Source organism: Atractosteus spatula (genome assembly GCF_055471065.1).
Source record: "Atractosteus spatula isolate fAtrSpa1 chromosome 26 unlocalized genomic scaffold, fAtrSpa1.hap1 SUPER_26_unloc_1, whole genome shotgun sequence".
Classification (NCBI taxonomy): Eukaryota; Metazoa; Chordata; class Actinopteri; order Semionotiformes; family Lepisosteidae; genus Atractosteus; species Atractosteus spatula.
In genome coordinates this window covers 2,505,718-2,577,806 of record NW_028296644.1, presented here as the reverse complement: position 1 = coordinate 2,577,806, position 72,089 = coordinate 2,505,718, and the positions used below count along the sequence as shown (strand labels likewise).

At 41.4% G+C, this 72,089-nt stretch overlaps 1 long non-coding RNA gene and 3 other non-coding genes across 4 annotated transcripts; 1 reads left to right on the top strand and 3 right to left on the bottom strand.

The window, feature by feature from the left end:
- Positions 1–44,658: 44,658 nt before the first annotated feature.
- On the bottom strand, positions 44,659–44,800 carry LOC148810635 (U4 spliceosomal RNA). Its single transcript, XR_016086734.1, has one exon. It is a non-coding gene; the product is annotated as a U4 spliceosomal RNA (small nuclear RNA).
- Positions 44,801–46,351: 1,551 nt separating this feature from the next.
- LOC148810634 (U4 spliceosomal RNA) lies at positions 46,352–46,493 on the bottom strand. Its single transcript, XR_016086744.1, has one exon. It is a non-coding gene; the product is annotated as a U4 spliceosomal RNA (small nuclear RNA).
- Positions 46,494–47,529: 1,036 nt separating this feature from the next.
- On the bottom strand, positions 47,530–50,627 carry LOC148810633 (uncharacterized). The gene is made up of 4 exons (XR_016086614.1): positions 50,485–50,627; positions 49,104–49,205; positions 48,907–49,016; positions 47,530–48,798 (listed from the first exon to the last, which is right to left on the bottom strand). It is a non-coding gene; the product is annotated as an uncharacterized LOC148810633 (long non-coding RNA).
- Positions 50,628–65,139: 14,512 nt separating this feature from the next.
- Positions 65,140–65,215, top strand: trnag-ucc (transfer RNA glycine (anticodon UCC)). The gene has a single exon. It is a non-coding gene; the product is annotated as a tRNA-Gly (tRNA).
- Positions 65,216–72,089: the final 6,874 nt, after the last annotated feature.

Here is a 72,089-nt window from a genome sequence, read left to right as displayed (position 1 = left end):
AGCAACTACACAAAATCTAAAATATGAGCTCTACTTGCCACTTACAGTACCAACAGTACCAGCTAACTTTAGTAGTGACATTTTCATGGATCTTTTTAACAATAAAATTTACAACATCAGACTTCAGACACAATTAAACAGGCCTCAAAAAAGTCTGGTACAAACATTTTCAGCATGGAATAAACCGTTACTTTAATGGTATAAACCTTAAATGGATTCATATTCTCAATAAGATTTGGTGCTCAGTAACATGACTTAGAAAATGACAGAAGACATACGTATCATGCTTATCCTTCTATTTTTCATAATCGTAAACTCCTTAAGGCAGTTACATTTTCTCTGTTCTGACCTGGAGTTACAGAGAAATTTAAATTCTAATAAGAGATTTGTAATGAGGAAAGTCATACCAATCACTCATACAGTACCAGGATTTGCAATTACAATACAAATACTTTCTTTCTGTATGTGTTTATTTTGCAGTTTGAGTCTATGGCATTCCTTTGGGGGTCTATACTCCAAGGCATGACTTTTTTATGTATAAACATCAGTATTTACTGCTATTAATTACTGTACGATTTATAGTTGAAATCTGAGCCTAGATATAAAGTTAAAATCTCGACAAAGCAATGTAGGAAATACAGAGAAAATAAATCCTTTCTGACATCTAAAATCAGTTTCGATCAAGGTCTCTAAAACGAACAAGAAAAAGAAGATTTTCGGAGGGCAATTACGCTGTGTTTATATAGAATAAGTGATTTATGAGCAATCTAATTTCTTGTTCGTTTAAAACAGTGAAATGTCAGCTGTAAAAGATCGCACCAGAAACAGCACTCTCTCTGCCTGTCATAGACGTTCAGGAAAGGCTGAATGAAGTCATGTCAAGTACAATAATTCGGAGATCAATAATACCAGTTGTAGGACAGTACATAAGGAGGATAAGGATTTTGAAGTTGACTCGAAATCTGATAGGTAACCAGTGCAAGGACTTGAAAACAGGTGTAATGCATCCCTGATAGGATTCTTGCTGTCATATTCTGAACATATTGAAGATTGCTCAGTGTGGATTTAATTTCCCCAGTGAACAGGATGTGCATTTATTAATTCTAGAAAAAAAGCCTTTCTTGATTTCTCTAGTTCTTAGTTTCTCTAGTTCCCTTTAAAATAAACTATTATTCCACAATGCAGAGTATTACATGGCCAGTATTTACACATGATATTTGTGATTTAAAGAAATTAACACAAGCAGCTTTTGGAGATTTAAGTGTTGGCTGAGTTATTGCAAGATAAAAGACTAGAGATGTTGGCAAGAAGAAGATAGTTTGGGGAAAGCTGAGGAATACACTTATAACAAGAACACTTCCTAATGGGGTTAGGCATACTTTTGATGAAGATGATGAAGTTAACAGACTATATGTTTACATAGATACTGAAATAAGGATTGTATTTTAGATTATGTGTAGTTGCTGGCATTGAACTGTGTGTTGGATGCACATGAATTGAAGGAATGGGCAAACATAGCTGATGCGGATCCACAGAGCCAGCATATTAAGATGTTTATAATTAGAGGCAATTTGTTTAAATAACTAGGTATGGATACTGATGTGCAAGAGAGGTGGAAAGGCTGTTTCCTTAAGCCAGCAGTATAAAATATTTTATTCTCAGTGAGATGCTGCCATTTCATAGTGGGTTTCTAACACTGTGTATAGTTCCATCCACACAGTGCCTTTACTTCCATTTCTAATCTCTTTATCCAGTACAGAGGATTTGGAGCCTATCCCAGTAAGCAACGGACACAAGGCAGAATACACCCTGGACATAGCGCCAGTCCATCACAGGACAGACAGACACAAACACACACAGACCAGGGCCAGGTTTCCCATAAACTAATTAACTTACCAGTATGTTTTGGAGTGCGAGAGGGAGTCATATCACACATATGGAGAAAAACCATGTAACCCAGAGAGAACATGTAAACCCCACACACACAGGATGGCAGGAATTGAACCTAGGACCCCAGTGCTGCAAGATAGCAATGCTAACCACTTTGCCACCATTATAAATGGATGGATATCTTAGTTATCTTTCTAGTTCACAGGTTTGCATGCATAATTTAATTTTGAAAGCCACTGAGACATCAGGTACTACTGTTGTATTTATGAAAAAGAAACAAAACAAAAAACATACTAAGAACTGTGCCATCCTACTCCTTAGCTAATACATTTTATTATTCATAAACAGTTAACATTGTTAGCAAAATATTTTGAATTATATTTAACCCTATTTTTTCTTTAGTTTTGTATTTAACTTATTATATGATAGTCAGACTTAATGTATATTTGAACAATGAAAATATATTTTTACAAGATTTTACATTAAGCACTTAAAATTAATATGGTTAATAATAGTAAACTGTAACATGCTGTAACAAGATCGGTTAAACAGCGAAGAAAATGCTTTCAGAGAAAATGTTTCAGGTGTGAAGAACATAGATCTCCAATGCAATTTCAACCAAACCTGTTCCCACACACCCTGCCCCCACTACCATTAGAATATACACAAAGCACTCAAATCTTTCGAGCTAATGATCAGGTGACCCGAGAGAGAGCGAGAGAAACACCAAGGGGTGCGGAACCAGGGAACTATTTACATGGAAAACGGGCGATCTCCCCAGACTGTCCGCCCGTTTCACTGTTACCTGGATACCTCTTTATTTAGAACTCACTAACACTGATTTTTAGTTTAGAAGGATTCAAGTAGGGTTTTAGATGAAAGGCAGCGACCTTAATCAAGCCCAAATCACAATTGAACCCATTCAGAGCCTACATTACATTTTAGCGTTTCATTCTGAGCAGAAGACCCTCACACCTGAAGAAGGGGGAGGTGTTTTTCGCTGGAAATCTCGCCTGCTTCTACTTTACAACCGGAGTGCTGGCTGTGACGAATTAAACCGGTATTACAGGTTTCAATCACAGACCATGTGACATGGGAGTCAGGAAACTAACACCGCGCCACCGGATTTGATAACGCTATAAAAACGCTATAAAATAATGTGACTTGGCACAGAACAAGTTTACAGCACAGTACAAAAATGCTGACCATGACTTTAGAAGCATAAATTGCCTTACACTCAATTTAAACACAAGCTGTCTTTAGCCCTCTAAGCTGGTTCATACACAAATGTAGAGATCCAGGCTCAGAACACACAGCTTCATTAGCGAATACATATGCAGGACAACTAGAGAAGACGTTTTACAGAGGATGGATTTTTAGAAACATCCCATCAGTGACATCACTGAAGTCAACTCCTAGGTACTGTAACTGTCGTGTGGATAGTTTCACAAGAATCAGACAAAGGTTTAAGCATCGCTTGTTCTAGATAAAACTGCAAAAAAAAAACAACCACCCATAATGTACTTCTTTGCGGCTCTGTTTGCCCAAATCATATATTCACAACGTGAAATCTAGAACATAATATTACGTAACCAAAATCCGCAATATGGAAACAGAACCTGTGTAATTGTTGATAGATGATGTACTCGTAACATTTTTTCAAGACGAACTACAACATTTAAAAAATGACTTGTATGTACTTGATATCTCTAATCAATCCACGGGTCCCAGCACGAAACGAAACTAAAACGCATACCGTTTCGCGCTTCTTATTAGTTGCTCAAAAGTAATTTGACCGTATGAAATGCATAATATAAACCTAGAAACATATACGTGAGTAGTACTTAAGCACTGTAGTATCTGTGTTAAGACATCAGGATGTCTTCTATCTTCTTCAGGATGAATAAAGTGGGCCTATTTATCTATCAATCATATTTAAATAACTAGTGTTCTGTACCGTGGTACCCCTAAAAGTACCACACTTGTACCATACAACAGTAGTACCTGATGTCTCAGTGGCTTTCAAAATTAAATTATGCAATAAATAACCACATGTAAGACTCTGATGCTTAAAATGTTTAGGGAGAAAGTGGAATACTGGTGTGTATTTTTTCTTTAAACTACCAATACCAGCCATATACAGTCTGTAACGTAGGGATTTCTATACGTCTTTATTTAGTGTTTACATTAGTGACAAAGGCTAAACGTTTAGCTTCAGTAACGTGTACATATCTCCCCTTTTTATAAAACGACATGGTTGAAAACTGTTCCAGAGCCACTGTTGTTTCATCAGTGAAAAGTACATCATGAAATGCCTCTCCCTGTTCAATCCACTGGAAAAAAGAAAAGGAGCATAAAGCTTCTGATGGTCATAAACGATATTCATTTAGGAGCAGCATCAGAGGTATCTTTTTAACTGCACTGCATTGGAGAGAATACCATAGTGTGTTTTTTTTTACTCCCTGGCGGAAACTGGCTTCCAGAAGAATCAGTATGGCTCAGAGATTAAATAAAACTTCACTCGCACCAAACAAATGTATATTTCTAAATATCACAACATGATCGAATTTAAGTCATTTTAATAACAATGAATAGTCACCTATGCGTTACAATATAAACATTTATATTGATTTAAATCGCGTTTAAATCACCTTTATTTAAAACCCATAAATAAAGCTGATACTGTTTAGACTTCCAATTATTTAAAACTGTATTAAAGCAGCACGATACACAATGCAACGTAAATCGCTATCTTTGTCTTCTGTGTAATAATGTTCACCTCTCTGTCCAGCAAATTTACAGGTTAAAAACAATACTGTTAGGCTGGGAAAACGATTTTTCTCCCCCCCCCCTCAAAAACCCAGTAAGTACAGTACTTACTAGTTAAAGGCTAGGCTCCCGACTACGGCGAAAGGAACCCTTCTTTCATTAGAATACAATGAACATATTTTAGCCCTGAATGAATAAATAGCAAACATGGTTTACATAAAAGACATTTTTCCAAGAAAGTTTAGCCTTTGTCACTAATGAAACCACTAAATAAAGACATAAATATAAAAATCTTAAGATTTTTAAAATGCATGACTTTGCTAAAATTTATTTGAAAATAAAAACAATTACAACCGCCAGGGGAGAGAGAGAACAGGGGAGGGATGTTGGTTTTGCATAAGGGGCGGGGCTATGGAAATTAGGTCTGTTTGGGAATGTGTAGTTACATGTTCTGGCTGTTTGTGAATTATCGTTGTTGAGTATGGAGTGTTGAGGTATTGATTTTGTGTAATGCTTTATGTTGAAAATTGAGGTGGATTTTGTTTATGATAAACAGGATAAACTGGGATGGGAGGAAGGTTTGGTTTTGCATAAGGGGCGGGATTATGATAATTGGAGGACTTTGCGAGAGTAAAATGGTTTGATATATTTGATTTTGTATTGTGGTTGTTATCTATGTTTTTGGTTGGTATTATGTTTATATGGTTGTTTTTGTTGGTTGGTTGTTATTATGGTTATTAATAATACGATCTATAGTTGAAATCTGAGCCTAAATAAAAAGAAAAAGCAAGTGATTAGGTTTATGAGCAATCTAATTACTTATTCGTTTAAAACGCTATATAAAATAAAGTTTATTATTAATTTGCTGCACAGAGCGGTGAATATTATTATGCATAAGACAAAGATAACGATCCTGATCAGTTTAGAAATCTGTGTACGCTGTAAGGTTTTTACTTCTTAAACTTTTAAAATACACGTTTTGAATAGAAAGAAATCCTCTTCCTGTTACAGTATGTATAGCAAACTAGCACGTCTTTTTTCTCCAATCAGAGGGGTGTCAGATGGTGTCAGCCAATCACCATTCTGCGTTGGGTAGCAACGGGTGACTGTTCTCAGGCGGAAGATGTAAACAGCTTAATGTTCGTGTTAAATAATTTTTTTAAATTCAACTAAACGGGCACAGTTAAGACATTAAATATACATATACATACTGTATACAGTACAGTTTGCATACGGTAATATGTTACGCGATTAAAAAATAAATAAATAAAACTGGAAGGTTCAGCACCAGCTGGATTCGAGCACACACTCTGCCCGTTGGCAGGCACGCACCTAGACCAGTCGGCTACAGTCAGCTCGCAGTACACGGATATAATCATACCGTTATTAAATTCTTGAGATACGCGATTCCATATTATATTCCCTTTTAATCAAATTCTAAAAGTATGCTTGTTGACTCCGGTATCACGTTAGTTAAAGACTTCGAAGCTTACAATGTTTAGGGAGAAATGGAATACCGGTGTGTATTTTTCCTTGTGATATTTTAAGCTCTAGTTGAATGATAGGTGTCGCATTTTAAATCATTTTCGTAGTTAGAAATTATGAAACGCCCTGTTAAAAGCAAGGAAGTTTTTATGCCCGTTGAAGTAAAACAAAATGCCTGACAAAGTATGGCTTGGACAGATTCCAAGTGCTTGTACAAATGTGCTAAAGAAATTATACTTTGAGTATACAGCTTGTCCAAAGTCATCCATTATTAATACTATTAGTAATATCTTCGGTAAAGGCTTTGATGCATAAATATTTCTGATAAAGGTAGGTTGTGTACTTTTGTCCAACTGAGCAATCTTGCTTTCATAAAATATACCAACATTTTAATGACTGAAGATTAACATGCTGTAATACACTGTTCAAAATTAAAGGCTCAAATGCTGTACATGAGAGGTTAAGCTCCCCCTGGCGGTTTTACAAGGTGACGCCGGATAGTTTCCGGCAGAGCGTCAAATGACGCGCGATTAACCACGTCACACTGCGTGACACTACGTGATGCCGCGACACGCCCACCGGGGTATGCCGCAAAATAACGCACGCATTTTGAATGGCTGCATCTGTAAGCAGGATTTGAGCTACAGACCATAACAGACCAAAAAACAGAATCCACCTGCGATTCGGGTGTTAACAAAACGTGTTTACAAAGAAAGTGAAATACAGTAATACTACCAGCTATATAGATACATAGATTGAGATATTTAGATCCTTAAATTAATATCATTATTAATTTCTTTAGATACGTGATTCCATATTATATTTTCGATTATAAAACAGATCATTCCTGTCCTGGAATCAGACTGGCTGACACCCTTCTGAAGCGGGTGCCATAATCTCTGGTATACGCACTCCCCAGAAATTTGACTTTTTACTGTGTGATGAATTTTAAAGACTACTTCTTAGCTTAGATAAGAACACGTAAATAAAAAAGCTTGGATTCTCATGTATCTGATACACGTATCTTTTAATGCAATCTTTGTTGTGCTCTTGAGGATCCTTGTGATCTTTTGAGCTCTGGTTGAATGGTAAGTGTCACAGTTTAAATTATTTTCGTTGTTAGATATTATGAAACACTCTGTTAAAAGCAAGGGAGTTTTATGTCTGTTATAGTAAAAGAAAATGCCTGACGAACTAGGGATTGGACAGTTTCCAAGTGCTTGCACAAATGTGCTAAAGAAATGAACAAAAAAAGTAATTTATTCCTTTATCATATTGGCTAGCTAATGTTCTGTCCTTGTTAGTTAGATCAACGAAATGCTGTGGTGTTACTTTTTGTCAATGAAAAAATAAAGTATTTTCGTTTTCCTGGCAGTTTTACAAAGTGATTCCGGATACTATTAACATAATCTCATTTATATATGGTAATTTCCTGTATGATGTCAAATGCGTCATACCGCGTTTTGATGCGATACGCCCACCGCGTTGTACCGTGGCGTGCCCCACACATTTTGAATGGCTGCATCTGTACATTACGAACTTCAAGCATTTCATTTTGAGTTGAAGACCCTCACACCTGAAGAAGGATTCACAGCCAAAATGTTGCAAGCTGACGTGGCTACCCACCAAAGTAAATGCATTGCAGTAAATGTTTATACCATTATATCAATTTTTTTTATTTCTTTTTTAAAAATTAAAAAAATCGTTTACCCAGCCTAAGAGGGGGGTCTGCTCTCATTGACAGCTGACACTCCTCTATACACTCAAGTGAAAAAATTAATAACACCAATGTAAATGTCGTATTCACAATTTGTTGATAATAAAAATGATAAGTTCTCTAAAGCTTTGTGATAGTTTACCCAGGCAGCAAAAGATCAGCTACATTGGGAAGATGCAACACCAAAGATATAATTAATAACCTTTTAAATCTGAAGGGAGATCTAAAGGGATCCCCCCCCACACACAATAGAAGCAGGAAGCAGAAGCAGGGACCGTTGTCAGAAGGAAAGAAGGTGACTATTCATTGTTATTAAAAATGATTTAAATTTGAACATGTTGCGATATTTAGAAATATAAAAAGTCAATTGATTGTCCATAATATTGCTATTTTATTTTTTTAAAGAAATGTTTGTTAAAAGAAAAGTTGTAGTGTCAACTAGATTTGAACACCCAACCTGTGGTTCAGAAGTGGAAAACATAGACCATAGAAACACCTGCAAGGTCACGTAAGGAGTGGTGAAACAGCCCTACACATACAGTATCAACAGACATTGTACAGCCTGTACTATTGTGTTGCAGTATATGAATATAATTATATCGTTATTAATTTCTTTAGATACGCGATTCCATATTATATTTGCAGAAAAGTTTAAAACTACCACTTTTTATACACGTTAATTCACGTTAGTTAAAGACTTCGATGCTTAAAATGTTTAGGGAGAAATGGAATACTGGTGTGTATTTTTTCTTTAAAGTACCAAGACCAGCCATATACTGTAATACTGTATGTTTATGTTCCAAAATTAATATCGTTTATGGCCTTCACACGCATTATGCTCCTATTCTTTTTATGTTCAGCTACTAAGATTTCCCTTCAGTGGTAAAATTCCATATAAATATTCAATACTAACACGGGCACAGTAAAGACATTTAAATCTTTCTACAACCGACCAACGCACCACGAGTGCCCCTGTCGGTCATCTAATCACGTACCGCGGTATGACGCACGATGATGTAGCCAATTACCCGCGGTACGTGTCTGTGCCGCGCACTTTGAATGGCTGCATCTGTATTTTATGAAAGCAAGATTCCTCAGTTGGGCAAAAGTACACAATCTACCTTTATCATAAATACTTTAAGTATGCAGAAATATTTTAAGCATCAAGGTCTTTACCGAAGATATTACTAATAGTATTAATAATGAATGACCTTGGACAAGCTCTAAACTCAAAGTATTACCCTGGTCCACATTCTTTGTAACCGTCTTTGTAAACGAAAAGACTATTTTTTCATTGACAAAAAGTAACACCACAGTTTTTCATTGATCCGATCACGTATTTGTTTCCAATCATACAAAGTAAGTTTTGAGAATCTCCGATTCACCATGCTTTTCACATGCTCATAAACGATATTAATTTAGGAACATAAACATATTATGTAAACTGTATATTGCTGGTATTGGTAGTTTAAAGAAAAAAATGCACACCAGTATGCCATTTCTCCCTAATCATTTTAAGCATCAAAGTCTTACATGTGGTTATTTCGGGAACGTTTTTACATGCTCCTTCTGACCATATTACTGTATGTTTATATACTTTGTGAAAAGTGATCGTTTTAACCTTTTCTGTGAATACGCTCATTATCGGAGTAAACAAAGCATACTTTTAGAATTTGATTAATAGGGAATATCATATGGAATTGCGTATCTAAAGAAAATAATAACAATATAATTATATCATGCACTGTAACACATACAGTAGTATATGTGTGTGGCTGTTCCAGGGGCTGTCATGTGAATGTATCATTGGTGTGATGGTTTAAGTGACTGACTTATACGTGAGAGGTTGGGTGTTCAAGTCCAGCTTTTGCCATGAGTTGTCTTCTAACAAACATTTATTTGAAAAACTAAAATAGCAATAGCAAAATGATGGACACTCTACTGACTTTTTTATATTTCTAAATATCACAACATGTTCATACTGTATGTACACAGCAGTACCACAACGTGTAGGGCGCAAATCCACATGAACCCGAAAGCCCTACATCAATATTGTGCATTCGCCAGGTGCTGCGCAGTTTTCACATGCATCTCTCTCTCTCTCCCCCCCCCGGGAGTGCTGCCTGTGCCAAATTTCACTCCACTGTCTGACTCTCTGTGTCTACATTGTTTGTAAACAAACCAGTTTCACAGGTATTTTCAAAGTAGAACAGGGCAAGTCTTCCAATGACAGACACACCACCTCCCCCCCATGGACACGCTTTCTTACAAAAAACAGATTCACAATGCGAAGCTGTGTCAGTCTTCAGTGTAAAAAAAATCAGTTTGAACACCATGGGTGCTGTTTTTAAGACGCTGCTGAGTAAAGTATAGGAATTTTCCTGCTGTCAGTAGTATGGTGTATATAGTTGACCCTTACCTGAATGAAAACAGAACATAAAGAAAGGGTTTCAGAAATCAAACAAAGCGTTATTCCTGTGCTTACAGTCTGGGTAATTGGAGGCTGCGTTGTTATGCTTCCTATGGTGATATATGGGTTTTTCGCACGAAGCCGTATTGAGCAGTATTTCTCGTGTTGTGAACGTGTGTACACAGTGATCCCTTCGGGTTTCATTTAGTGCATAATTACGCATTGATGAAAAACCAGAGGTTTAAAAAACGAGAATTAGCTCACCAATAGTTTTATGTGCAAGCTGTGAAAATTTTCACAAGTTGTGGTCTTTAAAATGCATTTGGTTTGAAGGCATTCTGTGTTTCCCTTCAGAAGATATGAACAAAAGAATATTCGAGCGTGTTAAAAAAAATGGCTTACAAATGACATAGTGAAGGCTGTGAAAACAGTCACAATGTACTTTGTACACACAGCAAGTGTTTTCATAACTTCAGGAGGTTTCATGAAAAAGCTACAGGTGTGCCAAAATCATTTTCGAACTTCAAGCTAACTTTACCCCAGTGTGGGCACTGCATTGTTATCTCAATAACCTGCTAATTCATTTTACACCATGGGAAGACAGGAGAATGTGATTGTACTGTATCTGTATGGAATGTATGTTGCGTTTTCAAAATTAAAGTGTTTAAAATGTATAATTAAAAATAAGAAAAACTTGCAGCTTACTTAAAGATTCTAAGATGATCACGAGGAAGTGTATTGCATGTCTAATGGTCTAACAAAAACTACAGTATGCTTAAGAGTTGGTAAACCGGTTTTTATTTTTCGGCACAGCCAGCCAGCCAAACCACACAGACACCAGCAAGCCTGCTAGAGCGCCACAATTCACACTCAACCACGTATCACAGATCACAGATCAGTCCCAGTGTATGAGATATTGCTGTTTGATCTTTGATCTGAGCTTTAATAGAGAGCTTATCTCTATTAATATAACTATCGAGTGGTATTGAATGCAACTTTTTTGTATAAAAGAAACTTTTCTAAAATGTATTTAAAAAACAAAAACGATTACACTCTAATCTTTCCACATTTGATCCCATGAGGAAGTAGTATACACTTCTGCTTTGTTTAACGAAATAAATGGTATGACAAATAAATCTAGTGAGAAAGATATGCTTAAAGTGAATTAAGGGACTTAGAATGCAAAGATAACGGTTTACATTGCATTGTCAGATTGTGAATCAATAAAGGCATTTAATTAAAAACGCATTTGCGATTTTAATCAAAATGGGGAAAATGGGGTTAGACCATTAGACATGCAATACACTTCCTCGTGATCATCTTAGAATCATTAAGTAAGCTGCAAGTTTTTTTTATACATAGCATTCAGAAATACAATCGAAAATAGTTTTGTGGTGTATGCATATGCAAAATGTATAACAAAATTAAAGACAATTAAAATCTGTAATCTGTAATCTTTCCATGTGTAATGTCATTAGAAAGTACAATAAATTCCTGCTTTGTCTAACGATGGTATCAAAAAAGAAACCTGTGCTTAATGATAATTAAGGGACTTAGAAGTCAAAGAAAATGATTTACGTTGTTTAATTTTAAACACTAAGTTATGAACGCAGACACAATTGGTGCTATACAGTCATTGTGCAATACTGAGCTCCGCGCTTCCTCCTTCCCGGTGCTACCTCCCCCTCTGACGCAGCGCAGTGGGCGGCACGCTGTTTTCAGAGCATCTGATTGGGGAAAAAAGACCTGCTGATCTGTTCTACATCCTAGGAAGACAACAGAATATGATTTTTTCTATTCGAAACGTGTGTTGTTTTTATGAAATTCGTGTATTTTAAACATTTAATTAAGAAGTAAAAACCTAGACCTTAGAAATCCCTACATTACAAGCTCCAAGTGTTTCATTTATAAATGTACAAAAGCATTTTATTAAAAACGCGTTTGCGTTTGTTTGGGTGCTGTACCAGCTGTATAATAATGCCACAATATGTCTTTTATGTGTCACAAAAAACTGACTTGCTTTAACAAAATATATTTACTAATCCTTTCATCTGGCAATCTACCTGAATGCCCAACTATCTGAGAAGCCCTCCGTGAAACCAAAAGAACCACAATTGAACGAGTTTTGACAATAAGAGAGAAGAGAGAAATAATACGTGAGTCCCCATTAGCCCCATTTTAAATTAAAACATAAACACGTGTTTAATTAAATGCCTTTATTGATTCACAATCTGACAATGCAACGTAAATCATTATCTTTGTCTTCTAAGTATCTTAATCAACTTTCAGCATAGCTTTCTTTCCATTTAGATTTATTTTTCATACCATTGCTAAACAAAGGGGCGTATTGTACTTCCTCTTGGGATCAGATTAGATTGTAATCGTTTTTATTTTTAAAATGCATTTTAGAAAAGTGCAATCTATAATAAAAAGCTGTATTTATGTAATACCACTTGATAGTTATATTAATAAATATAAGAATTCAAGTTGATACTGTTTAGACTTTTAATTATTTTAAACTGTATTACAGCATCGTATACATTAAATAAGTCGGTATAGTTTATAAAAACAAGATTGCTCAGTTGGACAGTATAAAGCAAGTATGATTTTAATGTTTGTAATCGCTGTTCTTGCAAGTACAAACCCAACATAAACTGGAATGCTACAGAACCCTTAACAGATAATACACACTTTTAGTTTAGCAGGATTTGCGCGATAAGCACATTGTTTAATGGGGATGACATTACCAACGTCTGTTATCGCTGTACAACAATACTTCAGCCTGCGTAGTCTGTAAAGGAACAAGTAATAGGTTTATTCCATGCTGAAAAGAGAAGAGAGAAAACACAATGTTTTGACTGTGAAGTCTTCTTCAGGTGTGAGGGTCTTCAGCTCAAAATGAAACCCTAAAATGTAATGTAGGCTCTGAACGGGTTAAACTTTGATTTGGACTTGCTTGACGTCACTGCCTTTCATCTGAAATCCTGCTTGAATCCTGCTAAACTAAAAATTAGACACAAGAAGAGTATTATTGGACAATGCTGTGAGGCTCTGGTGAAATTTCTCTGTGAACTGAAGAGTTAAAGTGTAAAATGTCTCCTCCTTTTAAACTTGTTAATGCAACACGGAAGATATTACTGTATTAATAATGTAGCGTTTTCGGCTCACGTGGATTTGCGCTCTACACCCTGCGGTATCGCTGTGAAAAGTAACATACAATACGAACATGTAGTATTATGTAGAAAAATAAAAAAAATGTCAATATAATGCCAATAATATTTGCTATTTTAGTTTTTCAAAGAAATGTTTATTTGTTAAAAGAAAGCTCATAGCAATTGCATGTTTTGAACACCCAACCTCACACTTATAAGTTGAGCACTTAAACTGTCATACCACTGACCCAGTCATATAACATGCACTGAAACAGCCGTACACATACAATGGAAAGTTTTATACCACTGTTTGTGCTTCAGAACCTGAATATAATTATATCGTTATTAATTTCTTTAGATATGCGATTCCATATTATATTCCTTATTAATCAAATTCTGAAAGCTTTTTAAAATTAATCAAGCAAAATGAAGCATCTCTTTTTACTTTTAAGTCCCTTAATTATCATTAAGCACAGCTTTCTCACCACTTAGACTACTTTTTGATACCATCCTTAGACAAAGCAGAAACTTGTTGTACTTTCTAATGACATTACAAGTGGAAAGATTACAGATTTTAATCGTCTTTAATTTTGTTACGTTATACATTTTAGAAACGTTTCATCTATACAAGCACCACAAAACTATTCTCGATTGTATTTCTGAATGTTATGTCACACTTAGTTCACTGTTTTAAATACATCTAATTAAGAAAGTTAGGTGTTAGCATAAACTATTAGTAATCAATAATATTAAATTTAGCACTGTAATAAGTTGTTGCACTTTCCCCCGCATCTTGTAAAAATATATTTTTCATTGTTCAAATATACATTAAATCTGACTAAATGATTAAATTATATAATAAGTTAAATACAAAACTAAAGAAAAAATAGAGTAAAATATAATTCAAAATATTTTGCTAACAATGTTAACTGTTTATAAATAATAAAATATATTAACTAAGGAGTAGGATGGCACAGTTGTTAGTATGCTTTTTGTTTTGTTTCTTTTTCATAAATACAACAGTAGTACCTGATGTCTCAGTGGCTTTCAAAATTAAATTATGCATGCAAACCTGTGAACTAGAAAGATAACTAAAATATCCATCATTTCTAATGGTGGCGAAGTGGTTAGCATTGCTTACTTACACCAGTGGGGTCCTAGGTTCAATTCTTGCTGTCCTGTGTGTGTGGGGTTTGCATGTGCTCTCTGGGTTACATGGTTTTTCTCCATATGTGTGATATGACTCCCTCTCGCACTCCAAAACATACTGGTAAGTTAATTGGTTTATGGGGAAACTGGCCCTGGTGTGTGTTTGTGTCTGTCTGTCCTGTGATGGACTGGCGCTATGTCCAGGGTGTATTCTGCCTTGTGTCCGTTGCTTACTGGGATAGGCTCCAAATCCTCTGTACTGGATAAAGAGATTAGAAAATGGATGGAAGTAAAGGCACTGTGTGGATGGAACTATACACAGTGTTAGAAACCCACTATGAAATGGCAGCATCTCACTGAGAATAAAATATTTTATAGTGCTGGCTTAAGAAAACAGCCTTTCCACCTCTCTTGCACATCAGTATCCATACCTAGTTATTTAAACAAATTGCCTCTAATTATAAACATCTTAATATGCTGGGTCTGTGGATCAGCATCAGCTATGTTTGCCCATTCCTTCAATTCATGTGCATCCAACACACAGTTCAATGCTAGCAACTACACAAAATCTAAAATGCAATCCTCATTTCAGTATCTATGTAAACGTACTGTCTGTTAACTTCATCATCTTCATCAAAAGTATGCCTAACCCCATTAGGAAGTGTTCTTGTTATCAGTGTATTCCTCAACTTTCCCAAAATTATCTTTTTCTTACCAACATCTCTAGTCTTTTATCCTGCAATAACTCAGCCAACACTTAAATCCCCAAAAGCTGCTTGTGTTAATTTCTTTAAATCACAAATATCATATGTAAATACTGACCATGTAATACTCTGCATTGTGGAATAATAGTTTATTTTAAAGGGAACTAGAGAAACTAGGAACTAGAGAAATCAAGAAAGGCTTTTTTTTCTAGAATTAATAAATGCACATCCTGTTCACTGGGGAAATTAAATCCACACTGAGCAATCTTCAATATGTTCAGAATATGACAGCGAGAATCCTAACAGGGATGCATTACACATGTCTTCAAGTCCTTGCACTGGCTTTCTATCAGGTTTCGAGTCAACTTCAAAATCCTCATCCTCATTCGGTACCTACTGTAGATCACTGGCTTCACACAGGCTGGGGGTGCAATGCAGGGGAGCCTGGAGATGGCCAACGAGTCGAACCAGTTTTTTAACAGGTTTGATTCAGGGTCATCTGTGGCTCGACACCCATCCCCCCACAGCTACATGCTCCCTAACCCTTCACAGCTGCAACTGCCCAACACCTCCTCCATCCCCCCACAATCATGGCCGCCTACAGCTACAACCCCCGACAGCTACTCACCCCCCCATCCCCCACAGCTGCCACTCTCCAACACCTCCGCCATTAACACCTGCAGCACTGACAGCGCTATGAGCACCATCCCCCAGGCCAGGCTGACCATCACGGCTGACCAGGTGAAGAGGGAGCTGAAGAGGCTCCACCAGGGTAAGGCTACAGGACCAGATGACATCTGTCCCAGAGTTCTGAGGGCTTGTGCTGATCAGCTGAGTGGAGTGCTCCAGAGACTGTTCAACCTGAGCCTGCACTTGGAGAAAGTCCCTGTGCTCTGGAAGACATCATGCCTGGTCCCGGTACCAAAGAAAGGGCGCCCCTCTGTCCTCAATGACTACAGACCAGTTGCACTGACTTCTCACGTCATGAAGACACTGGAGAGGCTGGTCTTATCCCACCTGAGACCCCTGGTTAGCTCATCACTGGACACCCTACAGTTCGCCTACCAGCCCAGTGTTGGTGTGGAGGATGCAATCATCTACATGCTACAAAGGGCCTACTCACACCTGGACAAGGCTGGCAACACCATAAGGATTATGTTTTTTGACTTCTCCAGTGCCTTCAATACCATCCAGCCCTTACTTCTAAGAAGGAAGCTGGAGGACATGCAAGTCGATGCCTCCATGATCTCGTGGATCACTGACTACCTGACAGGCAGACCACAGTGTCTGTGAGACTTCAAAACTGTGTGTCTGAACAGGTAGTAAGTAACACAGGGGCTCCTCAGGGGACGGTTCTTTCTCCATTCCTCTTCACCCTCTATAGCTCAGACTTTAAATACAACTCAAAGTCATGCCACCTGCAGAAGTTCTCAGATGACTCTGCAATTGTGGGATGTATCAAGGGTGGGCAGGAGGAAGAGTACAGAGGACTGGTCAGCAGCTTTGTGGAGTGGTGTGGGGAGAACCACCTGCAATTGAATGTAGCAAAGACTAAGGAGTTGGTGAAAGACTTCAGGAGGAAGAGGGTCCAACCTACTCCTGTCTACATCAATGGGAGTGGCGTGGAGATGGTGGACTCGTACAAGTACCTGGGAGTGCACATCGACGATAGACTGGAATGGTCTAAGAACATCGAGGCCATTTTCAAGAAGGGTCAGAGCCGACTTTACTTCTTGAGGAGGCTCAGGTCCTTCAATGTGTGTAGTAAAATGCTACATATGTTCTATCAGTCGGTGGTGGCGAGCGCCATTTTCTACGCGGTGATATGCTGGGGCTCTGGGATTAGAGCAGTGGATTCCAACAGGCTGAACAAGCTCATCAGGAGAGCAAGCTCTGTCATTGGGTCTGGCCTGGACCCCCTGGAGGTAGTGGGTGAGAGGAGAATGGTGTCCAAACTAGAGGCCATCATGGACATCGTCTCCCATCCCCTCTATGACGTGCTTGTAGAAATGAAGAGCACTTTCAGCAATAGACTGATTCATCCATGGTGCGACAGGGAGCGCTACAGGAGGTCATTCTTGCCTTTTGCCATAAGAGTGTACAACGCATCCACCTTGTGTTTGGGCAGAGGCAACATTGACAGTGACCTGTATCTGGACTGAACAGTAAACTGCATCTGTTCTTTTTCTTTTCCCGTTTTAAACTGTTTTTGTGCAATATATGCCAGGGATCTGTGCAATACATTTATATATATTTATAGTCATATTGTGCAATACGACTTTTTTGTGTACTGTTCTGTTCTGGTTTTGTTCTGTTCTTTGTGTGTTCTGGACTGCAAGGAACTCTTCTACTGATTGTATTGTATGTATTGTATTATTATTATTGTATCATTCGTTACACTGTGTCTGTGTTGTCTGTGTTAAGCTGCTGTTGCACTGCAATTTCCCTCACGGGATCAATAAAGTATCTATCTATCTATGGCTTATTATCTGTCTACTCCCCACCTTTGTCCGTCTGACTCTGGTGTTCTAGCTGTCCTCAAGAACATCTACATTTTGTGGGTGACAGGACCTTCTCTAGCTGCACCCCAGAGCTCTCGATTTGTATCCCCAGTGATATCAGTCACATACCCTGAGTGCATTTAAATCTAATCTCAAAACCTTTCTTTTCAGAAGACTTAGTCTCTGTATCTGCTTCATTTTCTAATTTTGGTAGCACCTCTAACTGCTTGTCTTTCTTATATGTATTTACTTTGTAATCTGTGGTCCTTTTAACTGTTTTTACATCTACTGTATTGCTTTGAGATGCCACTTTTAAAAGTGATATATAAAATAAAGTTTTTTATTATTGTTATAGAGAAACATGATGAGATTTTACCTGGTTCAGAAAAAAAGATAAAAAATATACTAGTTTGTCACTCTTCTCATTCCCTCTTTGCTAAATGGCTTTTTATTCTAATCTGATCAATCTAACTTCCTATTTTCTGTGCTTTCTCTATCCTGCTAGATTTGCAATTATTCTGAAAATTTTCTTCTTGAAATAACTGATTTCTAAATACCTTTTTTCACTGTTAACATCTTGCAGCAACTCTGCGACAAAATATACACTTAGCTCAACCTGACAGTTCATCCTGCTACCAACATTGAATAAAAAAAAATCTTAAGATTTCTATATTTATGTCTTTATTTAGTGGTTTCATTAGTGACAAAGGCTAAACTTTCTTGGAAAAATGTCTTTTATGTGTTGCGGAAAAACTGACTTGCTTTAACAAAATATATTTACAAATCCTTTCACCTGGCAATCTACCTGAATGCCCAACTATCTGAGAAGCCCTCCATGAAACCATGTTTGCTATTAATTCATTTAGGGCTCACAGACAGAATTGCTGTTTTTTATGCATGCCAAAAAATTTCGGTGCCGTCATCTCCACTTTAAAGGTACCCTCGTGCTGGAAGAATTTGACCTCGGAACGTTTGGCCAGTGTACTAATATAGGCACATCCCGGAAGTTTGACTTCACTGTGTAATGAAGAAATTTTAAAGACTACTTCTTAGCGTAGATAAAAAAGCTTGGATTCCCATGGACAGTATCTTATACACATATCTTTTTCTGTTGTCTTTGTTGATCTCTTGAGGATCCTTGTGATATTTTGAGCTCTCATTTTCATTGTTAGAAATTATGAAACGCTCTGTTAAAAGGAAGGGAGTTTTTATATCTGTTATAGTAAAAAAAAATTGCCCGATGAACTAGGGATTGAACAGTTTTTCAGTGCTTGTACAATCGATGGAAATGTTCAAATAAATGTGCTAAAGAAATAAACAAAAAAGTAAGTTATTCCTTTATCATATTGGCTAGCTAATGTCCCATCCTTGTTAGTTATACCAACGAAATGCTGTGGTGGGTGTTACTTTTTGTTGATGAAAAAATAAAATCTTTTCATTTAAAATGACGGTTTTAAATAGTGTGGACCAGCGTAATACTTTGAGTTTTACTGGTGGAGCTCATACAGCTGTGTCTTGATATCTTGGTCAAATATTCGGCTAGTGTGTATTGTCTGTTTAGGATTCTGTAGCATTCCACACAGCTGGGCAGCTTGTTCCCCCCTCCCGCTGAAGACTCAACCCCTTCTACTTTGAAAATACCTGTGAAACCGGTTTAATTAGTCACAGCCAGCACTCCCGCAGAGAGTGATGAAAACCACATGTAAGACTTTGGTGCTTAAAATGTTTAGGGAGAAATGGAGTATTGGTGTGTATTGGTGTGTGACTTGCGGAGTTAAAAGCTGCCTTTATTTTCTTCTCCATCACCACCTGCCAGCAAGGTGCCTCTGCCTCTGGTTTACAAGTCGGGAACATAGACCACAGTACCACCCGCAAGGCAACATGAGGAGAGGTGAAACAGCCCTACACATACAGAATCAACAGACATTGTACAGCGTGTACTACTGTGTTGCAGTACATGAATATAATTATATCGTTATTAATTTCTTTAGATAAGCGATTCCATATTATATTCCCTATTAATCAAATTCTAAAAGTATGCTTGTTGACTCCGGTATCGAGCGTATTCGCAGAAAAGCTTAAAACTACCACTTTTTATACACATTATTTCACATGTTAGTTAAAGACTTCGATGCTTAAAATGTTTAGGGAGAAATGGAATACTGGTGTGTATTTTTTCTTTAAAGTACCGAGACCAGCCATATACAGTTTACATGCTGTAATACTGTATGTTTATGTTCCAAAATTAATATCGTTTATGGCCTTCACAAGCATTACAGTATGCTTCTATTCTTTTTATGCACAGCTACTAAGATTTCCCTTCAGTGGTAAAATTCCATATAAATATTCAATACTAAAACGGGCATAGTAAAGACATTAAATATACATACACTGTACATACTGTATACAGTACAGTTTGCATAAAGTAATATGTTTATGTTCCTATATTAATATCGTTTATGACCTTTATGACCTTAGTTATGCTCCTCTTCTTTTTATGCTCAGCTACTAAAATTTCCCTTTAGTGGTAAAATTCCATAAAAATATTCAATAGTAAGCGGATTAAAATGTGCACAGTAAAGAGATTAAATGATTAAATATTTTCACTACCGACCAATGCACCACGAGTGCCCCTGTTGGTCATTTTGGCCAGCCAATCACGTATCACGGTACGGCGCGGTGGCGCACGCTTAGTTGCCAGCGGTACGGGTTTGTACTGTGCATTTTGAATGGCTGCTTCTGTATGTGTGACAACAACTATGCAAACCCGTCCCTTTGGTAGCTCTATTGGTAGAATGGAGGACTGTAGTAGAAACAGCTAGGAGTGTTTAGGTTGCTGGTTTGATTCCAGCTTGAAGGAAGGCCTTTTTTGTGTCCTTTAATCAAAACGTGCAAATAGGGAATTGCTTTCACTTAGACGTTGATCGAAAGCTCAATGAACAATGAAGCAGAGACTCCTGTTCCGAATTCTCCACTCCTCTGAGTGTCCTATTTTCACCAAGATCAATCTAAATCAGTACGAGGGATTCTAACATACTTTAATGATTCAAAGACTCTGTAACTGCGTATTTATATCATACATTCAAGCCTGTGATCTAAATGAAGAAATATAACAAATATAAGAAATATAACCTCTGTGATGTCACTGGTAAACACATCAACACTTTGGGTTGAAGATCCAGGTTTGCTTCTGTTTTTTCATGGCATCATCGTTTCAGCATCTCCAGTGTGTTACTCGGACAGAAATTGCGTTCATATGGTTTTTTCCAAATTCATTACCTACAGCTTTCTTCGAACAAAAGTAGGAAGTTGAAATAGAAAACTAAAGAAAGTGCTATTTTAAGGACTTTCTGAATTGAATGGAATAAGTGACAGAACGTTTTGTTTTACTGTTATTTAGTAGCAGGTGTTTTTTTTGTATTTGGATTTCTCTACAGAAGAACGCAACGTAAAGAATGACGTTCAGTTCCATACTGTTGGGTGTAATACTCTTCCGTATCAGAACACTATCGGAGTGTCCCACCCATTTACACTGAACTGATCCCTGATACCTCACCCTATCACCTTTTGCCTTTCTTTTCCTTTTCACATCCCATGTGAAGAAAGATATTAGATGTGAAGAAGGGGTTAACTGATTCCTTTCTGCACAAGGATTGGACTTCTTGTGACACCAGACATTCCAGGCTTAGAGTTATGGCAGGAAAGGGGGATAACTGATAAGGGTTCCAGATGCCCACCTTCTCAAGGAAGGAAACCTAACCCTGACCATTTGGCCAAAGTCTGTGAACTATCCGAACACCGTGACCTCCCTCCATTACCATAATAATGAGCTACATCAGAAGCGGCAGAAAAGGGCTATATAAACTGAAAGTTTTGTACCGGCACCTTGAACAATACTTCGGTTTTATTGTTCCTTGCATGAACAATACTTTGGTTTTATTGTTCCTTGCATGCAATAAAACTCATCTGTTTAACTTCATCTTGGGATCCATAACTTATTTTTCTGTTACAACAATTTTTGGCGTAGTTGGCAGGAGTCTCCAGAAGGCGCAGAGCTTCCCATCGGCAGGAGAGATGGTCAGCGAGCATAATACAAAGAGGTAAGGACTCCTCTTTTATTAAAAGTCCCACCTCTCTTGTCTGACCGATTGGGAAGTCTCTGTTTCCTGCGAGGATCGTCCAAGATGATGCAGTAAACGTGAGTTTCGGGATACCTCTGGCCCGGGAAAGACACCGGTGTATGTAATGGGTGGTTGGCTGTAAGCCCAGAATTTGGTCTGGCAGGCGGTGATCCACGGTATTGTGTGCAGGCATTCGAAACTGGTGTATGCCTTAATTCCGCTCGGAGATCTGTGGTCAGAACCGGTGTGGGCCTTAATTGCGCCCAGGGTTCTGAAGCTTGAGTGGTGCTTTAATTGCACCTATAATCTAAGACTGGTGTGGGCCTTAATTGTGCCCGGGGTCCTGAGATTAGCTATGCCTTGATCGTGCACGGATTGGTGTGGCGTGTTTTTTTTTGTTTTAAAGGGAACAGGAGAGACATAGATGAAATATGTATGTTTTTATGTGTTTTCCTTGTTTGTGTACATACACACACGCACAACACTAACATAAACACACCTCATAATAAAAGAGCAAAGCACTAAGTAGCAGGATTTAAAAGACGTTGAGATCCGAGAATAGCTCTGACTGAAGCCCAGTGCGTAAGTCCACCCCGGGGCAAAAGCAGCAATGCTGGCGTTCTGGGGATGGTGAATTACTGATCCAGGAAGGGAGTCCTCGAGGTCTTGTTTCTTACGTGTGAACAGTGCGGTGTAAGTCCTCTCTAAAGACTCTGAGAGGTATTTAGATGATGCCGGTAAGAAAGCGTATGAGTATTGGTATAAGCACAAGGATGTAGCTGCAGCCCTGGTGTGTGGCCGACACCAGTGGTGGCAGATAAACGCGAAAGAGAAATCGGAATGTGATAAAAAAGAAAGTTTGAACAAACACGAAAAGAAGCTGTGCAGGAGTATCAAAAGCTGAAAAAGGGGTACAGACTGTCAGACGGTGTTTGGTCGGAGCAGTGGTGAAAAAATAAACAGACGGATAGTGGAATAAGTGATGTCGTGTTTATGAGAAGTTACGCTGTTAAAAAAAAAGATACATGTAGAAGTGAAACCAAATACAGCACATTGTAGTACGAAGAGAAAAAATATATTCTTGATGTGTATGTGTGTTTTATGAATTTGTGTGCCGGAATGTACGTGCGTGTGTGTGTGTAAAAGAGGGCAGTGCGTAACTGTGAGTTTTGGTATAGTAAATGACGGTGCGAGTGTGTTTAGCCAGCCAGACTGGCTAGACTTAACTAAAGAGACCTGACGAAAGCAAATGATGAAAAGCAACTTAAAGAGACTGGAAAATATAAGAGCGTCTGAAATGTATAAGTACAGTACAGGTGGACCTAAATGAGTAAGATAAACAGTTTTTGTATTTATATACAATTTGTTGAAACAAAAGTTGGATTTATTTGAATGGCTTGAAACCAGGTATCGCTGAAACGCTGTAGGTTTAGAATCATGGCTGGTGGATAACACCACTGTGAAATTTGCAGAACTGAATAATCTCCGCTGACAGATCGGGAGAAATATGAACACAAAGGCGCATGCAGTTTACATGGGTTGTATTCCACAGAAATTGGATAAATCCTAGAAACAAAATAGACAGACTGACCGGGGGAAATCTCGGGTTTACAATTAGTGTAAACAAGAATATACACATCATTTTAAGAGAAACTGCAGAAAGCACATGCAGGATCAAGTAAGCAGGGACCTGCCCTGTGGTTCAACTGACAGGGAAGAACAGTGAAAAATTGATCACCCAGCTAAGAACTTTGTCTTAGGAGGCCACAAGAGTACTGGGGCAGTGAGTTTTACTTGTTGAGTACCAGATTTTAACATTGGTTTTAACATTTACGTGCACTTATCACCTGAATGTGGGTGGTTCTATCCCAGATCTATTGGGCTGGGATGTTATTCAGCATTTACAAGGAATGACTATACAGAACAGGGTATCACGTGGCTTAAACTGACCTCTGTGATCATTCAGTATGTTGTTGATATTCTGAGTGCTTCCCCTGATGAAGAAACCCACAAGTCTGAGCTGCTTCAGGTTTTAGAGTTTCTAATATTAAGCAGTTACGATAAAGCCCTTGTGTTTCTAGGATTGTGTAATTTTAACAGGGTCCAGGTGGAATGTTTTTACGGGATGAGCACAACTTTTAAGAGATCTGCTTAAGGGGGGAGTGCAGTCCAAGGACAAGATTGCCTTGGTTCCAGAAGCAAAAACCATCTGTAATAATTTGAAACAAGCTCTCTTACAGGTGCTGAGGCTGGGGTTTCCTCAGATGAATCAACTATTCCTTTGTATGTAAGTGTGGAAAATGGGTTCTGGGCAGATGTGCTGACAGAGGAGCATGGAGGTAGGCACCGTCCGGTGGGATACTATTCAGGACCATTAGATGCTGTAGCCAACGGGTGGGGGACCGTGAAAATTTAAGAAGATGTAATACTGTTTACTGATGGGTCCTCTCTGGTGCATGAGGAAGAACAGAGAACAGGCTGAGCTGTTATGACAGAATGTGACATGCTCATGACCGGAAAAATGCCCCTCCACTGCCTCAGCGCAGCAAGCCAGTTTAGAGCACTGACTGAAGATTGTAAAAGGAAAGATGTTAAAAGGTTATATATATATACTGTATGTATTTGGTGTATGTATGCCACAATTCTGGATGGCTGTGGAGGAGAAATAGGATTCCCTCACCACGGCAGGGACTCCAGTAAAGAATATTGTGTTTGTCTCTGAACTGATTAGAAGCTTTGCAGCTGCCAACTGAAGTAGCTGTCATAAAGTGTAAATAACAATAAAGAAATAATTCCAGTAACTCAAGGGAACAACCGTGCAGATGCAGATGCCAGACGAGCGGCCCTGGGAGACAATGAGTCTGAGACCCCTGTGAAACCTCTGTTGGTGAAAAAGGGTCAGCTACAGGACATTCAGGCTGAGGCCTCTAAAGCAGAGAAATAGACATAGTTAGAAAAGAATGTGGGGCTGCATGATGATGGGGTGTGGTGCTGCCAGCACACCAGATGCCCTGCAGGCAATCACAGCCTAATGCCCTTTGTAGCCCGACAAATTCATGCCGTCAGACACCCAGGTGAGAGTCAAATGGTGTGCCAGTTATCCAGAAACTGGGTTTAAAGCAGCAGCCACAGATGTTGTATTTCGATGTGATGCTTGGCAAAGGAACTCAACTACAGCTCAGGTGCGGGTGCGATGCCTCAGAAGCCCAGCCCCAAAGGGACCTGTCATGCACTGGCGAATTAACTATTGTAGCTTGCCGAGATGTGAAGGAAACACTGGACTCTTAATGATGGTGAATCTGTTCTCCTGGTGGGCTGAGGCCACTACCTCTGTAACTCACAAACATTTGATGACGAAGATAATCCCGTGGTGCGGACTGCCCTGCCACTTGGATACTGATCTAGGGGCATACTACACTGGGAAGGTGTGTCAGGCTGTAATCACCTCACTGGGGGTTTGCATTGTTACATTACAGTCCTGTGCAGTCTGTGGGCTGGAGCAAACGTAACTGTGAGACTGAGCCCATTTGAGATCATCACGGACAACCAATGAAACTCCCTGGAGGGACAAGTTTGGCTAACAGACTGTTGAATTTGCTAACTAATTCTCTGTTACAGTATTATACAGATGAAGCCATTCAAAGTGCGCGGCACAGACACATACCGTGGGTAATTGGCTACGTCATCGTGCGTCATACCGCGGTACGTAATTGGTTGACCGACAGGGGCACTCGTGGTGCGTTGGTCAGTCGTAGAAAGTTTTAAATGTCTTTACTGTGCCCGTTTTAGTATTGAATATTTATATGGAATTTTACCACTGAAGGGAAATCTTAGTAGCTGAACATAAAAAGAATAGGAGCATAATGCGTGTGAAGGCCATAAACGATATTAATTTTGGAACATAAACATACAGTATTACAGTATATGGCTGGTCTTGGTACTTTAAAGAAAAAATACACACCAGTATTCCATTTCTCCCTAAACATTTTAAGCATCGAAGTCTTTAACTAACATGTGAAATAACGTGTGTATAAAAAGTGGTAGTTTTAAGCTTTTCTGCAAATACACTCGATACTGGACAAACAAGCATACTTTTAGAATTTGATTAATAGGGAATATAATATGGAATCGCGTATCTAAAGAAATGAATAATGATATAATTATATTCATGTACTGCAACACAAGAATAGTATACGCTGTACAATGTCTGTTGATACTGTTTGTGTAGGGCTGTTTCACTACTCTTTGTGTTACCTTGTGGGTGGTCCTGTGGTCTAAGTGCCTGACCTGTAAACCACAGGTTGGGTGTTCAAAGCCAGCAGGTGTTGTGACTTTTATTTTAACAAACATTTCTTTGAAAAATAGAATAGCAATATTATGGACAATTAATTGACAATAAAAATAGAAAAGCACATTTGGGAAATTTGGTTTCTGTCAAAGCGATCTGTCAAAGCGCAATGAAACCTATTACTTGATTCTTATGGACGCCCGGTCCCGCCAGGGATTAAAAAAAACATAACATATCGAGTATCTAAAGAAATAACAGTTTAACTATGTTCATGCACAAACAGTAACATGTTACATTATTAGTTTGGGTGTCTTCTCTTGCCAGAAAGCTTTAAATTGCATTTTGAGTGCGGTTTTTTACTTTTTTTAAATTACAACCCATAAATAAAGCTGATACTGTTTAGACTTTTAATTATTTTAAACTGTATTACAGCAGCACAATGCACAATGCAACGTAAATCTCTACCTTTGTCTTCTGCACAATAATGTTCACCGCTCTGTCCAGCAAATTAACAATAGTAATAATAATGAACTTTATTGTATATAGCGCCTTTAAAGGTAGCTCCTCAAAGCGCTTTACAGAATAAAACAATAACAACAATACTGTTAGGCTGGGCAAACGATTTTTAATTTTTTAAAAAAAGAAATAAAAAATGAGATATAATGATGTGTTCCAGCTTAGATATTGCATGACTTTAAAATCTAAATAACCACTTTTTATGCGCAAAAAACGGTTGATCTTTTGCAGCTGTTTCACTGTTTTAAGCGAATAAGAAATTAGATTGCTCATAAATCTAATCACTTATTCTACATAAACACAGCGTAATTCCTCTCTGAAAATGCTCTTTTTCTTGTACGTTTTGGAGACCTTGATCGAAACTGATTTGAGATGTCAGAACGGATTTATTTTCTGTGTATTTCTGTGTGCGCATTTCCTACATTGCTTCGTTAGTCAGGATTTTAACTTTATATTTAGGCTCAGGATTTAAACTATAAATCGTACAGTAATTAATTGCAGTAAATACTGATGTTTTGCTCCCTCTTACCACAAAAATATATATGTATTGTAGCTGGAATGAACTTTTTTTCGTACGTGTCTCTACCTACTGCGACTTGAACACAGAATGGTTAAAGATGGCGACAAGTCACGCACCCAGAGGTGGGGGGTGCGTCTTTCCACCTCCATAACTAAAATGCCAAATAGGAGTGGCGCAGCGTGGTTTTCATCACTCTCTATGGGAGTGCTGGCTGTGATGAATTAACCGGTTTCACAGGTATTTTCAAAGTAGAAGAGGGCGAGTCTTCCAGCAAAAGACACCTCCCCCCCCCACCTCCTTTTTTTTGCTTACAGTAGTACTTAAGTACAGTACAGTAAGTACAGTACATACTTACGGTAGTACTTCTCGCGTTAAGAAAGTTTTTAACTTCCTGAAAAACATGTAATGATTTAACAATATATGTAAATGTTTTACGATATGTCGCTGTTGTGAATGTCTGTAGAGTGTGTCTTATTTTTAGTTTTGTAGCCAAAGGGTCTTGCAGATCAGATCAGATTTACTTCCCCCCACAGAAAGACAGACAAATGTTTTCATTGCTTATTAGTCGCTATTCACCACGCGGTGAGCAGCTCCAATATCAGGCGTAAGTGATAAATACTGTATATTTAGCTGAAAAGCTGTACAACGCAAGAATTTCGTTACTCTAGGAGGTTTCGTGAAAAAGCTACAGGCGTGCCAATTGCAATAGTTTTTATTTTTAAATACATTTTAGGGAAGTCATGTACCATAAAAGTATGGTAATTAAAAACCATTAATACTTTCGCTTGGGTTTAAATAAAGTCGATGTTTTCTCTTTTGGCTAGACTTGACTATTTAGCTATGAGATATACAATAGATTGTCATTAAACAACCTTATGTTTATTAATCTTCCTTGTTATGCACAATGGGAATGATAATGTAATGAGAATTAATTTAATCACAGAGTGCTCATAAGCTGATACTCTGGATTCTCTCCAGACACAGCTGTATGAGCTCCACCAGCCAGGACAGGAGGCTCTACTGTACACAGAGAGGGGCGGGAGGGGGGAACAAGCTTGCCCAGCCATGTGGTTGAAGCTGATACCCTGGATTCTCTCCAGACACAGCTGTATGAGCTCCACCAGCCAGGACAGGAGGCTCTACTGTACACAGAGAGGGGCGGGAGGGGGGAACAAGCTGCCCAGCCATGTGGTTGAAGCTGATACCCTGGATTCTCTCCAGACACAGCTGTATGAGCTCCACCAGCCAGGACAGGAGGCTCTACTGTACACAGAGAAGGGCGGGAGGGGAATACCCAGCCGTGTGGAATTCTACAGAACCCTAAACAGACAATACACACTAGCCGAATATTTGACCAAGATAAGAAACAACAAAAAGAAACAGACCCTGACAAAATACAGGCTCAGTGACCACAGCCTGGCCATAGAAACCGGACGACACAGGCAGACCTGGCTGCCCAGAGAGGACAGGCTGTGCTCCCACTGCCAGCAGGGAGAAATAGAGACAGAGGTGCACTTCCTACTGCACTGTGACAGATACTTTGGGATTAGAGAAACATTCTTCCCTAAATTCAGAAATCTAATCCCAGAGTTCCCACTGTTTGTGCATGAACATAGTTATACTGTAATTTCTTTAGATACGCAATTGCATGTTTTTTTAATCCCTTGCGGGACCGGGCGTCCATAAGAATCAAGTAATAGGTTTCATTGCTCTTTGACAGATCGTCTTTAAACCAATTGTTGATTTAAAGTTTGACAGTAAATGTTTATATTGTAACGCATACTGTACAGCCTCCATTTCTCTATAAAAATTTAAAAGATCGGTTGCGCAGCCTAAGAGGGGGGGTCTGCTCTCAGTGACAGCTGACAATCCTCCATACACTCAAGTGAAAAATTAATAACGCCAATGTAAACGTTGTATTTACAATTTGTTGTAATAGAAATGATAAGTTCTCTAAAGCTTTGTGATAGTTTACCCAGGCAGCAAAAGATCAGCTACACTGGGAAGATGCGACACCGAAGATATATTATTAATAACCTTTTAAATCTGAAGGGAGATCTAAAGGAGCAGGTAGCAGAAGCAGGGACCGTTGTCAGAAGGAAAGAAGGTGACTATTCATTGTTATTAAAAAATGACTTAGATTCGAACATGTTGTGATATTTAGAAATATAAAAAGTCAATTAATTATTCAAAATATTGCTATTTTATTTTTTCAAAGGTATGTTTGTTAACAGAAAAGTCATGGCATTGGCTAGATTTGAACAACCTGCCTGTCATTTACAAGTGCAGCACCTCGACCACCAGACTACCCACACAATTGTATGAAGAGTGGTGAAACAGCCCTACACATACAGTATCAAAAGACATTGTACAGTGTGTACTATTGTGTTGTAGTACATGGATATAATTATATCATTATTAATTTCTTTAGATACGCAATTCCATATTATATTCCCTATTAATCAAATTCTAAAAGTATGCTTGTTTGCTCCAGTATCGAGCGTATTCGCTTAAAACTACCACTTTTTATACACACGTTATTTCACATGTTAGTTAAAGACTTTGATGCTTAAAATGTTTAGGGAGAAATGGAATACTGGTGTGTATTTTTTCTTTAAAGTACCGAGACCAGCCATATACAGTTTACATGCTGTAATACTGTATGTTTATGTTCCAAAATTAATATCGTTTATGGTCTTCACATGCATTATGCTCCTATTGTTTTTATGCTCAGCTACTAAGATTTCCCTTCAGTGGTAAAATTCCATATAAATATTCAATACTTAAACGGGCACAGTAAAGACATGTGGACATGTGGACCAGGGCAATACTTTGAGTTTACAGCTTGTCCAAGGTCATTCATTATAAATACTATTAGTAATATCTTCGGTAAAGACTTTGATGGCGACAGCTCAAACATGAGAGGTTGAGCTTTATTAGCTCCACCTTGCGGAAATTCCGAAAACTATTATTTTATTTGCAGTACCACGTGGTATCATGCGAGAATTTACGGTATTAATACGGTAACTTGCGGTACACCGCGTCAAGTGCTCTGCAAAATAATGCAGTATCGCCTGCTTGTTTTGAATGGCTGCATCTGTAGGTTGTTAGCTGAAATGGTGCACAGGGCTTGTGAACAGGTGCTGGATGCTTTGGGACCTCCAGTAGAGGGAAGACATGACCTGATACCTGGAGAGTAGGTGTGGGTGAAGAAGAGATACCCTGCCAGACGTTGCAACCCTGCTGGGGAGGGACCATATCAAGTGCTACTGATTACCAACTCTGCCATCTGAGTGAGAGGATGAGATCGCTGGATCCACGCATCGCACTGTCACCGAGCCACCGCACCGGAGACTGAGTAAACAGAAAGAAAGATGTTGTTACTGTTTCTGTGTCTGATGCTTCCTAAGGTGGGCCAACAGTGTGCTTGTTAGGCCTGAGGAGCATTACTGGGGAATGTGGTATCAATACATTCCTGGTGTTGTCATGTCTATCAGCAAAAAATGATAATCAGAGTTGGGTCTATATTGCATTTCCAAGATCCTGATGATAGATCTCCACGTGGCTGAGGTCTGCGTTTGGGTCCTGGGGTGGAACTTTATTACAATATTTATTTGAAGGGTTAGTATTGCTTATATGTATACAGTAATTGTAATCACTTGTACAAAGACATTAATCACATCTTGCTGTAACTGTGGAGCTCACAATGTCATGGTAATGCATGCCTGTACACCTAGAAAGGAAAGATCTGCCCTGCCATTGTTTGTGTATAAAAATAGGCAGCACTGACGTATGCCGTATTCTATAAGGGGGGAATGAAGAAAGATATAAGATGTGAAGAAAGGGTTAACTGATTCCTTTCTGCACAAGGACTGGACTTCTTGTGACACCAGACATTCCAGGCTTAGAGTTATGGCAGGAAAGAGGGATAACTAAAAAGGATTCCAGATGCCCTCCTTCTCAAGGAAGGAAACCTAACACTGACCATTTGGCCAAAGTCTGTGAACTGTCCGAACACCGTGACCTCCCCCCATTACCATAATAATGAGCTACGTCAGAACAGGCAGAAAAGGGCAATTACCATAATAATGAGTTACGTCAGAAGCAGCAGAAGAGGGCTATATAAACTGGAAGTTTTGTATCGGCACTTTGAACAATACTTCGGTTATATTGTTCCTTGCATGCAATAAAACTCATTTGTTTAACTTCATCTCGGGATCCAGAAGTTCTTTGTCTGTTACTACATTTCCTACAGCTTTCTTTGAACAAATGAAGGAAGTTGTAAAAGAAAACTAAAGAAAGTGCTATTTTAAGGACTTTCTGAATTTAGTGGAATAAATGACAGAACGTTTTGTTTCACTGTTATTTAGTAGCAGGTGTTTTTTTTTTGTATTTTGATGTCTCTACAGAAGAACGCAACGTAAATAATTGCATTCAGTTCCATACTGTTGGGTGTAACACTGTTTGTATTCAGAACACTACCGAAGTGTCCCACCCATTTCCGCTGAACTGATCCCTGCTACCTCACCCTATCACCTTTTGCCTTTCTTTGCCTTTTCACATCCTGTGTAAAAACAATTCTAGTAGTTGGACACATGGCGGTATTGGAATTAACGCACAGAGTATGTTTTCAGTAGAAATGTAGAAATTTGATGTTGAACTACACTACATCGGGCTTTACAGACGCAGCCATTCAAAACAAGCGGGGTATGCTGCGGTACAACGCTGTGGGCGTGTCGCATCATAACGCATCATTTTGCGTCATACCGAGCTGTACCGTATGCAAATGAGATTATGTTAATAGTATCCAGAAACACCTTGCAAAACTGCCAGGTGGAGCTAATAAAGTTTAACCTCTCATATACAGCATTTGATCTGTCACCAGAAAACACTCCATTTCAAATCCCAATCACTGCTGAGGGACGATCTTTATTCAATTAAGAATTTAAAGTGTATACTCTTTAGACTTTTAAATTTAAACTGTGTATTAGAGTATTTTAATCATTATACATTAAAAAGTTGGTATATTTTATGAAAGCAAGATTGCTCAGTTGGACAAAAGTACACAACCTACTACCTTTATCATAAATATTTTAATTATGCAGAAATATTTTATGCATCAAAGTCTTTACCGAAGATATTACTAATAGTATTAATAATGAATGACCTTGGACAAGCTGTAAACTCAAAGTATTACCCCGGTCCACATTCTTTGTAACCGTCTTTGTAAACGAAAAGACTTTATTTTTTCATTGGCAAAAAGTAACACCACAGCATTTCGTTGACCCAATTACACATTCATTTCCAATCATACAAAGTAACTCTTGAGAATCTCCTATTCACCATGCCTTTCACTGCTCATAAAAGATATTAATTTAGGAACATAAACATATTACTGTATGTAAACTGTACTGTATATGGCTGGTCTTGGTAGTTTAAAGAAAAAATGCAGACTAGTGTTTCATTTCTCCCTAAACATTTTAAGCATCAAAGTCTTACATGTGGTTATTTCGAAACGTTTTTACGTGCTCCTTCTGACCATATTTCTGTACGTTTATATACTTTGTGAAAAGTGATCGTTTGAACCTTTTCTGTGAATACGCTCGTTATCGAATTAAACAAAAGCATACTTTTAGAATTTGATTAATAGAAAATATAATATGGATTCGCGTATCCAAATAAATTAATAATGGTATAACTATATCCATATCGTGTTGCACAAACAGTAGTATAAGACTTTCCATTGATATGTGTATGGCTGTTTCAGAAGATATCCCATGACTTGCCTTGGTGGCATGATAGTTTAAGTGGCTGATTTGTAACCTTGAGGTTGGGTGTTCAAACCCCCCTATCACCATGAGTTTTCTTTTAACAAATAAACATTTCTTTGAAAAACTAAAATGGCAAATATTGTTTTAAAATTTCTAAATATCACAACGTGTTTGTACTGTATGTACACAGCAGTACCGCAGAGTGTAGGGCGCAAATCCACGTGAGCCTGAAAGCCCTACATTAATGTTGTGCATTCTCCTGGTGCTGCACGGTTTTTGCATCTCTCTCTCTCGCTCTTAGAGTGCTGGCTGTGCCAAATTTCACTCCACTGCCTGACTCTCTGTGTCTACATTGTTTAAAAACAAACCAGTTTCATAGGTATTTTCAAAGTAGAACAGGGCAAGTCTTCCAATGACAGACACTCCACCTCCCCCCAACGGACACGTTTTCTTAGAAAAACAGATTCACAATGCGAAGCTGTGTCAGTCCTCTGTGTAAAAAAAATAGTTTCGAACACAATGGGTGCTGTTTTTAAGACGCTGCTGAGTAAAGTACAGATGCAGCCATTCAAAATGCACGGTACAAACCCATAACGGACGCAACTACCCACAAGCCACCGCAGTCTACCGCAGTAAGTGATTGGCTGGCCAAAATGACCAGCAGGGGCACTCGTGGTGCATTGGTCGGTAGTGAAAAGATTTAATCATTTAATCTCTTTACTGTGCACGTTTTAATCCGCTTAGTATTGAATATTTATATGGAATTTTACCACTAAAGGGAAATTTTAGTAGCTGAGCATAAAAAGAAGAGGAGCATAACGCATCTGAAGGTCTTAAACGATATTAATTAAGGAACATAAACATATTACTGTATGTAAACTGTATTGTATAGGGTTGGTCTTGGTAATTTAAAGAAAAAATACACACCAGTTTTCCATTTCTCCCTAAACATTTTAAGCATCAAAGTTTTATGAAACTGTCCCCAAATATACGATTGCTGTATAGATTGAATTTTAATTTTAAAAAAATTATTTAACACGAAAATTAAGCTGTTTACGTTCCTCCGCCTGAGAATATAGTCACTCGTTGCTACGCAACGCAGAAACACAGCCACAGGTAACTAGCAAAGAGAGGACATTAGCTAGCCAATATGATAAAGGAATAAATGATTTTTTTATTTCTTTTGCATATTTATTCGAACATTTCCATCGATTGTACAAGCACTTGGAAACTGTCCAATCCCTAGTTCGTCTGCATTTTCTTTCTGTGTCTTCTAGGATATAATGCCGGCGATTTGTGTTAAAATTGGGTTTCCAATAACGCCGCAACAAACTCTTGTTTTTATGTCCACTATAACGGACAATCTCCTCTGTTTTTAACCGAGCGTTTCATAATTTCCTAAAATGAAAATGCGACAGCATTCTGGACTACCCTTTATACCAGAGATTACGGTAGGCTTCAGAATGGTGATTGGCTGACACCATCTGACACCCCTCTGATTGGAGAAAAAAAACTTGCTGATTTGTTCTACATAGCAGGAAGACTTGAGCATATGCTGCTTCTATTGGAAACGCGTATTTTAAAAGTTAAATTAGGAAGTAAAAACCTTACAGCATACACAGATTTCTAAACTGATCAGGAGGAAGAAAAATCACCCGTGTTTCGCACATAAAAAGTGGTTATTAACTATCGAAACCTGTTTTATTTATTTTATTTTTATTTAGATTAAGAGTTCCCGTCACCCCCATTTCCATTTAAATCGCAAACCCGTGTTTAATTTAATATTTTTATTGATTCACAATCTGGCAATGCAACATAAATCGTTATCTTTGTCTTCTGCATAATGATGTTCACCTCTCTGTCCAGTAAATTAATAATAAACTTTATTTTTAAAGGTACCCCCGTAATATTGTATTTCATTGCACTTTGACAGATTGTCTTTAAATCAATTGTTGTCAGAATATCCCCACCTCCAAACAAGAACAAAATTGCAACGATTTTATTAATTGTCCGTTTCAGTAACTTAAAGTATATATTTAAAGTAATAATTTAACAATATATGTCAATGTTTTAAGATATGTTTATGTTATGAATGTCTGTAGATTGTATCTTATTTGTAGTTTTTGTTTTGTTTCACATTAATTTTATAAGGGAATCTTGATTAAAATACTTTTATTTTTTCAGACAGAATTCACATTCGCTGCAGCCAAATGGCCTTGCAGATCAGATATCAAGGAACAAAACAATTATCGCGCCCGGCTCCTCAATGGAATCACTTTAACATGCTAATGCGTTGGTGTAACACTCTGTGTCTGCAGTACATTGTAAACAAACCAGTTTCACAGGTATTTTCAACCCCCAGCCACTGTTGTTTCATCGGCTGTTATCCTGTAAAGCGCTTTGAGGAGTCACCTTTAAAGGCGCTATATAAAATAAAGTTTATTATTATTATTAACATTGATCATATTTTTCCTCCCATAACTTGTAAATTGTTGTTGTTATTGTTGTTGTTATCCTGTAAAGTGCTTTGAGAAGCATACTGTCCAGCTTGTCAGGTGCATTCTCTTGTAAAATAATAAGTAGAGCTTTGGGCTTATTAGTGCTCCACTTACAGCAACCCAATGTAAATACATTTTGTCTCCAAATCCACCACCACTTGTATGAATCATAGCCCTGCCAAATGATGCAAATTCAGCTGCAATGGTTGTGTGCAGAAATTATTCAGTATGGCATCTCCATGTTCAAGTAAACACTGCTCTGTATGCAAATGCATTTAAAAAAAGTTTTTTTTTTTTTAAAAGCCACCTTTAAAGGCGCTATATAAAATAAAGTTTATTATTATTAATATTGATGATATTCTTCCTCCCAGGACTTGTAAAATTGTTGTTGTTATTGTTGTTATCCCGTAAAGCACTTTAAGAAGCATACTGTTGTAGTGTGCTCTCACGAGGCACCAGTTCTGTAGGGGTTTGGGCATTTACTGGGACAATTATTAATTGTGGCAGTAAATCACAAAATTGATTCTTTTAATGGCCTTAGAATTCAACCATGCGATATAACTCAAACAACGCACACACACAGGTACTAATACTCGAGGATACATTTATTAATACATAGAATATGCATGTAAACCCAACAGATCTTATTGTGAGGGTTATCAGAATACAAAAGATATATATTCATTCAGTTACAAAGAGTTACACATATCAAGAGGACATACGTTCGGTATATCATTCATTTAGACCGTTTCGTGATTGAACTTGGTTACAACTTCTACATTAGATACTCAAAACAAGTACATAACCCTTAGGAATTAAATTGATATCAACTGGTTGGGATAACAATTGAATTCTCGAGCTGTAATGCAGTGAAGTTGAATACTCATCCAATCTCTGGGGATTCAGATCTCCTGTGGGCACAAAGAAACAGTTGCAGGCTTGTTGCTGTCCAATCCGCGCTCTCTGGCTCGGTGCCAGGCTGTGCTGTGCGGCTTGCGAGAAGTTCCTGCGATGTGCTCTGAACACCAGCTGGTTAGTGTTGGCTTTAACTAGCGAAGTTTGTGCACAGGAGAAAAGATGACTGTGGATCCCAGCAAGTCAGGAAGAGGACCGGTTCGTTCCTGATGAAGCGCTAGTTCTGAATACTGATTCAGCTGTCCACAGTTCTGACCTGTTCACAAGGCTTGCTGCTGATGCTAACCTCGGGTGGATCCTCTGGTTACTTGTGGCAACCTCCGCTCTCGACTCTTAGAACAAAGGAAAGTTCTGGCACTCGGACACACTGGCCATTCCGTGGTTGTCCGGGCTGAGTTTTAGGATGGTCAGGAGGCGCGCTGCGAGAATGTCCTCCCCTTGGGAGCCTTTCTGCTCCTGGGCCGTCCTGCCCTGGAATTCTTTCGCACCTCTGGAATTCTCCTTAGAATTCTCTTTAGAATAGTCTCTTGAATTTCTCTGTGTTGCCTGTTTTTACCTGGAGGAACTTCAGCTCGTTCATTGGCTGAAAGTTTCATGGGCATCAGAGACCCACGTGGGTTACTCAGCCCTACCAGTTCCTGATTGGTTGATCAAGGTGAGATATGAGTCACTTACTCCTGACAGGGATGCAGTCCAGATGTCCATCTGGCACTCCCTAGACAGATAGACGCCAATGGATGACCATTAATCATGATAGCCAGGCTTAGCTAAGTGCACCCCCATTTGGGAGCTGTCCCTTATCAAAAGAAAACATCTTTAAATCAGCCTGCATGAATAGTTTCTCTGTGGCTGCACCACAAAGATGAAGAGACAGATGGGGCCTCATTTGGGAAAGGGAGCAGAAAACTTAATTCCTGTATTTTAATAAGCCTTGCCGCTACACTGTCCAGCATATTGTATTTCATCGCACTTTGACAGATCGTCTTATAATCACTTGTTGTTAGAATATGCCCCCCAATCCCAAAGAGGATATTCCCCCCAAGAGGATATAGAGGATATCCCCCAAGAGGTATCCAGATAACAGTGAAACGGGTGTACAGTCTGGGGATATTGCCCCTTTTCCATGTAAATAGTTCCCTGGTTCCGCACCCCTTGGTGTCTCTCTCTCTGTCTCTCTCTCGGGCCCGTGCTCTTGGCGGGCTTGTCTTGTGTCTCTCTCTCGTCTGGGCGCGGGAGTGCTGCTGGCGGGTGGTGACGGAGAAGAAATAAAGCGCAAACTCCACAAGTTTGAGTCTCTGTGTTTGTCCTCAACGAACCCAAATTCATTACATTGGTGTCAGAAGCGGGAGGATGGACAGTGAACGGCCGATGATGTCGGACTCAGAGAAGCGCCGGTTCACCCAGCAGCCGAGTGACCCCCAATGCGCCTATTGGGGGCAAGCAGCAGCCGCCAGGGGCCAGGACGACCCCTCAGCACCGCCAGTGGCCACAGCCCTTATCAGGGCTACCACACGGTGACCTACTCAGCGGAAAGGGGGCCCTTTCCCAGGTCGCCTCAGGCCGTGTGGCAGGAAGGAGACGCCAGACCAGCGGGGTCCAGCCCGCCACCCCTGCTCCAGCCTCCGCTGGTGAGACCGAGCCGTTATAATGGGTAGAACCCATAGCAGATGTTTGAGGCCCAGATCCAGATGGCGGACTGGGCAAACGGCTGGTCTCAGGTGGAGATGGTGGGCCACCTCGCCGCCGTCCTGGAGGGGAAGGCCTGCCAGGCGTTGCTGGATGTACCCAGGGACCAGCGGTACAACTACGCAGCGTTGGCAACGGCCATCCGGAGGCGTTTTGGCAGGAGAGGGGAGGCGCTGGGACTGCTGTGGGCAAGGTTGACCCAACGCTGCTGCCTAGCGGGAGAGCCACTGGGTCCAGTCGCTGCAGACATGGCCTACTTAGCCTGCCAGGGTTACCCTACTCTCCCGGAGGAGGCCCACCGGGAGATAACGCTCAAGGTGTTTCTCTGGGCCCTGACGCCGACTGAGGTGCAGCGCCACGTGATGCTGGCTGCGCCGGTCCTCTTGGAGCAGGCCCTGGCTCTGGCTGAGCAGGTTGATGCTGTATTCGAGGAGAGGAGAGGAGGGGCTCACGGGGAATCAGATGGGGCGGAGGAGACGGCCAGCGCGGCGACACCGGGGGAGCGACAACGGCGGGTCATCTGCCACCGCTGTGGGGAGAGGGGGCACATCGCCCAAGAGTGCCAGGCGCAGGAGCCCTGGGGACTCTGGAGGCCGTCGGGAAATGGGAGCGGGGCGGCCTAAAGGGGGGAAGGCCGCCCTTGAGTGACGCTACCCCCGCTCCGGAAAGCCAGAAGGAGTGCTTCACCCTGCCTGTTGTGGGAAGGGTTGGCCACAGCCAGGGCTTATTTCTTCCCTGCCTCATCGAGGGCAGACCCTGCCAGGCCCTCGTCGACACCGGTTCGACCATCACCCTGCTCCGGCCTGGTGTCCTGCAAGGCACCGAGGCAGCCGGACCCCCAGGGCGCTCACCATGCACTTTGGGGCTGCGAGGGTGAAACACCCCTTCTACCTTGCCCCAGTCCACGAGGACTGTATCCTGGGGTTGGACTGGTTGCAGCAGGTGGGTGGTTGCCTTGACTTGGGCCGGTGAGAGTTGGTGAGGCAGGGGAAATGAATCAGTCTCGCGGTGGGTGGAGCGGGAGGTGTCTGGGGTGTGTGGGTTGACCGGAGCGGGAAGCGGAGGTGGCAGTGGCGGGTGTCACCTGGGCCTGTAAGGCACTCTGTGCACTGTGGGAGGCCTTGGAGGTGAGGGACGGGGTGCTGTGCCGAGGGTGGCAGGTGCCCTCCAGCGGCTAGGTCACTGCTTGGCGGCCTCCAGCTGGCCATGCACTGCTTGGAGAACTGCCCCACGGAGCGACCGCGACACCACAAACTGCCACCTGACCTCGCCGCTGTACTGTACTGTACTTAAGAACTACTAGTGTAAGCAAAAAAGGGGTTTTGAAGGAGGGGGAGGTGTCTTTCGCTGGAAGACTCGCTGCCTTCTACTTTGAAAATACCTGTGAAACCGGTTTAGTCACAGCCAGCACTCCCGCAAAGAGTGATGCCAGGCGAATGCACATTAATATGTTGGGCTTTTGGGTTCGGGTGGATTTGTGCCCTACAGTTCAACCTGCGGTACCGCTGTGTACTGTACATACAGTACAGTACGAACGTGTTATTTTGAAATATAAAGAATGTCAATATACTGTAGGAGAAATTGAGTATTGGTGTGTATTTTTTCTTTAAAATACCAATAACAGCAACATACAGTTTACATAATATGTTAATATTCCTAAATTAATATCGTTTATGAACTTTATGACCTTCATTATGCTCCTCTGCGTTTTATGCTTAACAACTAAAATTTCCCTTTAGTGGTAAAATTCCATATAAATATTCAATACTAAGTGGATTAAAATGTGCCCAGTAAAGAGATTAAATGATAAAATCTCTTCACTAACGACCAATACACCACATTATCTTCCGTGTCGCATTAACACAACACAAAATGTTTTTTTTACAAGTATCAAAAGAAGCGATACACAACCTGTCTCCTCTATAACTCTTCAGTTTACAGAGAAATTCCGCCAGAGCCTCACAACATTGTCCAATAATACTCTTCTTGTGTCTAATTTTTAGTTAAGCAGGATTTGAGCTACAGACCATAACAGGCCAAAAAACAGAATCCACCTGTGATTCGGGTGTTAACAAAACGTGTTTACAAAGAAAGTGAAATACAGTAATACTACCAGCTATATAGATACATTTAGATATATTCTTTACATATTCTCGATTATAAAACAGATAATTCCAGTCCTGGAATCTGACTAGCTGACATCTCTGAAGCGGTACCCTAATCTCTGGTATACGGACGCCCCAGAAATTTGACTTTTTACTGTGTGATAAATTTTAAAGACTAATTCTTAGCATAGATAAGAAAGCGTAAATAAAAAAGCTTGGATTCTAATGTATCTGATACAAGTATCTTTTAATACAGGAACAAGTAATAGGTTTATTCCATGCTGAAAAAAAGAAGAAAGAGAACACAACGTTTCGGCCGTGGAGCCTTCTTCAGGCGACACCTGAAGAAGGCTCCACGGCCGAAACGTTGTGTTCTCTTTCTTCTTTTTTTCAGCATGGAATAAACCTATTACTTGTTCCTTTGCAGCCTACGCATGCTGACGCAGCTACCCACCTGAATCTTTTAATACAGTCTTTGTTGTGCTCTTGAGGATCCTTGTGATGTTTTGAGCTCTGGTTGAATGATAGGTGTCGCAGTTTAAATAATTTTCGTTGTTAGAAATTATGAAACGCTCTGTTAAAAGCAAGGGAGTTTTTATGTCTGTTATACTAAAAGAAAATGCCAGACGAACTAGGGATTGGACAGTTTTTCAATGCTTGTACAATCGATGGAAATGTTCAAATAAATGTGCTAAAGAAATAAACAAAAAAAGTAATTTGTTCCTTTATCCTTTTGGCTAGCTAATGTCCCGTCCTTGTTAGTTAGATCAACAAAATGCTGTGGTGTTACTTTTTGTCGATGAAAAAATAAAGTCTTTTCATTTAAAATGATGGTTACAATTAATGTGGAAAAGCATAATGCTTGTCCAAGGTCATTCATTATTAATACTATTAGTAATATCTTCGGTAAAGGCTTTGATGCATAAAATATTTCTGCATAATTAAAATATTTATGATAAAGGTAGGTTGTGCACTTTTGCCCAACTGAGCAATAATGCTTTCATAAAATATACCAACTTCTTAATGACTGATGATTAACATGCTGTAATACACAGTTTAAATTTAAAAGCTCAAATGCTGTACATGAGAGGTTGAGCTTTATTGGCTCCTCCTGGCGGTTTTACAACGTGATTCCGGATACTTTCCGATATGACGTCATATGACGCGTGATACTGCGTCATGCCGCGTTAGGATGCGACACGCCCACTGCATGGTACCGTGGTGTACCTCACGCGTTTTAAATGGCTGCATCTGTATAGGAATTTTCCTGCTGTCAGCAGTATCGTGTATATAGTTGACCCTTACCTGAATGAAAACAGGGTAAAGTTAGCTTGAAGTTCAAAAATAATTTTGGTACACCTGTAGCATTTTCAAGAAACCTCCTAGAGGTAAGAGAACACTTCCTTTGTGTATAAAGTACATTGTGAATGTTTTCACAGCCTTCACTTTGTCGTTTTTATGCCATTTTTTGGACCACGCACAAATATTCTTATGTCCATATCTTCGCAAGGGGATCAGTGCAAATTTTAATACTAATTAAATGACCGCGGACACTTTCCATCCCATCTTCTCTTCTCAGAAAAGAATAGGCTAACTTTCGGTGGATGTTTTGGGTTCTGCTTGTTCACATATCTCCCCTTTTTATAAAACAACATGGTTGAAAACTGTTCCAGAGCCACTGTTGTTTCATCAGTGAAAAGTACATTATGAAATGCCTCTCCCTGTTCAATCCATCGGAAAAAAGAAAAGAAGCATAAAGCTTCTGATGGTCATAAACAATATTAATTTAGGAACAGCATCAGAAATATTTTTTTAACTGCACTGCATCGGAGAGAATACCAGAGCAAATTTTTTTTTACTCCCTGGCGGAAACAGGCTTCCATAAGAATAAGTATAGATTCTGGGAAATACATTTTCCCTGCATTAAAGTTTAACTTGTTCAGCACGCCCTACGTTACAAACTCCAAGCATTTCATTTTGAGCTGAAGACCCTCACATCTGAAGAAGGATTCACAGCCAAAATGTTGCAAGCTGACAAGGCTACCCACCAAAGTAAATGTATTGCAGTAAATGTTTATATCATTATATCTAATTTTTATTTCTTTTTTAAAAATTAAAAAAAATCGTTTGCCCAGCCTAAGAGGGGGGGGTCTGCTCTCATTGACAGCTGACACTCCTCCATACACTCAAGTGAAAAATTAATAACGCCAATGTAAACGTCGTATTTACATATTGTTGATAATAAAAATGTTAAGTTCTCTAAAGCTTTCTCAGTCAAGTATGATCATTTACCTAGGGAGCTGTGTAAGCATGTGTAGGCAGCAAAAGATCAGCTAAACTGGGAAGAAAATGCTTTCAGAGAAAATGTTTCAGGTGTGAAGAACACAGATCCCCAATGCAATTTCAACCAAACCTGTCCCCACACACCCTGCCCCCACTGCGATTAGAATATACACAATGCACTGAAGTCTTTAGAGTAGATGATCAGGTGTTTCGCAGACATAGGCATAGTACGTAATTCAGGCTTTATGAACTCACACCTGGGATTCAATTAATTAGGGTTATTAATTATTAGAGTTCATAAAGCCTGAATTACGTACTATGCCTACGTCTGCGAAACACCTTTGCTAGTTAATGCTACAGTACTTCACTTTCTCGGGAGTGATTTTTTGAGGCAAAAACCAGGCTAACAGGCTTGTTTTGTGATCTTCCTAAGATTGTTAAGCGCAGTCTCAAAATGTTTCCATATGAAAGGATTCATATGAAAGACAGTGATGTCACTGTCCCGAGGCGTGTGTGGCAGATCTGTGATGTGGTTGAGTGTGAATTGTGGTGATCATCTGATTGGGGAACAAAAGACCTGCTGATTTGTTCTACATACCAGGAAGCCAAAAGAATATGATTTTTTCTATTCGAAACGTGTATTTTAAACGTTTAATTAAGTAGTAAAAGCCTTACAGGGTACACAGATTTCTAAGCTGATCAGGAAGAAGAAAAATCACCCGTGTTTCGCGCATAAAAAGTGGTTTTTAACTGTCGAAACCTGTTTTAATAGCTTTTAAAGTTGTGCAATGTCTAAGCAGGAACACATCATTATATCTTATATATGAAAAATACATAATATAGCACCCAAACAAATGCATCCAAACAAACGCAAACACGTTTTTAATGTAGCCTGGGAAAGAACACACCGTGCTACAATAAACTTAAATGGGGATTCTTTTTATTCTGGATCTGCATGAAATCATAAAAATGAGTGGTTGTATTATTTTCTGTAACAGAACTTAGATTGGATGCAGTATAACCTTTAACCCGAAAGATTCACATAGATATACATGGAGATATACACACACCAGGTTGCACAAAGTGCTACTAATATAACAAAGACAAAGAAAAAAATACGGTAGTGGCAATTTCCTTTAATCTCGTCTAATCCGAGACGCAAAGAATATCACATCACCCATAGCCACACACCACACTCAACTTTACGATGTCCACTTCCACAATTACTGGCACACTGACGTCACTCATACATGTGTGTCTTAAAGCGACAGCTACCAATTTCAGTGTCAGATTTCAAATATCCACTCCGTAACCACCCGGTTACATGTATAATAGTCCTCTGAATTTATCCGTATAATAGAACTCCAACCATTTATGTATAATGAACATCTAATCATAGACGTATAATTGACATATAACAAAAGACGTATATTAGAATTTCATTCTAGACGAATTGAGGACCACATTTAGACGTATAAGGTATGCTTTTAATAGACTTATATTATACGTCTTTTGTCCACTGGGGCCTTTCCCCGGAGTAAATCTGTTACATTGAAAGACTGCTTCTCGCAGGTTCAAAAAGGGCCCCCTGTTAAATGGAGAAATCAATGATTTCGAATGAATTCTGTATGCGTTAAAAGACAGCTATACACACAGAAAACATGCAGGATGTTTCCCGAGCCGAAACACAGTGCGTTTTTCCAAGCCATTTGACAAAGCCCCCCACTAAAAACTGCAGCAGATCGTGTAAAGACGTTCAACTTTGTTTGTTACTACTGCAAGCACAGGAAGCAGAATAAATTCCTCTTTTCAAACTGTCAAAGGTTTGCTTTGCGAACGCTGCAGGACATCGCACAATCTCTTTTGAACGGGGACAAATGATTTCTTATGGGGCGCAGTAAGTACAGACGTTTAAAAAGCTCCACTCATGCCGACGATGCAGCATGAAGAAGCCCATCCTAACGTTTGACAGACAAAAGCCGGGCGTTGCTACGAGCAATATGAAATCAAACTGACGACACACTGCGTTTCGCGCTGTCTCAAAAGTAATCTCGATAGACGCTGCTCCCTGCATAACGCTGAAACAGCTAAAGAGCGTTTCTGTTGAGAAGAAACAAGCTCGTTTCTTTCTACCATGATGTCACCATGACAAAATCTGTCTTTAAACACCTTGCTCAGTCTCTGACGAGACTGTCAAAAATTGCTTTCGCCGATTGTATTGCAAACCGGCGGAAGCGGGGTATTGGGAAAAGTTTTCAACTAGCAATAATCGCGCCTCGGCTAAACCTCACATGCTACGGTACTGCCACTGCGCAAAGCTGACAGTTGCCAGGCAACCGCAGGGATCCTATGGAAATCGTTATCAATCATCTCATGGCATGTCGTTGCTGTAACGCTTCATATTTGTCGTCTTCTTCTTATAGCTTGAGATTTTTGAAGAATTTCATGACAGACAAGGTCTCCATCGGGAACAAAGGGCATTGTGAGAAAACCGTTGCTTATTTTCAGCAGCAGAAATACAACCCTTTAAATACAAGATGACAGAACAATGACGAAGGGCATGCCGGGAGGAACTCATGCACTACAGAGGAAAGGGGGCGGGCACGTACAGTTCACATTCAAGCCACAAGTACTCTCCTCAGATGTTGCACAAACAAATCCTAACGTCCTGAAAGCATTGCAGCATGTTTGTGTCCCACTTTCCGTAGCTGCAATACGACTGACACGAACGGACAAACACAATCTGTGGCGTTTAGCGTGACATAGTCTTGCAGGCATCGTGCTGTCTCACTGCAATACTATACCGCTGGAGGAAACCGTCCATCTGGCCATGAAACTCATTTGAACGTCTAGCTACAATAACTAACAATATCATGATTTATTCACGATGTGTGGAATCAGCACGTCCCGGAGACAGCGTCCAATATCGTGAGCATGCTCTGGTGGTGTCCTGCAAGGATCCAGCAGGTGTGCGTTGGTGGTATAGTGGTGAGCATAGGTGCCTTCCAAGCAGTTGATTTGGGTTCAATTCCTAGCCAACTCAGTGGCGAATGTTTTCAAATGCTGTCATGAGCCTAGGAATGTGACTAGCAAAGCGAAGCCTTTTGAAAGAGGCTGCAAAACGGAATTTAGGGAGAAACTCACAGGGGAATCTGAGAGATGTCTGCATACACGCAGTCCGATATGGGTGCTGAAAGCTTGAGCAACTCTTAATGTCATGATGCCTTTCCCCGGAGTAAATCTGTTACATTGAAAGACTGCTTCTCGCAGGTTCAAAAAGGGCCCCCTGTTAATTGGAGAAATCAATGATTTTGAATGAATTCTGTATACGTTAAAAGAAGCTATACACACAGAAAACATGCAGGATATTTCCCAAGCCGAAACACAGTGCGTTTTTCCAAGCCATTTGACAAAGCCAGCCCACTGAAAACTGCAGCTGATCGTGTAAAGACGTTCAACTTTTAACTACTGCAAGCACAGGAAGCAGAATAAATTCCTCTTTTCAAACTGTCAAAGGTTTGCTTTGCGAACGCTGCAGGACATCGCACAATCTCTTTTGAACGGGGACAAATGATTTCTTATGGGGCGCAGTAAGTACAGACGTTTAAAAAGCTCCACTCGTGCCGACGATGCAGCATGAAAAAGCGCAATCTATCGTTTGACAGACCAAAGCCAGGCGCCGCTACGAGCAATATGAAATCAAACTGACAACACACGGCGTTTCGCGCTGTCTCAAAAGTGATCTCGACAGATGCTGTTCCCTGCATAATGCTGAAACAGCTAAAGAACGTTTCTGTTGAGAAGAAACAAGCTCGTTTCTTTCTACCATGATGTCACCATGACAAAATCTGTCTTTAAACACCTTGCTCAGTCTCTGACGAGACTGTCAAAAATTGCTTTCGCCGATTGTATTGCAAACCGGCGGAAGCGGGGTATTGGGAAAAGTTTTCAACTAGCAATAATCGCGCCTCGGCTAAACCTCACATGCTACGGTACTGCCGCTGTGCAAAGCTGCCGGTTTCCAGGCAACAGCGGGGATCCTATGGAAATCGTTATCAATCATCTCATGGCATGTCGTTGCTGTAACGCTTCATATTTGTCTTCTTCTTCTTATAGCTCGAGGTTTTGAAGAATTTCATGACAGACAAGGTCTCCGTCGGGAACAAAGGGCGTTGTGAGAAAACCGTTGCTTATTTTCAGCAGCAGAAATACAACCCTTTAAATACAAGATGACAGAACAATGACGAAGGGCATGCCGGGAGGAACTCATGCACTACAGAGGAAAGGGGGCGGCCACGTACAGTTCACATTCAAGCCACAAGTACTCTTCTCGGATGTTGCACAAACAAATCCTAACGTCCTGAAAGCATTGCAGCATGTTGGTGTCCCACTCCTCGTAGCTGCAGGACGACTGACACGAACGGACAAACACAATCTGTGGCGTTTAGCGTGACATAGTCTTGCAGGCATCGTGCTGTCTCACTGCAATACTATACCGCTGGAGGAAACAGTAGTAATAGTATAAAGCGACATTTTTTGTCAAACTTTTGACAGGTACCACGCACCCTTTTTCCAGCCAATGGGAGTCCGCTGTGGGTGGATGTCCCGCCCCCTTGCCAGCCAATGGCGTGTTGTTATGTGTGCATGTCACGCCCCCTAAGGAGCCAATGGTGTGTCGTTAAGGGTCGGAACTCCCGCCTTCCCCTCCCTGGCCGGTCGGTCCGGAGCCTCAGGGTCCAAAAGCCCCAAGGCGGCGCATCCCTCGCTTTAGGTGTGTGAAAGTGTGTATTGGTTTGGAAGGGGACCATGTCTGCAGCGGGGTTGAGTGCGCTCTATTATAACCCTAGGGAATCGGGTAGTTACGGCGGCGCGGGGAGTCTGGTGATGGCCGCGAGATCCCGGGGTGTGAGAGGCACCAGCCGCGGTCGGGTGGCCGGGGTGCTTATACGCTGCACAAGCCGTGTCTCAGAGGCATCAGGGTTGTAAGCAAACACACACACACTGACTGCGTAAAGTCTCACGGAAAGAACTCGCAGGACAAACACCATGTGAAATGTGAACCGCTTTATTTCAACAGTGGGTTTTCAAACACAGAAACAGCGCAGTACACTTTTTACACAAGTTACAGACTCCTGTTTGCAAGTATGTGAAATGTGAACCGCTTTATTTCAACAGTAGGTTTCAAACACAGAAACATCGCAGTACAAATGCGTTACCGGCTCCTGTTTGCATTCAACAATTAAATGTTGGTGCGGAAAATTAGTTCAGTACGCGTAACCACCACCCCAACATTGCTGAGAAACTTTGAGGCATCTGAAAAAGCATTCATAACCCCCTTCCGCTCCCCATGTCTAAAGCCATGCGAACCACACTGGGCGATCCGATCTAACAGAGCAAAAAAATTTGCCTGCGTAATCAGCGGGATGGTGTTACCACAGGTTCTGTGCAAAACACACTGTATTTTGGAATACACACTGTAGAACCCCCCAGGCTTCTGTTTCTGATCTGAAAACATCAGATCCGCAATAATTTCATTCAAGTTCTTGACATACACATCTATCTCTTTAACAAATTTAAGGACATTAGCATTCGACTCTTTGTTTTGCATATCAGGCTTTGTAGAGAGAAGTGTGTAAAGCACTCTTAGTAAGAATTCAGACGTATACATTCGAAATTCTTCATTCTTCGGACGATGGCACACCCGGGTCTGTAAAACAGAGTGAAAGCTGTATTCACATTTTACATAGATCTTTTTTTTTGCGTCTGTAAAAATAAGAATAGTGTTTCTTTTGCAACGCATCAAAAGTCACGGCTACTAATTTTTCATCCAGCTGTTCAAGTATGGTGTGTACATGCACGTATGGGGAGCGGTCGTCAATTATGTTTTTCAGCAACTGTTTTATGTCCCGCTCAGTGTCATTTGTAATGGTGTACAAACCCAGACACCTGGTGGTGTACAGAACAGCCGATAAAATTCGGGCTAAATTGAGAGACTTATAAATTTCTAAAGCGGCAACCGTCACATCTTCAAACCCATCTGTGTACCCGACAGACAGGTGTGTGACCCCGCTGACCGGGATGGTCAATCAAACAGGCCGGGCAGTCATCAACCAGAACCCCCTTTAAACAGTGTTTGAAGATGCAATAAACTACTGCTTTCACAATCTGGGCCATAACATCGGGCTCATTAGGGACATCGTTAGCTAAACCTGGTTGGGCATCAGCTTTATTAACATTTGGTCGAACACACAAGCATAGACACGAAACATTCAGTTGTGCTGGTAGTCTGAAGATTGACCCGTCGACTTCCTCTTTATTCTATTAAAGGAAAAAGAAAAGGAAGGCTTAACAAAATAGAAATGCTTTGTACCTAAAATATCGAGCATTTAACGCACTTTTGAGCTAAAGTTTTTCGTTAATATTTACCATTTGTAGCGAGGTATCATCGCTAACACCCGGCAGTTCTTCAATATCTGGTACCCCATATGAACTCACACGCCCGCCGCTGTCACCCCGTCACAGGGGTCGGGTTTTTGCTAAAAAGAAGACCAAGTATTAAAATGACATACACTAAGCGCCGATACAACAATTCCACGATCAGAAAAAATATTTTAGCCACCTACCTCTTCACTTTGTAGAGCAGCGGACCCCGGTGTTTCTCCACACAAAGAAGCCATCTTCGCAGCTCCCAACAACGGGTGGTGTCTGACAGCTCCAGGGGCGCGCTGCGAAAAGTATTCACTTATCAGTTTATAAGTTTTAAACTTTAAAAGTATTAACACACAACACAAACACAAATGATGTGTTTGCCCAGAAAAGAAATTTTAAACACGCGGGGTTGGTCTTAAAGTTTTTAAAATAATGTAATAAGACACAACTTATTTTTAATAACACATTCGCGACAGCTTTTTTTGAAAGTTTGAAATAAACTTCCACACACCACAAGCGTAAAAGTCTTTAAGGTATTAACAGGCAACAAATGATGGGGTGTTGTTCTTTATACTTTAACGGATTGATCTTAAAGTTTTAAAATCACGTATTAGAGATATTTTTGGTGGGGGGTCGGCGTCACGGTAGTTAAAGGCTCTGGAATGCAGAGTTGGGGTGGGGGGTTAAAATTGACCTCAGCGTGAAAGTTTATAAAATTTTTAAATTTTAAGCGGGTACAATTAACAGTGACAATAAACGGACGGATATAGGAGTTATAGTTTTTCATTTGTTTTAAATGCTGTTTTGTATATACATTTTATATTCATGTAAAGTTTTCTAATTTACAATCACCACATGTATTTCACGCAGAAATGTTCTTAACATCGCATCCCAAAAAAATAAAACCTCAAAACGTCAAGCTTGGTTTGTGAACACGTCGCTATAAAGAATAGATACATTTTCTTATAGCGTTACCGTTAATAAAAAACATTTTGCTTAATAATATTCTTAGTGGTCTGTTGGTGAATCAAACACAGACACCGAGGCACATTTTCACCACGTATTAACCGCTATGAAATTTAGACACTGTTGTATGTCTTAAAATAATATAGATTTTAACATTATAACGGTGTAAAACGTTTTCTAAAATGTTTCTTAAAATAATTTCTACAGACCAGTACGTGCACGCCCAATGATACCTAAGATTAATGGTTTTATGGGGGGGCCATGTGTGTTTCTTAGAAGAGAATGTTTATCGGTTTGGGGTATAAGTACCAGCGGTGTAACAGGCGAAGTTTTGGATGGATTCCAATTCTTACACTCTCGCGTTATCGACTAACTCGTCAGAATGGATCACACCGATCAATTACAACAGTCTGAAGATAGTCTATTTACAGACTTAACACTGTTCGATTTGATAGACGAAGACGAGGACTCTCGTATATCTGTTATGTATATCTGGCTTATTGTGAGAAAATTACAACGTCACGGTGCATGTCTCATGTTAGCTATAGTTGCAAAACGTTGTATAATATTTGTATACTAGGCAATATTGAATTATTATAATGGAATTACCAGGGAGTTGTTCCGTAATGTGTTCGTGACTGTGTGTATCCATTCATTTCCATTAGCCCCGAAAACAACAGCTCTAAAAAGACCAGTTACGGCACAACCCAACACTGGTGAGTAATTACGACAATGTTTTGAATAACGCTTTACGACCATGTGAGTCTTAAAGACACAGGGGTACTTTCTCCACACCAATACACGTATGTGTCTATTCCACAGACGCGGGCGAAGGGACAAGTCGCTACACGTTTAAAAAACTTTGTTTCGGTTTACAATACCACCGCAAAACCTTGTGGAGACACATGCAGATGTTCACGTTATACTAGAGGGTGCGGAGCATATTATCAGATCGCCTGGGAGAAGAGGTCGGTATTATATAAAACATTCTTTTAGCATGCCCATTTAAACGTGTCTATAATAAAAATTCCCACCGTTTTTCTATTTTTTGGTAATTTGCGGTGTTGAGTTCTTTCACTAATGGTATTTTCCCTCTCCGTGCAGAACCCGAACCTTCAAAAAATAAACTGCGATGCCGCGCTAACACGTTAACGGGGTCAACGAGCTCAAAACATCTCAAATCAACAACCAAAGGTTAATATAATTTAAGCATGGTCAAGATGTGTTATGATCCACTTACGGCAACCGTTACTTCTTTTGTTAGAATGTTAATTCGTTGAAAGATCCTAGTTCGCGTAGTTTTTTGTTTGGGGGTGTTAAAAAGCCTTATTTTAAAACTGCTTAGCCTTTAAAGTGCCATGGGTCTATATGCCGTTAACCATGCCGCTTGACCCAGTAGCGCCACCACAGTCTTAAAGGAAACCGGTGTAACAACATGTCTGGGTAACTTGTTCCATTCACCCGCAGCCCTTTGTGTAAGGATGCGCCACATGTGTGGCGTTTTTATCATAGTTATCGTAGTTTTCTGAATTTGACCGTTTAGAACGCATTGATTGTTGTGTTGAAAAGTCTTTTATTTTTATCACAGTGTAGTTTTCTGATTTTGAGATATGGAGCATTGGCGTGGTATTAAAAAGTCTTTTATTTATTCACTCAGCAGCTGTATCGACGAGCGGCGAAACAAATGTGGCGGAAACGTCGGACCCTAAGGTGGTGACCGCATCGAAGGCGGCTGTTAATACTCTGCCCAAAACCAAACGTGTCAAGCCTTTGGAGCGAAATAATAATGCAATTAGAGACTTGGTGTTTGGTGATGTGCGAGATTCAGTGCGGTATATTACACAGTTAGTATCAACGGTGGGCACTAATGAGGTGGATAAAAAGCGTGATTTAGAGAATCTAAGAGCCGCTTTAGCACGTGTACATTCCGTGTTTCCAAAGCCGATCCAGGTTTACGCTGCTAGCCTCTTAGACGTATTTTCTAAAGAGGATGCCACTCTAAACTCTGGATTTCATTACCTGATAATGCTATTTCATGGTTCATTGGCGAAGACCCATAGGGATAAATGGCTAAACATGCGGTCTAAAAAGTGTTTAAAAGACCGACCGCTTGCCAACATCAAGCGTTTGTACATTAATAAAAGAATTAAACTGTCAAAAGCATGTTTGTTGCATCGCAAAAGATTCAGAGAGAGGCATCAGATTTCCTAAGGGCCGCCAGAACCACGCAATGAGAATGCAGTGGTAGAAAATAACTTAATGCCCGGGGGTGCTGTAGCAGAACAGGATGTCGGTAACTTTGAAAACCGAGAACCGGTTGTGCTGAACGATCTGAATCAGGTTGGTGGCGGTGCAGGGGCGAAAAGAGACCCCTTAGTTTTCCTGGAGCGTATACGTAGTTATAACAGGTCTTATAATAATTTTAGAGCAACAGAGCACCATGAAGAATTTCGTTTTGTTAATCTTGACAGAATAGCCTCGTATGTACAGGCTATAGACGCTGTGCATGGTGCAGTCCAGAGAATATTGGATGAACTTTCTCCAAACATCGGGGCGAATGATTTTGTACAGCTGCGTTTGACTGCGGGTGGTTTTAACAAACCTTTGTTCTCACGCAGGAGACACCCCGGAGAATTAAATGCTGCCGATTTTTTAAGCCACATCTCAGACCTCTTAAAGAGCCACACAGAAGTTCTCACTGATGACAGCCTCCGATTAGTGGTGACGATAGTTAGGAATATGCAGGGGGGTGCCCGCCGAAGATTTAAATCTGTTCTGTACAGCCGGGTACTTGCTCGGAAAAAAGCGCACCTTATCGACTTACATTACACGGGGGGTAATCTGTGTTTCGCCAGGAGTGTGTACGGTTTGTTGAATGAAGGTTGTACCGATGGGGAAATGTTACAGGGCGCTAAACGAATGCACAAAGAGTTGGGTTTTCCAGAGAATCGGAAAATTAGTTTGTCATACATTACCGCTTTTGAAAAACATTTAAAGGTGGTCATTAAAATTTTGTACCACGACCAGGGTGATTGGAAATATTTTACAACGGGGCCCACACCACCAAATTCTAAAATACTTTTTGTTCTACTGCATGAAGAGCATTTTTACGGGGTTTTAAATATTAAAGCTTTTGTGGGGGCGGCGTATTTTTGCACTAACTGCCATGCGGCGTATAGCCACAAGAACGCACACGCCTGTGTTAAAGCTTGTAAAACCTGTTTAGATCCCCAGTGTTGCGAAACTGATGCAGAAATTCAGAATTGCCCGGCCTGTAAGGTCTTTTGTCGTAGCTCTCAGTGTTTGGCGAGACACTTTCAGAATGCGGCGACGGGTGTTGGTAAGTGTGAGCGCAGGGTCTTTTGTGAGAAATGTGGGGTTTATAACCTCGCAAGTCACAAATGTAAAGAGAAACTGTGCTCGCGTTGTAACAACGTGATCGACACCCCTGACTTTCAAACAAGTACATTTTTTTCGACTTTGAATGCATGCAAGAAACGGGGACACACATACCAAATTACGTCCACGCCCTTCATATTGACAATAAACGAAGCTGTGAATTCTATGGTGAAACTTGTCTAAAGGATTTTGTGTGTAAATTTATCGATAGACGTTTCAAAAACAATACGTTCATATCGCACAATGGCAAGGGATATGACAATTACCTAGTAATCAGACAGTTGTTAGATGAAAAGATGGACGTTGAACTAATTAATCAGGGTGGTAAGATAATGTGTATGACCGTAAAAGCTCTGAACATCAGATTTATTGATTCTCTAAGCTTTCTACCTATGAAATTAAGCAAACTGCCGGCAGCCATGGGGTTCCCCGGGGGTAAGGGTCATTTTCCACACTTGATGATCACTTCCGAAAACCAAAATTATGTTGGCCCGATGCCGCCGCCAGAACGTTACGGTGTTAACTACATGCTGCCGAGCGAGAAAGCAGAGTTTTTGGTTTGGTATGAAGATTGCAAGGGAAGTGTCTTTAACTTACAGAGAGAGTTGAAACGCTACTACAAGTTGGATGTGGCAATTCTAAGAGAAGGCTGTGTCAGGTATTGGGACAAGGTCATGAATATGACCAGACAGACACGCGTGACTGAGTCAGGGGCCTGCGTTGTGTGCATCGACCCCTTTCAGTTTGTGACCATCGCTAGTATCTGCATGGCCATGTTCAGACTTATGTTCTTACAGGAAGAGACGATAGCGTTGCTACCCCATGACAATTACCACCGCCAGCAAAAATGATTTTCTACACCCAGCATTCAGTGGCTTATGTACATCGTACACACAGAGCCCGTTAAAATCCAACATGCGTTAACCACGGCCAGTGAGTTCAAGGTTGGACCATATTTTCTGGATGGTTATGCTGTAATTGACGGAGTACAGACAGCCTTTGAGTTCAACGGTTGCTTTTTTCACGGTTGTAGCGTTTGTTATTGTGAAAACGATTTTAATCCGCTGACAAACACTACTTTTGGTTGGTTGTACAGAAAGACGATGGTGAAAATTAATTTTCTCAAAATGAGAGGTTTTAACGTGCGTGTTTTGTGGGAGCACGAGTTCAGAGACATGCTTGTTGAAAATGGAGACTTGGGTAAATTTCTAACACCTGCTCAGTTACCAGAGCCTCTGCAACTGCGCGATTCGCTTTTTGGGGGGAGAACAAATGCTATTTGTTTGCATTACACAGCGCAGCCCGGTGAAAAAATTCATTACTATGATTTCACCAGTCTGTATCCGTTTGTGAACAAAAATAAAAAATACCCACTGGGGCACCCCCGAATAATATATAACAACTTTGGAGATTTAAAACAATATTTCGGTTTAGCGAAGGTGAAAGTTTACCCACCCAGACGTTTGTACTTTCCAGTTCTTCCAACCAGAATTGACAAAAAACAGTTTTTCACACTGTGTCGTACGTGTGCTGAAACAAAACAGACCACTCCCTGAGAGCACAGTGATGAAGATCGCACCTTGAGTGGTGTCTGGTGCACCCCTGAATTACAGATGGCCTTAGATCTGGGGTATAGAGTGTGTAAAATTTACGAAATTTGGCATTTCGAAAAGGCCTCACATGATCTTTTTTCCGATTACATCAAACTGCATCTGAAAGGGAAACAGGAAGCTTCGGGGTTTCCAGAGTGGTGTACAGATGTCACGAAACAACAAAGATATATCAGCAAATATTATGAAAAAGAGGGTGTCCGGCTGGACCCCGGCAACATTAAAAGGAATCCAGCCAAAAGACAGCTTTGAAAACTTGCCTCGAACCGTTTGTGGGGCAAGTATGGGCAAAGAGACAATTTACCACAGACCACCATCGTGAGAAACCCCGATGAATTGTTCAGGTACTTATTTACGCCATATCATGAGGTGTCAGCCTGCGAGTTTATCAATGAAAACACAGCCTGTGTTACGTGGAAACACACTGAACACCACTATACAGGCCATTCAAACACTAACATTTTCATCGCTAGCTTTACAACCGCCTATGCCCACTTGGAGTTATACAACCTGCTAAATGCTTTGCAAGGCCGCTGTCTGTACCACGACACAGATTCCGTTATCTTTGTGAGCCGGGAGGGTGAGTGGAATCCGGGGCTGGGTGACTATTTGGGTGAGCTGACCAGTGAAATCGATGCTGGACAACACATCACCGAGTTTGTGTCAACAGGACCCAAGTCGTACGGGTACAAGCTGTCTGGCGGGAAAGCCTGTTTAAAGGTGAAAGGCATTACGCTCAATGTGAACAATTGTGAAAAAGTTAACTTTGAGAGTCTGGACTTGGTTTTTGACTATGGCGTCAACCCTTATGCAGAGTGCCGGGAATTTAAACACATTTCTATTCAACAGCCGATGATCGTGCGTGTTAAAAAGGATTGGCGCATTGAGACCCAGAAAACCCAGAAGGTGGTGTACGACAAGCAGGTGCTGCAAGAAAATTTGACACTGTTGCCCTACGGATATTAACACGATGGATGTCAGGTTAAAACACCCTTTTTCATGCATTTTGTCCGGACCCTCGAATTGCGGTAAAAGTTATTTGATAAAACAACTCTTGGAGAATGGTGATACCGTTATGACTCGTAAACCCGAAAACATAGTCTGGTGTTACAGCTGCTGGCAACCTCTATACGCTGAGTTGCTTGTGAAATTTCCATACATTCAATTTATAGAAGGACTACCGACGTTGTTTTCCGACCACCAGCTACTGCTGCCGGGTAGAGTAAATTTGATTATAGTTGATGATTTGATGGAGTCTGCGTGTGAAAATAATGAGATAGAAAAAGCTTTTACCAAATACGTACACCACCAAAACCTCAGCATCATGTATATCGTCCAAAATGTGTTTTGTCAAGGCCGGAAAAGTAGAACCATAGCGTTAAATACAAAGTACATGGTGCTGTTTAAAAACCCTAGAGATAAACTACAGATTACAACCCTGTCCCGGCAGATGTACCCTGGTAAAGCCAAATTTTTTTTGGAAGCGTTCGATGACGCTACTAAAAAACCTTTCAGTTACTGGTTGGTGGATTTAAATGCTGACACCCCAGATGACTATCGCTTGCGAACAGGTCTTTTCCCCCCAGATGTACCCACGGCTTATGTTTTTAAATAATCTAAAAGTCGGTGATCTCGCAACCACAGACTCAGTCGAAAAAACACGTTCGGGGCGTCATCATGTCTTCACGCGTTCGGAGAAACCTGACTCTCTTACATTTTCTGGTAAAAGCCGCACCCAATCAAATGATCTTGTACAGGCCATAGCTGAAATCGCCTTGAATACCTTGAAAGGGAACATACCGTTATCTGCTAAGCAGTTTGGGACCCTGAAGAGAAAGCGTAAGCTTATAAAGACTTTGAGTCGAAAGGGTCTTTCTCTTAAAAGAAAGAGACTCTTGGTGAACCAGTCCGGCGGTTTTATCTGGACCCTATTGAGTATTGCAGTACAATTGATTACGGGGCTTCTACAACGTCAATAATGGAGCACGCTGAAAAAATGTACCTGGTACCTCAGAAACAGCTCGATCGACTCCGAGAGCAGTCTGGGCTCGAAAGCGATGTGAGAAAAATAACAACCTGCCGGTTGGATGATGAAATGAGAGACATTCTTCAGAACTCACATCTGGCCGAATATGAAAAAGTGAAATTGTACAGTCAGGTGTTACAATGGTATTTGACATTAGTACGCCAGGAGACTTCCGAAAAGGGGACTTTAACTGTTGTACTACCGGAAAATGCACCCGCCGAGCTATCACGCACGTTAGCACAACCGCCGTCATCGAGCGACGCTGACTTTGGGTATATTTTGGACAGCGTGTCTCAGCGGTTCCGGAGAAATGCAGAGATATTGTTGAAGACCATGGTCCGCAATGAACCATTAATAGCCTGGAATGAAAAAGGGAAATTTGTGTACAAGGGGGCACCTGTTGAGGGCTCTCACATGATTGATCTTGTCAGGGCTCTCACACAGCAGCAACCAGTTGCGGTCGGTAAGAAGCCAAAAGGTTGGGATGTGTTCATGGAGGCTATGGCAGAAATCAACGTGCCGGGCACCCTGCTAGCCAACGCTGGTAACCGAGAGCTACTTGAAAAGCTCAAGGCTACCCCGCTGGGGTGTGCAGCGTCGGTCAAAACTTTAAAACAACCGGTAGAGTTGTCGACAGTCGACCCGGTCTCTAAGATAACCGCTGAAAGGAGACAATCATTAATACCTCGACCCACATGGTTGTCTTTGTAACATTTTTTCTCTGGGTATGTGTGTTTGTGATAAATGACTTGAAATGTATATTAAAAAGCGTGAGCAATATAGTTAAAAATGTTTGTAATAAAATGGCTTGGATGTAACATGTATTAAAAAAAGCTTGAGTGCTATAACCGCGAATGTATAATAAAAATATTGTATTGATTTTAATTCATGTTTTGTGTTCTTTTTTAAATAATAACCACACAGACAATGAAATGGTTCGATTTCATTTTTATTTTAGACGGTCGATTAACATTTATGACATGTTTTAAATTGTCGTAAACACCCGCATAATTGAACATTCGTATTTTCAAATGGCTTAAAAGGGTACAGGGGTCTCCTTCTCACACGGCGTCTGTTTTTCAGAAACATTTCCACCATGCGGTCATTCTGGATTGCATTCGTAGAATAAAGTTCTAAAATGTTTCTAAAAGATAAGCCTTTACATCTATGGTATAGAAAAAAGACGCAATGTAGACCGCAGGTCACCGCAAAAGAATCTTGCAATTGTCTGTTGTTGTAAAATATGGAATTAGCATTTCTGTTTAAGAAATCAATAATGTTCTTGGGAAAGAAAAAAGGCTTCGGGTGAAAATCCGTAGGAGTCGAAAATTCTGCTCCCCCGTCATCGGGTAAGTAAATAGCAAGCCAGTGTTCACCGGGGCGGTCGTGTGGGTGAGTATTAACTATTAAACTCAGAGGGCGCCGCGCCAGTCTCTCGCGCGGTAGGGCATCACTGGGGAACACGCCTAGAAAACTGTCTCAGGTGTAGTGGTCTCGGGTTAGAATGTCTTCCAGCTGTTTGGTGTTCATCTTTATGTGCAGGTTGTGTGGCCTCCCGTGCTTTTTAGCTGAAGTCGTAAATGACTTGACGTCTCATATCAAGCTCTATCACGTTGTCGAACAGTGCATACACAACCATGTTAACTGTAGTGGGTAGCGGTTGCGTGAAGCGTATTTCAGCTCTCAGATTACCTGTTTTGATAAGTGAATAATGACCTGTGCACTGGTCGTCGGGGCTGAGATTGAAAGCGAACAATGTGTAACCGTGCGCGTACTCCTCGCGGTCCACCAGAAGTGGTTTGTCTTTCAGACGCTTCCCGGATGTTTCCACCAGATTAAAATATTCACGGACGCAATGTCTGGAAGTCTGGTTGAAGCGGTTTAGTGGGGATTTGTTCACCATCAGCGTAGAGAGCCAGAAAGTTAACGTTGTAGTGTTTAAAATTGAAGGGGTTTTGTGTAAAACTGCCGCTGAATGCCGCGTTGTCCACAAACCCCAAAATTACCACTTTGGGTAACTGCCCGAGAAAGAGGTTTTCTTGGTCACACACACAGCTCCCTACAGGCAGACTGAAGACTTTCATCTGCACGCGGTCTATGGGATATTTAGCGTTGGCCGTCAGGAGTGCTTCGGTGTGTCCCAGTCTGACCCCGGGTGACACTCTGACTCTTTTCACAAACAAAGATACAGAGAGTATGCTCAGTTTGTGTTCTCCGACATTGTTCATTAAGCAGGAAGCATCTCTGTTTTATTTTCAGGTCTACGCCATTCAGTAGTAGTTTGTCCTGAAAAAACAGGTCTGCGTGAATGTGACCCAGGAGCTCCAGTTTTCGGCTTTGCGTCGTGTATGATGCTCTTTTTCGGAACCCCTGATTGGGGCCGTCCAAAATTGTGGACTCGTGTTGCCCGGCTGTGTCTTTGTAAAAGAGCCCTGTTGAATACTGCGTCTTCAGCGTCTCTTCACTGTAGTTCAGGACAGACTCTATAAAGGCTCTGTAAGGATAGCAGTTGTTGCTGTGGCTGATCAATCGGTCTCCTACGGTGATGTCAACCTGGCTGAAGATGGCAGCGATGGGGTAATTCACCAGACTCACACAGGCTGCCGCATCAATGTCCCGACCGTCTGCTTCCGTTATTTTACAGGTCAAATAGAGCAGCGTGTTGTTTAAATCTAAATAATCTTCTCCGTTGCCTGCGACATAGAACTCCAGAGGTGCGTTTTCCGTTAGGGCCGTGAGGGGTGGAACTATATAAAATGTAATGTAAAAGCTTTTCTCGATGCTTGTTTGGGTAGGAGCTAATTGAAATATGTCCAGCTCTGACTTGGCGCATTCTGCAGACCCGTGTGAACAAAAGCCATATTTAAAATATGTCTCGTTTCGTATCTCGTTGATTGCGGTGTGTCACGCCCTTCTTGGTCGACTTGAAGCTTTTATGAGTTGACTGTCTGCGCTTAGCCGTTCTTTTATCAGGTTTCGGAGGCCCCCGACGGTGAGATGATGACGTCTGTCTTTTTCTCTTGACACCCCTGCGGATGTATGCTAGACCCGAACCTTCCTGCTGATGTGCAGCCACCTTAGACATGACCGTGCTTGTAACATTGCTGACCATGTTTTTGGCGATGTTTTTAGCCGCCGATGCCACGTGCGGCTTAGCTATTTCAAACCCTCGTTTCAGAAAAGGCACGGCTTTTCTAAATAGCGCTCTGAAAATACCCCCGATACCCGCGCCGTACTGAACCAGTAGCCCTGAAAATCCTGGTAATCCATAACCAGCCTGTTGTTTGTAGTAGTGCGTATACAAAGAAGGATCCCCGTAGCTCTTGATGACCGTCATCCTTTTAGATGTTTGTCGCTTTCACAGGTCTGAAATGCAGCTTGACAATGACCTTTCCAAATGCAAATGACATGTGCTCGTTTTGATCCGTCTTTATTTCAATAGTGATGTTGTGAAAATGATCGATGCTCACCGGCACGTAATTGGGTTTGTTGTACAATACTGTGACGAATTCACCATCCACACCTCTGAAGGGCACACAACGCAAAAGCGGTGCGTAGACGTCGCCTATTAACTGGTGTTCTATGATATCGGTGTATATATACATGGTGTTAAATCCGCCAGTCATATTGACGGGGTGCGGTGATTTTACACTTCCGACACCCAATTTGAAACCCAACATCCTCTCCAGGCGGTTATGCACCTGTATAACAAACCGTTTATCACTAACAATCCTTACCGACCGGCTAATGGGGTTGTATTTAAGACTTACGGCCGTTAACTTGGATTTTTCCACAGCCCGTTTCATTTCATGCAAGAGCTGCTCGATGTTGCTGTAGTACCCTCTCGGTAAGGTACATGTCCATATAGTTTTGAGCTCATCGCTGACGAACAGAAAAACTTCATCTTCATCAAAAGTGTTTAGTGTATGCGAATAGTGCAGCTCGACCAGGCCCACTTCCCAGCTCCCGTCCAGGTCAATCGCCTTTGCCAGATGCTCTGTGAAGTACGCTTTGGTGTTCTTTGGAAACATCTTTGAGGATGAATTACTGGCCAGCGTCACATAGAAACCATTGGGGTTCATTTTTCACCACCTCTATATGTCTCGGACCTCGGAAGCCTTTACCCAACCTTTGAATTTATCGCTCCAGCCGCGCCATTTTACCAAAAGCTGTTTGTTTTTGCCACGACCCCTGGCTGCTAAAATCTTTTGGATGCAGTAGACGTTCTCAACAGCGGGGTTTATCCTCTGTAGCTCTTCTGCATAGAAGGAGCCCTTAATGTCTTCGCCTGCGTAGTCCTGCAGTTTGTAATAGGGTCTCAGAGCCGAGGTCTGCTCTTTGACAATGAAAATTTCATCAGTGAAGGTCTGTTCATATCCCTTCTCAAACACTCCCTTTATTTTGGACACCCACACGCGATCACCCACATTAAATGAAAACTTTGACGTGGTGTTCGTCATAGACCGTTCTCCACACCTCAAGGGAGTTGTCGGACATAACAGAAGCCAGGGTTCGTTTAATAGTCGTGTGGTAACTATAGTTATAAGCGTAAATAAGATCTGATAGGACGTCGACATATCGTTTTTGTGTGTCAGGTACCTCCACATTTTTGTTTTAATAGTTCTGTTAAACCTCTCGACCACGCTAGCCATCATGAATCATGATCCAGAATCATGCTGGAGCGTAGGAGGGGTCCACTCTTCCGGAGTGGGAATCCTCCTCGGAAACACAGAGATGGCGCTGGTTTCCTCCTTCTCGGTGGTGCAGGGCCGGATCCTGGTTGCAAACATCGACTGGAGGGGGCAGAAGTTGAGAGCGATTAACGTCTATGCTCCGACGGAACCCTCTATCCGGAAGGAAGTGTTTGCTGACCTGGCCAGCTGCTGCACCACCAACAGACAGGTGGTGCTCGGCGGGGACTTCAACGTCGACCGGGAGAAGGGGAGCGACGCTAGCTCGGCAGAGCTGGAGTCGCTACTCAAGCAGTTCTCCCTGGTAGACGGCTTCAGACGGTGCCGCCCTAACGACGCCGGAACGACTTGGAAAAACTCCCGGGGAGTGTGCAGCCGCCTGGACTACATCTTCCTGCACACGACCTGCTCCCTGGAGTCGGCGACGGTGTCCCCGGCGTGGTATTCCAACCACGAGCGCTTGACGGTGGTGGCTAACACCAGCCTGCCGGCATTCGGTCGTAGGTACTGGAAGCTGAACCGGGAGATACTGGAGGAAGACGACTTCAGGGCACTGTTCCGGAAAGACTACGCGAGCTGGGTCGATCTGAGGGACGGCTACAGCTCCGTGGTGGAATGGTGGGAGTCGGTGACGGACAGGACACGAACCCTGGCGCAGACGTACTGCAGACGGAAGGCGGCCAGGGAGAGGAAGGAAGCTGCACGACTCCAGAGACAACTCGAGGAGGAGTACAGCTCGGCTAACGGGGGAGGAGCCTTCAATTCAGCCCGGGCATGGGACCTGAAGGAGAGGCTCCGCAAACTGCACACCGAGAAAGCCAAGGCTTTCCTGGTCAAGGCACAAAGGGAGAATTATGAAAATAATGAAACCTGTTCCTCCTATTTCTTCAACCAGGTCCGAGGAGCCCAGAAAAAGAGGGTGATCCACAGCCTGAGACGGGGAGATGGAGAGGAAGTGCTGGATGAGAGCGACAAAGTAGAAGCGGCCACCACTTTCTACAAGGAGCTCTTTTCAGAAAAGCAGACGGAGGTGGAGGCAGGCGATGCTTTTCTTGAGGGGCTGAAGGCACGAGTACCAGAGGAGGTGAGGGAGGACTTGGAGGGTCCGATCACGGCCGAGGAGCTGAAGGCGGCGCTCTTGCCCATGGAGAATGGCAAGGTGCCGGGGCCGGACGGACTCCCCAAGGAATTCTACACCTGCTTCTGGGACACCCTGGCGGCAGATCTGGTGGAAGTGGTGCAGGAGATCTTCCGCCGGGGGAAACTCGGAGACACCATGAGGGAGGGCGTCATCTCCCTGCTCTTCAAGGGAGGAGATGCCGCCGACCTCAAAAACTGGAGGCCGATCACGATGCTCTGCGTGGACGTAAAGATCCTGTCCAAGCTCCTGACCGGCAGACTGAGAACCGCCCTCCCCCACATCATCCACAGCGACCAGACGTGCGGGGTGGAGGGGCGATCCGTCAGCTGGAACCTCCAGCTGACCAGAGACGCCATCGCCTGGGCCGAGGACCGGAACGTGCCCATGATGGTGGTCAGCCTGGACCAGGAGAAAGCCTTCGACAGAGTGAACCACAGCTATCTGTTTAGGGTGCTGGAACTCTTCGGTTTCGGAGAGAGTTTCAGCCGCTGGATTCAGATTCTGTACTCTGACGTGGGCAGCAGAGTGAACGTGAACGGAAACCTGGGGGATTTCATTCCCCAGGAATCCAGAGTATGACAGGGCTGCCCCCTTTCACCCCTTCTCTATGTTCTCTTCACAGAGCCCTTAGCAGAGGCGGTGAGACGGGACCCTGTCATCGACGGCCTGGAGATACCGGGAGGCGCGGGGGAAACCCTGAAGATCTCCCAGTACGCCGACGACACGACGCTGTTCCTGAGGTCGGACAGGGGGTTGAGGAGGGCCCTGCAGGTCATGGAGCAATACTCCAGAGCCTCGGGGTCGAAGCTCAACCGCCGAAAGAGCAAACTGAAGTTCATCGGGCCCTGGAAGCACAGGACGACGGCGCCGGAGCGTCTCGAGCTCTGCACGGAGCCCCTCAGAATACTGGGGGTTTCCTTCCAGAGCCAGGACAACGAGACAAACAACTGGACCGAGAGGATCGCCAGGGTGAACGCGAAGCTGGGTCTGTGGAAAACGCGGTCTCTGTCCTACACAGGGAAAGCGATGGTGTTGAAAGCAGACGTCCTGCCGGCTTTGGTTTACCTGGCGGTGGTGTACCCGCTGCCGGCCAGACTCAGACGAGCGCTGCAAGGGATGATCTTCGGCTTCGTCTGGGGCGGCAAGTACGAGTACATCACGAGAAACCGGATGTGTCAACCGGTCGAGGAAGGGGGTCGAGATGTCCCACATTTCCCCCTGAAACTCGACTGCATCTTTTTCTGCAACCTCTGTCGGGCGCTGCGGGAGCCCATCGGCCACAACTACCAGTACTTTGTCAGGCTGTGGCTCTCTGTCCCGATGAGGCACTTGGTCCAGTGGTCAAACACTTGGCCCAAGGCAGAGAGGCGACCGAAGTTCTACACCCACGCTGTCAAGTGGAGCAGGAGGTACGAGGCCACGAGACAGCCAGAGCTCTGCACCAACCACAGAGCTCTGTACAAAGAGGTGAGGGGGCATCTGGTCGCCGACGAAAGGCTGCAAGTTCCCAGACAAGTCTGGGAAAGGACGCAGCCTAAAGAACTGGACAATCAACTGAAGGACCTCAACTGGATGGCCGTACACAAGAGACTGGCCACCAGAGAGGTCCTCTACAGACACTCGCTCACCAGGAACCCGCATTGCCCCCGGGACACGTGTTTCATCGAGGAGACTCAGGAGCACGTGTTCTGGAGCTGCCCCTTCGCCAAGGCGGTGTGGGGCAGAATGGACAACACCATGCAACTCCTGGAGACGGGTGCGGTGCTCAGTTACCAGTACATTCTGCTGGGGCTGGCACCTACCGGATTCGACAAGGGGACGCAGTTCCTGATGTGGCTGCTGCTGTCCCTCACAAAGAAAGGCCTGTGGGACACGAGGAACAATCTCATCCGGCACAACATCGAGTGGGGAGCGAGGGAGCTGGAGGAGAGGATCCTGGCGGACCTCAGGAGGAGGATGAAGCGCGACGTTGCCAAATGGGGTTTCCCCACGGCAAAGGAGCGCTGGAAAGGACTATGGACCCTGTACAGGGATTAATAGTTAACAGCAAGTGGCAGGGTTTGGAGGGACTCTCATAATAGCGCAAATCCGCCCACCCTTGCAACGATTGATAATGGACAATCACCGCCGTTCTGCCGTTGTTTTTACTACATGGAGTGTTAATGTGTGAGATGTTTACATTTGAGATGTTTTTTTTTCTGATTAAAGTATATTTTATAAGAAAAAAAAAATACCGCTGGAGGAAACAGTCCATCTGGCCATGAAACTCATTTGAACGTCTAGCTACAGTAACTAACAATATCATGATTTATTCACAATGTGTGGAATCAGCACGTCCCGGAGACAGCGTCCGATATCGTGAGCATGCTCTGGTGGTGTCCTGCAGGGCTCTAGCGGGCGTTCGTTGGTGGTATAGTGGTGAGCAGAGCTGCCTTCCAAGCAGTTGACCCGGGTTCGATTCCCGGCCAACGCAGTGGCGAATGTTTTTAAATGCTGTCATGAGCCTAGGAATGTGACTAGCAAAGCCTTTTGAAAGAGGCTGCAAAACAGAATTGGGGGAGAATCTTACAGGGGATTCTGAGCGTTGTCTGCATACACGCAGTCCGATACGGGTGCTGAAAGCTTGAGCAACTCTGAATGTCATGCTGCCTTTCCCCGGAGTAAATCTGTTACATTGAAAGACTGCTTCTCTCAGGTTCAAAAAGGGCCCCCTGTTAATTGGAGAAATCAATGATTTCGCATGAATTCTATATGCGTTAAAAGACAGCTATACACACAGAAAAAATGCAGGATGTTTCCCGAGCCGAAACACAGTGCGTTTTTCCAAGCCATTTGACAAAGCCCGCCCACTGAAAACTTCAGCAGATCGTGTAAAGACATTGAACTTTGTACAGTGGTGTGAAAAAGTGTTTGCCCCCTTCCTGATTTCTTATTTTTATGCATGTTTGTCACACTGAAATGTTTCAGATCATCAAACAAATTGAAATATTAGACAAAGATAACACAAGTAAACACAAAATGCAGTTTTTAAATGAAGGTTTTTATCATTAAGGGAAAAGAAATCCAAACCTACATGGCCCTGTGTGAAAAAGTGATTGCCTCCCCTGTTAAAACATTAATCAACTGTGGTTTATCACATCTTTGGAAAGCTGAGTTCAATTTCTCTAGCCACACCCAGGCCTGATTACTGCCACACCTGTTCTCAATCAAGAAATCACTTAAATAGGACCTGCCTGACAAAGTGAAGTAGACCAAAAGATCCTCAAAAGCTAGACATCATGCTGCGATCCAAACAAATTCAGGAACAAATGAGAAACAGAGTAATTGAGATTTATCAGTATGGAAAAGGTTATAAAGCCATTTCTAAAGCTTTGGGACTCCAGCGATCCACAGTGAGAGCCATTATCCACAAATGGCGAAAACATGGAACAGTGGTGAACCTTCCCAGGAGTAGCTGGCCGACCAAAATCACCCCAAGAGCGCAGCGACGACTCATCCAAGAGGTCACAAAAAACCCCACAACAACATCCAAAGAACTGCAGGCTTCATTTGCCTCAGTTAAGGTCAGTGTTCGTGACTCCACCATAAGAAAGAGACTGGGCAAAAATGGCCTGCATGGCAGAGTTCCAAGACGAAAACCACTGCTGGGCAAAAAGAACATAAAGGCTCGTCTCAGTTTTGCCAGAAAACATCTTGATGATCCCCAAGACTTTTGGGAAAATACTCTGTGGACTGACGAGACAAAAGTTGAACTTTTTGGAAGGCGTGTGTCCCATTACATCTGGCGTAAAAGTAACACAGCATTTCAGAAAAGGGACATCATACCAACAGTAAAACATGGTGGTGGTAGTGTGATGGTCTGGGGCTGTTTTGCTGCTTCAGGACCTGGAAGACTTGCTGTGGTAAATGGAACCATGAATTCTGCTGTCTACCAAAAAATCCTGAAGGAGAATGTCCGGCCATCTGTTCGTGACCTCAAGCTGAAGCGCACTTGGGTTCTGCAGCAGGACAATGATCCAAAACACACCAGCAAGTTCACCTCTGAATGGCTTAAGAAAAACAAAATGAAGACTTTGGAGTGGCCTAGTCAAAGTCCTGACCTGAATCCGATTGAGATGTTGTGGCATGACCTTAAAAAAGCGGTTAAGGCTCGAAAACCCTCTAATGTGGGTGAATTACAACACTTCTGCAAAGATGAGTGGGCCAAAATTCCTCCACAGCGCTGTAAAAGACTCATTGGCAGTTATCGCAAACGCTTGATTGTAGTTGTTGCTGCTAAGGGTGGCCCAACCAGTTATTAGGTTTAGGGGGCAATCACTTTTTCACACAGGGCCATGTAGGTTCGGATTTTTTTTTCCCTTAATAATAAAAACCTTCATTTAAAAACTGCATTTTGTATTTACTTGCGTTATCTTTGTCTAATATCTCAATTTGTTTGATGATCTGAAACATTTCAGTGTGACAAACATGCAAAAAAATAAGAAATCAGGAAGGGGGCAAACACTTTTTCACACCACTGTATATTATCATTATGGAAAGATACACTTCAAATGTTTTTTTTATTTAAGTTGCAAGCAGTTACTCATGAACATCTAAACATGTTTACCTTTTTGCCTATAAATATTATCAACCAGTGGTTCAGTTTTTAAAACTGAGTACTTTCAAAGCAAAAATGTGGGTTTAACCCCTGTTTACTCTAAAATAATTTGAAACTCAGTTGTATATGTATTAACAGTGTGTTTTTTACTGTAGAATTACTGTTATTTTCCTCTTGTTGTATAGTGTTATGTGTGACAGGAGGAGTAGAATCTCTTGAATTTCTTGAGTGTCTGAGCTCCACAGCTGGCTCGTCTGATCTGTTCAGCTCTGCTGTGGCTCTGATTGAGGTTTTCTTTTCAAGATTCTTAATGTCTGCTTGAGGTTTGCAGGATGTGCTTTGTCTTTCATTGTATTTTCTTCAGCCACAAAATGCAGACACCGAAGTCAAAGTGAGAACAATGACATGATCACAGCCCTTGTATGATCCTCCTTTCTCAATAAAAAACAAGTGCTACATTTTTATATGAAATTATCCAAATTTATAATGAAAATCCCTCTAACTAGACTTCACAAACTGCCGTTTTTGGGGTACACTGTATGTATTTAATGGACTCTCATATTTACTCAAGATGAGTTTCCTTTTCCATTTATCTGCCAAAGTTCAGTTTGATTGCATTACAGGAGTACAAAACCCATCAGCTGCATACCTATCATGTAGCTTTATAATGCAATTAAACACACTTGCTCCTGAATGATTTACAGGCAGAGTATTTGTCTGATACTGCACTTCCAATAACATTTTAATGAAAAAATAAATGGATTGGGTCATGCTCCTATTTTGCCAAGTCTCAAATAAAGGAAGACTATTAAATAGAAAATAAGGTTAAATAGAAAATAAGGTTATTATCAGCAGTAAATTGTTCACACAACAATGCTTTATAACAGAGGTTCATAACTTCTATACTACAGTTTTACTGCAGCTCCACCCTTTGGTTCTCAAAATCTGTTCTCACATCCCTTCTCAAACCCCTGGCAAAACCAACAGGCCTATGTGCAGTACAGGAAAGGGAGTCTCCTCAGGGTGCAGCTGTGCTTTGCCCCAGGGGCTTTACTGAGATGAGGGCTCTCTCTCACTGAGCTTGTTATTCAAGCTGCACATCCCTGGAGGTCTCCTCTGGACCCACTGTTGGAGACATCTGCGAAGGACAGGAGGCAAGGACCTGTCCTGAGATCCCTCTCAGCTCTCAGAGCCCTGAGTCAGCACAGCTGCAGGGAGCAGTCCCAGTCAGAGCCCAGGCGAACAAGGAAATGCTCTCCAGACAGAATGGACAAGGATGCCTGTCTCCCCAGGATGCAACAGGAGGATCGGCTGGGACACTGGAAGGAGACTGAGGGCAAAAAAGAAAGAACAGAACCCAGACAGCCCAAGAGGCAGGCAAGGTTGGAAAAGAAAAGAGCCCTGAACCAGAGAGGAATGCTCCGCAGAGAGGAGCTGGAAGGGTGGCCAGAAAGAGGCCAGAGAAAAGAACAAGTGGAAGAAGACTGGGCCGTGGGGAAAGGCCCACCCCCTCGGTGGCACAGACATCATGGGGACCTGGATGTGGAAAGGAACCGCCGGAGAAGAAGACCAGCTGGGAAAAGTCCGGTATTCCCAGGAGCAGAGGCCAGGAGACACCGAGCAGTCAGAGTTGGAGCAGAGCTGCAGAGCTGGACGGGGAGAGCTCTGCGGTCCTGGATGGCGGAAGCTGCTGCGGTGATGAGTGAATCCTGGAACTGGAGTGATCTGGACCGGAGCCTGAGCAGACTGCCTCAGCGGCAAGAGATTGGTGGTCAGCGTCTTCGGCTATGTAGTGGCATCATGTGCCAACCTCCCAGGAAGAAAAGGAGGATGCCTGGGTATCTCTGGCTTGGAACAGGGTTCTGTTGCCGAGCACCGAGGGAGAAGGGGTATTTGACTTTGGAGTGGAATCCTGCCGTCAAGAACCACAGAGGGGGTGCAGACAGGTTTTGGGATCCAGAGGGAGACGACCACCTGGACAGGCTTCTGAGGCATCTGCACAAGGAACTGGAGAGCAGGCAAGAACAGACAGGATGGTGGAAAAATAAAAACAGAATGGAGGAGAAAAAAGTGCAGACCTAAAACTAAAAGGAGATGAAAAAATCAATGACAAAGCGCCATTGATGCTGGGCTCCAGCTTTAATTGAGTAATTGAGTAAAGATTGGTATAATTGGTCATTTAATACAGATCACCTGAAGGGGATCTGATTTATGAGACAAGCCTTGGAAAACCTTCAGCCCTTGTGAGAATGTGCCGGTTTCACTGGGCAACCGCTAGCCGAGAGAGGTTGTGTACTTTTGTCTAACTGAGCAATCTGGCTTTTATAAAATACACTGACTTTTTAATGTTTAATGTTTAACATGCTATAATACACAGTTTAAAATTATTAAAAGTCTAAACAGTATACAACATAAATTCTTAATTGGAAAAAGATTGTCCCTCAGCAGTAACTGGGATTCGAAACCGACCATTTTCTGGTGACGGCTCAAATGCTGTACATGAAACATTAAGCTTTATTAGCTCCACTTGGTGGTTTTACAAGGGGCTTCAGAATACTATTATCCTATTTAAAAAAACATGCGGTATGTTGTGCTACGTCCACCGCCTTTTAACGCAGCATACCTCACTCATTTTGAATGGCTGGCTTTATACCTACATCCCCAGTGGGCAAAAGATGTAGAATGTACTTCTATTAAACACATACCTTAGACGTATAAATGTGGTCCGTACTACGTCTATATCGAAATTCAAATATACGTATATAGTTATACGTCAGTTAACATCTATGATTATATGTCCATTACACATATATGGTTGGAGTTCTATTATATAGATAACTTTAGAGGACTATTATACATATATGGTTAGAGGTCTATTATACATCAAAGATTGGTTTTATAGGTGCAGAAACTAGTAAATCATGCCAATCATTTGGTTTAGCAATGTATTCTGAAAATATACAATCATTTGCACCTGGAAAATATGTAGTTTAAATGATACCAGAAACATTATTCACATACCACTCAGCACAATACACTTGCAAGGTCTAATACTAGAAGTAACTAATAACAGAAGTACTCATGAAACGTTTCAAATATATGGCCAATCATAAAAAAGTTTCATTACGTAGCCTTCAGCTATTACTCAACTTGACATGTTTGTACTGAACAATTTTATATTTTTTTCCATCTAAAAACTGACATAGCAAAAATATTGTAATTAACATATGGCCAATCATCATCATCAAAAAAAACCCAACTAATCTTAAACTTCAGCTACAAATTCTAGTAACATGGCAAAATATATACATATAGTAATGACAAACACATGGTCAATCATCAAAAGCAACTAGTGTTCAATAATTGCTATACCTGCATCAAAACTACAAACTCTAATGACAGAGCAAGAGCTATTTACCATCTTAAAGATGCAATTGTGGGTTCACGTATATGGTAAACTGCACAATTTAGTCCAAATAGAATGTGATTTGAGTACCCTTTGTTGATAAATCTTAAAAATAAGTTACATTGCTGATGTGAACTCTAATTGCTAATTACATGAACACGCTAACTGTAATTGATATCGACAATGACAAGCCACACGCTAATTGAATGAGAGTTTAATATCAAACTTAAAACCACATTTCGATCCAAATGTAAGTTTTAAAATGTACAACTTCTGTATTTCTGAGAAAATATTATTGCAATGTGAAGTTAAGAAGATTTTTACTGTCCACCATTTGCAAAGCCCTGTCTAATTGTCCTAACAGCAACTTATTTTCAGTGTCCAGACTTCCTGGCCCCCTGCCTTGCATACACATTCTTCAAATAATGCATTATGTGCTCCTTTATTTCTTTATCTGTTGCTGTTGGGTGGGACTTCAGCACTGCAGCTAGGAGAAAATTTTAGTTAATTAATACTAAAAGAAATGATGACTAATCTCTTCTTGAACATAATCTAAAAAAAGAACCATTAAGATTTACTAAGATCAAAGGTTAGTCAATGTATAAAATTTGACTTGCATTATAGTAATTGAGTAATGAAGTCTGTCCTAATTAAACAGTACCTAAAGTTTGAAAGTACAATATAGAATAAGAGTACCTTTAATTACTATACAAAGATTTGTGTCTCCCAGGCCCCTCTTTTCTTGAATTCTATCATCAGTTCATTTGTCATGAAAATCAGTCTGAAAACCAAATTATCACTGAGCTTAAATATTTTTCAAGTGAGTTCCCACTCAACGTTTATTTACTCAGATGTTTAGGATCAAATGTAGGACTGTAGTCATATTTTAAAAGACAATTTTGCAGTTTTACACCTTGCAAATTCAGGGGTTAGTACATAGGTATCTATAAATTATATTTTGTGGATAGATATTTTGTGTACTTGATCAAAGTTAAAATTTCATGTAAAAATGAAATTAAAAAATCAATAATCAATAATTTCACACTCTCTGGCACTCTTCGGTACTCTCCGAAGTTGGTTTATCTGGAAATAATATGGACGCTATTTTTACTACTAGATCTTCATTAATCAACTAATCAGACATACACATTACACACGACCATTCAATGTAACAAACACATGTTCACGTATTAACTGCACTTTTATGCAGTACTTGCTCAGCCTTAGAAAACAAAGTTCCAAAGTTGTAGTAACCTTAATCCAAAGTAAATGTACTGGCCACTAAATTTATCACTGACTTGCTCTTTCTTAGGTGTTTGTAAGAGAGTCCTTTGGAAGCTTGTG